The sequence below is a fragment of the Triticum aestivum genome, chromosome 2A (assembly GCF_018294505.1).
Source record: "Triticum aestivum cultivar Chinese Spring chromosome 2A, IWGSC CS RefSeq v2.1, whole genome shotgun sequence".
Lineage (NCBI taxonomy): Eukaryota > Viridiplantae > Streptophyta > Magnoliopsida > Poales > Poaceae > Triticum > Triticum aestivum.
In genome coordinates, this window is record NC_057797.1 from 526,111,782 (window position 1) to 526,183,870 (window position 72,089).

The window sequence follows — 72,089 nt, forward strand, 5'->3', positions numbered from 1 at the left end:
CGCTCGAAGCCAAACTCCGGCCGCCGCCCCGAGCTTCACTCCGGCGAGCTCCGGCATCCCCGCGGCTTCCCGTCTGTTCCCCTGGATGCGGACGAGCCCGGGCTACGCCCCGGTGCTCTCAGACGCCGTCCCCGTGGCCTGTGGCGCGGACTCCGCCGCGTCCAGAGGTCGCCGGCGGCGAGCCCCGTCGCCTGAGCCCTGCCATGTGGGCCCGACCTGTCAGGTGATTAGCTTAGTGCTAATCACCGCTTAATTAACCCCCCCTGACGCTGACAGTGGGCCCCAGCGCCACTAACTTCTAATTAGGATTAAATTAACCCCTGTTTAACCCCCTGTCACTGCCGTGTGGGCCCCACACGTCAGGTTTGACCCGGACCAGCCCAGTTGACTGCTGACGTCATGCTTACTCAATGCTGACGCAATATATATATTTCTGGGTTTAAATTAAATCAGGAAATTCCAGAATATAATTTAAACTTCAAAAATTCATAACTTTTATTCTGTAACTCCAAATCAAACAAATTATATATGAAAAATGATCAGAAAAATACAATCTATCCATCTGTACTATTTTCATGCATGACTAAACAAGTTAACTTGATGTTTAATGCAGAACAAGGAAAAGCACTTTAAAAGGCCATGTTTTGAGTTTGAAATTTGAATCTTTGATTCAAATTGGTTCAAACCCCTCTGGTCTTAGTTGCATTAGCCCAACACACTCATATTGCTATGTTTCATGCATGCATCATATTGTTGCACATTGTTTGGTGATGGTTGTGTATCGGTGTTCTTTGCGGCAGGTTCTGCCTCCGAGGAGTACCGTGATTACCCCAACGAAGAACCGTATCAGTGCATCGAACCATCAGGCAAGCAACCAACCATTTGATCATATCGATACAATCCCATGTTCTCGCTCCTGCTCTCTTTTACTGCATTAAGACAACGCGTTTCAAACTGCTGTGTGCTACGGTAGTTGAACCCATTTCCTCTGCATGACCTGTCATTGCCACAGTAACTAGCTGAAACCCACTAGCATGTGTAGGAGTTGATTGAGCCATCTGTATGTGTTGTTCCTACCTTGCTATGCCTGCTATGCTTAGAGTCGTGTCAGGTCTGGTTCATCTGGGTGATGGCTAGAGTGAAATGATTATGTCGGTAATGAGAGTGGTGTGGTGAACACGATTTGGTAAAGGTATCGATGAGAGGCCATGTAGGAGTACATGGTTAGTTGTTTCATTGAAGCCGACCTTAAGCACTGAGATCTGTATGTGTGATTTAAGATACAGCTACTACCATGCATTGGGCCCTGAAATATGACCCCGCTCGACTTCTTATTCACCCTAGCTCTCTGTCCAGGAGTTGCAAGTAGTTTCTGGTGTTTGTAGCCTACTGGAGGCCGTGGACAGCGCTGACCGTAGGGGTGGGCTGTGATGCGGTAGGTACGTGGCCGGGTGTACCGAATACCCGTTAGGTATCTCGGGAACCCTGTTCACATCGTTCGGGGCCGTATGGGAAACCTCGGCCGGACTCCCTGTGGATGGAACCTGAATAGGCGATAAACCTGGACTAGAGGCTTAAGTGTTTAGGTAGGTCGTGGTCTACACCCACGTCGGCTTTCGCTTGAAGTCTGCCGAGCACATGTCGTGTGCAGACGCTAAGTGGTGGAAACATGTATGAAGAAGTACACCCCTGCAGGGTTATCATGATCTATTCGAATAGCCGCGTCCGCGGTAAAGGACTACTTGGTTGCCTATACAGTTCATAGACAAGTAAATGGAAACTACTAAAAGCCTCAAGATAAGTGTGAGTGCCGAGGATGGCTCTTCCGTAGGAAGACGGAGGCGGATCCTCGGTAGTGTATTGAAGTGGTGAGTAGTGGACTCGTGTGCGCAAAACCATTTCAAGTTGAAGTATCATAGGATAGTCTAGCCAAGAGTCAAAGCTGGCTTGCTGCAATAACTCCACCAACCCTTCTTGATAATATGCATGTATGTAGGATCTGATGTAAGTCTTGCTGAGTACCTTTGTACTCATGTTGCTATAATTTACATTTTTTTTCAGAAGACGCTGCAACCCCTTCTGATGGGTTCGATGTAGACGTTGACATCAACGAGTAGGCTAAAGGCCCAGGTGGTGACCCTGAGCTTGTGAAGGACCATGTAGTATAGCTAGGCTTTCCAAGCCTCTCTTATTTTACTAGTTGTCTGTACTCAGACAAGTTACTTCCGCTGCTGGTTTGTATGACTGTATGACTTGAATGTTGGGTCGTGAGACCCGTACCTTTGTGTATGTTATGTATGGCTCCCTGAGCCTTGAATAAAGTACTTGTGTCGTAGAGTCATGTTGTGATGCTTCGTTGTATTTGCACATATCGAGCATATTGTGTGTATGATTGAAATGCTTGGTATGTGTGGGATCTGACTATCTAGTTGTTTATCTTTAGTAGCCTCTCTTACCGGGAAATGTCTCCTAGTGTTACCGCTGAGCCATGGTAGCTTGCTACTGCTCTGGAACACTTAGGCTGGCCGGCATGTGTCCTTCTTCGTTCCCGTGTCTGTCCCTTCGGGGAAATGTCACGCATTGAGTACCGGAGTCCTGTTAGCCCGCTACAGCCCGGTTTACCGGAGTCCTCCTAGCCCAGTGCTACAGCCCGGACCCACTTGCTGATGACCGACACGTTCGAAGCTGGGTCATGGATGCCTGTCCCTGTAAGTCTGTGCCACTTTGGGTTTACGACTAGTCATGTCAGCCCGGGCTCCTTATCATATGGATGCTAGCGACACTATCATATACGTGAGCCAAAAGGCGCAAACGGTCCTGGGCAAAGGTAAGGCGACACCCGTGGGGATACCGTGCGTGAGGCCGCAAAGTGATATGAGGTGTTACCGGCTAGATCAATGTGACATCGAGTCGGGGTCCTGACACTCACATCGCCATGGGACGCATCGGCGAAGTATACCACAAGGATCTTAAGGACACCATCTACCAGATATGTGGACGCCGAGATGAGAAATGGTAGATGATTTGCACTAGGAGGGACAAGTCCATTGCAGCCTACATCTAGGAGTTAAACCAACACATTCATCGTCAGGAGAACCAGATGTGCGCCAGCATGATAGACCTGAAGAAGGTGATGACCAGGAACATGGAGCTAGAAGAGGAACTCAAGTCTACATGCGATGGATATGAAGAGGAAATTGTAGTACTACTGGAGAAGAATGAAGACCTGAAGAAGAAGAAGAAGCTAGGAATATTAATGGGAGACCCCGTGCCAGGAGAGGACAACCACCCCGAGGACTACATCATCATCGACGACACCGACTCCGACCCCAACAGTGATGATGATTATGAAGACAAAGCTAGAGCAGATATCATGGAGTCTTCTTCCGATCAAAATTTTTAGTTGACCACAATATTATCAATAGTATTCCCCCATGTATATAGTAATAGTCCGAGTATTTTGTAATGGTAGCTAGATCGATTGTATGCCCATGTTTGAATTGAGTGGTGTGATATGAATGTGTTTGTCTCATGTGCATATGGGCAGTGATTTCTCTTTAGACCCCACTATTCTAATCTCTCCCCTCTAAACCTATCAGATGCCTCCGAGATGTGACCCCGGATTTGTCTTCCCACTGGAGCTCACCCAGTTGATCCAATGGAAGAATGACTTGATGCAGCTACTAGTCCAGAACCAAGGCAGCAGCAACAACAACAACAACAACAACAACAACAACAACAACAACAACAACAACAGATTGAATCCGCCAGTGTTTTCCAGTAGCACCGAGCCGATTGTTGCTGATGACTGGATCCGCATGATTGGAAGGGAGATGACCACCGCAGGTTGCACAGATGCTGAGAAGGTGTGTTTTACCGCACACCAATTGGATGGACCCGCAACCTCATGGTGGGAGAATTACACAGCCACTTTTCCCATAGCCAATGTCACATGGGATCAGTTTCGGCAAGCTTTTCACATAGCCCATATCTCAACTCGAGCAATGAGTATGAAGAAGCGTGAGTTTCGCAACTTACGCCAGGGAAATCATACTGTGGGGCAGTACATGGATGAGTTTATTAAGTTAGCTCGCTATGCCCCAGATGATGTGGCCACAGATGCCGTGAAGCAGGAGAAGTTTATGGAAGGGCTGAATGATGAGATGAGTATGCAGTTGATGGTGGCAACATTCACTAACTCCCAGGAGTTGGTAGATAGGGCCCTTATGATTTAAAGCAAGCAGCAGCAGATAGAGAGCCGCAAACGGAAGTATGGACAGCGGAAGTATAATTCTGGAGCTCAGCAGAAGCCTCACTTTACCCCGTACTCGGGAGGTTACACCCATAACCATGGAGGCCATACTCATAACGGAGGAAGCACACATAACCACAGTGGCCATAAGAATGGGAATGGGAATGGAGCAAGCAACAGCCAGAACCGTTCCAATCCAGCAACGCCCACTAAGAAGGACCTGAGCCATGTCACCTGTTAGAAATGCGGGAAGACTGGACACTACACCAATGATTGCTCAGAGTTGAAGAATGGTAATGGAAATGGAAACTCTGGGAAGAAGCCCAACCCTTTCACTAGAGGACAAGTGAACCACGTTAACATGGAGGAGGTTGAAGAACAGCCAGATGCAGTACTAGGTAAGTTTTTTGATTAGGTCATTTACTGCAGTTGTTCTTTTTTATACTGGTGCATCACATTCATACATATCAAGGGGATTTGTGGATAAGTATAAGTTGCCCACCAAAGTTCTTAAGACACCTATGTTAGTAAGCTCACCTGGAGCGGAGTATATGGCAAGCAATGGATGTTTTCAGATGCCATTGACCATAGGTAGGCATGTTTTCCCCTTAGACCTAATAGTTTTGGAGTCACAAGGATTGGATGTGATACTAGGCATGGATTGGCTATCAATATATGGAGGAAATATCGATTGTGCTAGTAAGTCAATTCTACTCACCACCCCGGAGGAAAAAAGGATCAAGTATGTGTCTAGGCATGCGCCAAGGAGGACCCAAGTGAATTCTCTCTCAAGAGTTGTTCAGGAAGAAGTGCATGTTGTGAAGGATTACCCGGATGTATTTCCAGAGGAATTACCAGGCATGCCGCCAGATTGAGACATAGAGTTTTTGATAGAGTTGTTGCCAGGCACCGGACTAATATCGAAGAGACCGTATCGGATGCCCACAAATGATCTGGGGGAAATTAAGAAGCAGATTAAGGAGTTATTGGAGAAAGTTTATATCCGACCAAGTTCATCAATGTGGGGAGCCCAGTGCTCTCAGTTTAGAAGAAGTATGGATCTTTGAGAAGGGTTGTTGACTATCGGGCTTTGAATGAAGTGACGATGAAGAACACGTACCCACTACCGATGATCAATGATCTGTTTGACCAGTTGCAAGGAGCTAAAGTATTCTCCAAGATCGATATTTGATCAGGATACCACCAATTGAAGATCCGAGAATAGGATATACCTAAGACAACTTTTACCAAAAGGTATGGGCTATATGAGTACATGGTCATGTCATTTGGATTGACTAATGCCCCTGCCTATTTTATGAGTACGATGAATAAGGTGTTCATGGAGTTTTTGGATAAGTTTGTTGTGGTATTAATTGATGATATTTTGGCGTACTCGAAGAATGAAGAACACAAGGAACACTTGCGCGTAGTTCTCGAGAAGCTCAGGGAACACCAGCTGTATGCCAAGTTTAGCAAGTGTGAGTTTTGGTTGAAGGAAGTTGGATTTCTTGGACATGTTATATCAGGAGAAGGTATAGCCGTAGACCCTACCAAGGTTCAGTCTGTCACTGAGTGGTTGGCACCCACCTCAGTTGGAGAGATCCGTAGTTTTCTGGGACTTGTAGGATATTATCAGAGATTCATTGAGAATTTTTCCAAAATTGCGAAACCCATGACAGAGTTGTTGAAGAAGGACGCCAAGTTCAAATGGACCGAGGATTGTGAGGACAGCTTTCAGGAGTTGAAGAAACGTTTGGTTACAGCCCTAGTGCTGATTCTTCCGGATATACGCAAGGATTTACAAGTGTATTGCGATGCTTCTCGCTTGGGACTTGGAGGTGTACTTATGCAAGACGGAAGAATTCTTTCATATGCCTCGCGGCAGCTTCGACCTCACGAGTTGAATTATGCCACACATGATTTGGAGTTAGCAGCCTTAGTGCATGCACTCAAGACCTGGAGACATTTTCTGATTGGAAACCGATGTGATGTGTACACGGATCACAAGAGTTTGAAGTACATTTTCACGCAGAAGGAGCTGAATCTCAGGTAGAGGATATGGTTGGAGCTCATAAAGGATTATGATATGAAGTTGCATTATCATCCAGGAAAGGCCAATGTCATAGCAGACGCTTTGAGCCGCAAGAGTTATGTCAATACCCTTGTAAGCGGAGGATTACCGCAGGAGTTAGTAGACGATCTCAAGGAACTTCGTTTGGAGATAGTTCCAAGAGGTTTTGTTGCAGCAATGGAGATTCAGTCTACCTCGAAGTTTTGGAATCAGCTGCACCAGACTTTGGGTACTAGGCTAAGGTTCAGTGCAGCCTTTCATCCGTAGACAGATGGATAGACCGAGAGAGTAAATTAGATTCTGGAGGACATGTTGAGAGCCTGTGCACTAGACTATGGATCTAGTTGGGACGATAATTTGCCTTACGCGGAGTTCTCATACAACAACAGTTATCAGGTTAGTTTGAAGATGGCCCCTTTCGAAGCTTGTATGGAAGGAGGTGCAGGATGCCGTTGATGTGGGCTGAAGTTGGAGACCATCAGTTGTTTGGACCAGATTTGATCAAAGAGTCTGAAGAGAAGGTTAAGTTGATTCGAGATAGACTGAAGGTAGCTCAGTCCAGGCAGAAGAGTTATGCCGATACTAAACACAAGGAGGTAGTCTATGAGATTGGAAACAAAGCATATCTTCGTGTGTCACTACTTCGAGGAATTAAACGATTTGGAGTTAAGGGAAAGTTAGCCCCGAGATCTGTAGGACCATATTGAGTTTTGGAATGTATGGGAGAAGTTGCCTACAAGTTGGAATTACCTGAAGGATTCTCAGGAGTTCATGATATGTTTCACATTTCCCAGATGAAGAAGTGTCGTGCTGAGATGGTCGATATTCCTCTAAGAGATATAGTGCCCCTAGTAGCAATTCAGTTGGAGAGTGATCTAACCTACGAAGAGAAACTCGTCAAGATTCTTGAGTTTGCCAGCCGAGTTACCCGTAGCAAGGTTATCAAGTTGTGCAAAGTTTAGTGGAGCCACCATACCGAGGATGAAGCCACCTAGGAGCGAGAAGAAGACCTATGGAAAGACCATCTGCACCTATTTTCAAGCCAACCTGAATCTCGAGGGTGAGATTCATCTTAAGGGGGTAGGTTTGTAACATCCCAATTTTCAATTTGGATGTTATACATAGGTCATCATATGCATATCATATTTTATTTGCATTTCGGTTGTGATCCTGGAAATCTTAAGCAACTCAAGGACCCTAGGAGAGAGTTGGAGGTTTCACAAATTTTTATATTTGAATTTTATCAAATTTGAAAAGAGGATCAATTTGATTTTAATATTTTCTCTCCAATTGTTTCTAATAAAAGAAAGAAGATAAAATAACTTCTTCAAATGAAAGGAATATTGGAGAATAAATTTTAAAATCAAATTAAAAATTTTATTTGGAATTTATTTGCTATTTTATTTGAATTAGAAAAATATGCATTTTTGAAAAATTGCATTTTTAGGCCAGAAAAATGTTCACTGTGTTCTAAATATTAGGTTTAGACGGTGAAAATTGTTTCTGGTATTTTTAGTATTTTTTATATTTTATTAGGATTTTTCTTTCGGGAAAAAAATTTCTTTAAAAAAAGTTTCGGACCGACCGGGCCGAAGGCCCAGCCGGCCCACAAGGCCGCCGCCTTCCTCCCGGGCAGGAGGAATCCCGCCGCCGGACGGACGCCGAGGGAGTCCGGCTCGGACTCCCGTCGGGCCGCCCCCTCACCCAAGGCAGCCGCCGCCCTGCTCCTTTTAAAGCCCGCCCCACCCCGCCGCCTCCTCCCCACCTGACCCCGCAGCCGCAGCCGCTGCCGCCCACTGTTGCGCGTTGCCGCCGCCGCCACCCATGCGCCGCCATTCGCCATCATCGTCCGCGCCGCCGCCGCTTTGCCTCGCCGGAGCCGCCGGATTTCGTCGCCGCCATTGACCCCGCCGCCGCTGTTAACCGGTATAAAACCGTCCCGGTTCGCCGGTTTTTTCTAGTTCTTTGGTTTTTAGATCGGTTTATTTTTAGGGTTAGGGTTTTTCTCGGTTTTTATGTTCAAATCTAATTTGCGGACGTTCGTCCGTTAATCCGCAGTAGCGAGCATCGTTCATTCATTTGGTTCTGTTAGCGAACGTTTGTTCGTTAGGTTTTTCTTTTTATTTTATTTTCGGCCAGGGACCTATCCGCAATTACTTTTATCACAGACTAGTCCCTGATCTTCAAACCCACGCAACTTTTTGCTCATTCGTCCAAATCCAGTGAAACCAACGCCAAAATCTTCGTCTTGTTCCCCTCTTTCTAGCTAATCAACTTGAACATGATTTTGATAATTTAAAATTTGGTTGCAAGCATATTCGAATTTGAACTTCTTTTGATCGTAGTTTGTGTTTCGTAGCTCCGATTCATTTGATTCTTTTTGCAAATCAAAGCTCTTCCATTGAACTTTCATTTTGAATCTTTTATTTTGAGTTTTACCCTTGCATCTTATGCTTGAGTGCTTATGTATGCTATTGTTTGTTTACGATAGAGTTTCCGGAGTGCGAAGCGTGCTACTACGAATCACTAGGGTTTTCATATCGTCGGCAAGGCAAGTAACACTTTGATCATATCCCTTATTACCTAGTTTTATGCATTAGTCTCAATCCTCAAACATTGCATGAGTAGGACTTGTTTAACATGTGGGTATTGGGAAGTAGTTGTTGAGGTAGTACCTATTGCCCTTTTTATACAAACCTTGGGAGTTACTATGTTACGCTTATTATACTTTGTTGTGCTATGCTTGTAGACGTGGTTGGGTTTGAGTGATTCATGACAGTTGTGAGTATTGTTACGAACTAAGGGATTACTTAAGGTGGCTACTTTAACACACATCTTGGTGGATTGGTTTGTGGGCACCTAGGGAAATCCAGTGTTTTCCAAAGGAGAATCCCACGGTATCCGTGTGATTTTTCCTATGGTTCGCCACCCAGGCTTAAAGGGGTCATTATGTTATTCATGCTGGAAACTTACGTGTGCAGCTACAAGACATTATGGGCTCTGGCATAGTTAAGTAAGTTGTGGGAAACCTTTCCATGATGGGCTAGCAGATGTAGGGGATTGTAGGTGTACCGGCCTATTTATCGGTTAAGGGGACCTCTTCAGAAAGACTGTGTCTCGGTCATCCGTTTCTCAAACACCATGTAGTGCGAGAAATACAACGGAGGAGATCGAGTCTTGTGGGGAAAAGTGCACAAACCTCTGCAGGGTGTATAAACTAATCATGGTTAGCCGTGTCCCCGGTTATGGACATCTTGAGTATCTGGTGCTTGAATTACTATGTTGATTTCATCACTTTACTTAATTAATCTGTGGGGTTAATGATTTATTAATTTGGGATTGAGATGGGGTTACCATTCTCAATGATTTTCAACAGACTTTCTAGTTAAATAAAATATATTCCTTTGTTGTAGGGAAAAACTGGCTTTTCGCAAAATGATAACCCTAGAGCCTCCACCAGCCATATATGCATATAGTTATAGCTGTTACTTGCTCATTGCTTTATAGTGGTATCTTGCCAGCATATTCTATGTGCTGACCTACACAGGCTGCAACATATTATGTTGCATAGTTTTCAAACGAAGAGTAAGGTGCTCTAGGTCATTGTCATGCACTCAGCTATGTCGTTGGAGTTGATGGACTCATTTACCCTCGAAGCTTCTGCAGTTATCTTATTTTAGATGGCCTTCAGCCATATTATTGTAATAAGTACTCTCTTTGAGACATTCAATGTAATAAGTGTGTGATTGCACTCTGCTATAAATCCTTGAGTACTATGGGTGTCAGCATTACCGATCCAGGGATGACACTTATACACAGAGATTTGACCATTTGAGGTCGGATCACTACAACTACTAGGGTTTTGCCTAGTAGTGAAAAGACTCGTTGCATTTTGGTATAGTTTCCCAATCCATTTGGAAAGGAGAGCTACATTCATGATTTTGGAGTTAATCACCCCTAGCCCTCCCTGGTTGTTGGGGCGACACACAACTGCCCACTTGACCATATGATACTTATGTTATTTCCAGCCCCTTCCCAAAAGAACCTGGAACACAAAGATTCTAACCTAGCATGAACCCCATCAGCTCAGAACAACATACCCATGGTAAACATGGGGAGAGGAGACAAGCTAGAGTTAGTTAAGATAACCCTAGCACCCGAAGACATAAATTTGCCACATTGGCAAACCATAAGCGGAAGTTTGTTGCATAAAGGTACCCACTCCACTATGGTTAAGTTTTTAGTGGAGACTGGGAAACCCATGTAAGTTATGGGGACATTGCCTAACTTGCAATTATGAAAGGTCTGATACCCTCTTCCCCTTAGCGATGTCCAAGCCCATGGACACCACCTCACACTTGTGGAAGTTATGTTTTAAACCAGACATCATCTTGAAACAAAGCAGCAACAACTTAACCATGGCAATGTTGTGCTAGTCCGGCTCAAAGAGCAACTTCTTGTCGTCTGCATACTACAGTTAAGACACCCCCTACCTGGGGATTAGGTGGGTCGCGGCCCCCTTGATGTGCCCTACAAACTTGACCCTGTCAAACATAGCTGATAGAGCATCTGCAACGAAATTAGAGAGGACTGGCAATAACTGCCCGCCTTGTCACAAGCCCCTCTTGTTCCTGAAGAAATGCCCAACTTCCTCATTGATGGCAATTGCAGTCTGTCCCCCCAAGATCCACTACAAGACATGGTGCACCCAGGCCGCTACCAAACCCTTTTAGAGCAGCACTTCCCGCAAGAAGGCCCGGTTCACTCAGTTGCACGCCTTATCAAAATCTACTTTAAGAAGAATTGCTCTTTCTTTCGTGCGCTTTAGATAATGAACAATCTCCTGGAGCACTATCAGTCACTCTAGAATGTATTGGCCGTTGATAAATGTAGATTGGCATTTATGAATAACACTGTGAGCAATCGGGGCCATACGCAAAACAAAAGCTTTGGCACACATTTTTAAATGAACGTTTATTAGAGCAATCGGCCGAAACTGTCGGATATTATATGTCCAACGCACTTTCGAGATAAGAGATATGATGCCAAAAATTGAGGCGCAAGATATCTACGTACCTAACACACATCCATGAAAAATATCAAACATAAGGCCTTTCAGCGCAGGCTAGAACCTATGGAATATAGCTACTGGCCATCTATCGGGGCCTGGAGCTAGATGTGTCCACTTTCATGGAGCTGAGTGCATCATTGATTTTTAAACCAAGAAGCAACCCACCAGAATGACCCATCACCGCAACACAACATCAATTGAAGCATTCTAGGGGATCAATAGAGGAAAAAACATGGTTTCCAAACTCAGTCTTAATGGTCTCCTGAAGAGCAACAATGTATGTCAGTTCATTACGCATATATTCTTTCAATTGCATCTCCTACCAATATGGCTAAACCCATGGATGTTCCAAAAAAGGAACCGCATTTATAGAATACAATTTCTAGTCTGAACTCCCCTAGAGCCCACGGCCTTGGCCACGCACCTCACGGTGCAAGAACGGCAAGGAGAGGAAAGGGTAGCATATGTGGGTTATGCATGTGTTTCCTCTATAACTGAATGTCAAAATCTGACTTGATGGTGTTCCAAAATGATGTTGCAAAAGGGCACAACAAAAACCAATGTCCCGATGTTTTTTCACGACCACAGAAACAAAACAAAGGACTAGCTAGGACGTGACGTCTCTGTAACTTATGTCTTGTATCTAAACAATCATGAGCAAAGCACCACAAAATAATTTGGGGCTCTAATAGTCCATACTCCATAGTATCAAAACCGTTTTTTCTCCGAAAAGGAGCAAAAGAGGAAGCACTAGCAAAATTATACGCTGACTTGACAAAGTAAACACCAAATTTATTGTGAGGCCAAGAAACAAAATCCTCCAACTCTCATGTAGGTAAAGGAACATCTAATATTTTCTCTGCCACCTCCAATGCAAAAAACCCATTGACTATGTCCTCATCCCAATGTTTTTTTGAGAGTATGCCAATGGCGTACCATATTTTTATAGAAGGCAGAAAGTTTTAATTACAAGATACCGAGCCAAGATGCGAACATCTGACTGGTAGGAACCCCACACCCACACCAAATATAAAACACTAGGTCACTCTCTCACAAAAGGGTCTAAACCTCCTCCACCAAAGCCAGCTATCCTCCAGCCCTTCACCTCAAGCAACACCTGGTCTGCCAACTGCGATGGAGACCTGTGGTCATCCAATCTATGGAACACCCTGGCATTCTGTTGCTTCCACAACGACCAAGTGGTTGTGATCATGAAAGAGTCAAAACCACGCTTAACTCTGCCTGCGAAGTTTCTTCTCTTGTCGGTCCACCAATCTGTGAATGAGTCCATATGAGTGGGCGGTTGAATGTTAATCTACAAGGCCTCGAAGCACCTGTGCCAAACTTCTCTAGCGTACGAGCGTTGGGTGAGGATGTGGTCCACGTTATCCTCATCCTGTAAGCATGTGTAGCAAGGCGAAGGATCGTCCTGCAGCCCATGCCTTGCCCTCCGATCCGAAGTCCACAAACGATATTGTACGGTAAGCTAAGCAACGATTTTGCAATGCAAAGGCGCCCAACTTCTCCATATGCATTCAGCCGTTGGGGATCTAGTTTCTCCCATGCATAGTCTTGAATAGGTTGATTTGGCAGTACAGATGCCTTTAGCGTCTGCAGGCCACTGAAACATGTCCATTTGCTCCTCATTTTTGTCCACTGTGGTCATTGCATGGAAAAGATTAGTGATACGTCTCCAACATATCTATAATTTTGATTGTTCCATACTGTTTTATTACCAATCTTGGATGTTTTATAATCATTTTATAGTCATTTTATATCATTTTTTGGTACTAACCAATTGACATAGTGCCAAGTGCTAGTTCCTGTTTTTCCATGTTTTTTACATCGCAGGAAATCAATATCAAACGGAGTCCAAATGGCACGAAACTTTACGATGATTTTTTATGGGCCAAAAGGAAGCAGATGGGCCCTGGTTGCACCTGGGGGAGTCCCGAGGAGGGGACAACCCACCAGGGCGCGCCAGGGGCGTGATCACGAAAAAAGCCAGGAAGAAGGATTCATCACGTTTTACGATACAGAGCCGCCGCCAAGCCCTAAACTCTCTCGGGAGGGCAGATCTGGAGTCCGTTCAGGGCTCCGGAGAGGGGAATCCATCGCCATCGTCATCATCAACCTTCCTCCATCACCAATTTCATGATGCTGACCGTCGTGCGTGAGTAATTCCATCGTAGGCTTGCAGGACGGCGATGGGTTGGATGAGATTTATCATCTAATCGAGTTAGTTTTGTTAGGGTTTGATCCCTAGTATCCACTATGTTCTGAGATTGATGTTGCTATGACTTTGCTATGCTTAATGCTTGTCACTAGGGCTCGAGTGCCATGATTTCAGATCTGAACCTATTATGTTTTCATGAATATATGTGAGTTCTTGATCCTATATTGCAAGTCTATAGTCACCTATTATGTGTTATGATCTGTTAACCCCGAAGTGACAATAATCAGGATACTTACTGGTGATGACCGTAGTTTGAGGAGTTCATGTATTCACTATGTGTTAATGCTTTGGTCCGGTACTCTATTAAAAGGAGGCCTTAATATCCCTTAGTTTCCAATAGGACCCCGCTGCCACGGGAGGGTAGGACAAAAGATGTCATGCAAGTTCTTTTCCATAAGCATGTATGACTATATTCGGAATACATGCCTACATTACATTGATGAACTGGAGCTAGTTCTATGTCACCCTATGTTATAACTATTGCATGAGGAATCGCATCCGACATAATTAACCATCACTGATCCATTGCCTATAAGCTTTTCATATACTGTTCTTTGCTTATTTACTTTTCTGTTGTTACTGTTACAATCACTATAAAAACCAAAATATTACTTTTTCTACCGTTACCACTACTATCATATTACTTTGCTACTAAATACTTTGCTGCAGATATTAAGTTTCCAGGTGTGGTTGAATTAACAACTCAGCTGCTAATACTTGAGAATATTCTTTGGCTCCCCTTGTGTCGAATTAATAAATTTGGGTTGAATACTCTAACCTCAAAAACGGTTGTGATCCCCTATACTTGTTGGTTATCAAGACTATTTTCTGGCACCGTTGCCGGGGAGCATAGGTCTATCCTTTGAGTCACTTGGGATTTATATCTGCTGGTCACTATGAAGAACTTGAAACATCAAAGAACCAAGATTTTTCCCTCAACTACGAGGGGAGGTAAGGAACTGCCATCTAGCTCTGCACTTGATTCACCTTCCGTTTTGAGTAAACTTGCAACACCTACTCCTGCTATTCAGTCGGATATGTCGCATGTTATTGATGATGCCACTTCTGCTTTGCATGATACTTATGATGAAACTACTTCTATGCTTGACAATACTATGCCACTAGGTGAATTTCTTAATGAACAACTTACTAGGGTTAGAGAGAATGACATTATTGAAACTAGTAATATTGATGAAAGTGATGATGAAGATTCTCCCCCTAGATATGAATTGCCCATTGTGCCTGAGGGTTATGTTATGGATGAAGAAACTGCTAGAGACTTTCTTTCTTGCAATGATAGATCTGATCTTAAGAAATTATTAGCTAAGCTTAAAGAAAAGTCTTTGAATGCTAGAATGAAATATGATCCTGTTTTTGCTACTTCACCTATCTTTATTACTGATAAGGATTATGATTTCTCTGTCAATCCTGAGTTAATTACTTTGGTTGAATCTGATCCTTTTTATGGCTATGAATCTGAAAATGTTGTGGCACATCTTACTAAATTAAATGATATAGCCACCCTGTTTACTCATGATGAGAAAACTCGCTATTACTTTATCCTTAAGTTGTTTTCATTCTCATTAAAGGGTGATGCTAAAACATGGTTTAATTCTCTTGATCCTGGTTGTGTGCGTAGTCCCCATGATATGATTTATTACTTCTCTGCTAAATATTTTCCCACTCATAAAAAACAAGCTGCTTTAAGGGAAATATATAATTTTCTGCAAATTGAAGAACAGAGTCTCCCACAAACTTGGGGGAGGCTTCTCCAATTACTTAATGCTTTGCCAGATCATCCTCTGAAGAAAAAAGAAATACTTGATATCTTTTATAATGGACTAACCGATGCTTCCAGAGACTACCTGGATAGTTGTGCTGTTCTGTTTTTAGGGAAAGAACTGTTGATCAAGCTGAGTTACTATTGAATAATATGTTGAGTAATGAAAATGATTGGACACTTCCTGAACCAACTCCTAACCAACTCCGAAGAAAAGGGATATTCTATTTCTCGGTCCTGAAGATATGCAAGAGGCAAAGAAATCTATGAAAGAAAAAGGGATTAAAGTTGAAGATATTAAGAATTTACCACCTATTGAAGAAATACATGGTCTTGATAACCCTACACATGTACTAAAGATAAATTCTCTCTATAGATTTGATAAATGTGAAATTCCATTTACTAAGTTTGCTAGCCAATGCTTGGATGAGTTTGATGACTTTATGGTTAAGCAAGAACACTTCAATGCTTATGTTGGTAGACAATTGAAATACGATGCTGATATGCTTGAACACTTGAGTGATTATATGGCCAGTGTTAAAGGTGAACTTAAACTTATTAGTAAACATGCTTCTATGGTTACCACTCAAGTAGAACAAGTACTTAAAGCTCAGAATGATTTGCTCAATGAATTAAATAATAAGAAAAATGATAATGATGTTAGAGTTATGACTAGAGGTGGTAAAATGACTCAGGAACCTTTGTATCCTGGGGGCCATCCTAAGAGAATTGAGCAACATTCTCAGAGAACTAATGTTGATGCACCCAGTTCTTCTAAGAAGAAGAAGAAGAAGAAGAAAAATGATAGGACTTTGCATGCTCCTAGTGAACCTGTTGTTGACACACCAGAGAATCCCAATGATATTTCTATTTCTGATGCTGAAACACAATATGGTAATGAACATGAACCTAGTGATAATGTTAATGATGATGTTCATGTTGATGCTCAACCTAGCAATGATAATGATGTAGAGATTGAACCTGTTGTTGATCTTGATAACCCACAATCAAAGAATCAACGTTATGATAAGAGAGACTTTGTTGCTAGGAAGCACAGTAAAGAAAGAGAACCATGGGTTCAGAAACCCATGCCTTTTCCTCCTAAACCATCCAAGAAAAAGGATGATGAGGATTTTGAGTGCTTTGCTGAAATGATTAGACCTATCTTTTTTAGTATGCGTTTGACTGATATGCTTAAAACGAATCCTTATGCTAAGTACATGAAGGATATTGTTACTAATAAAAGAAAGATACCAGAAGCTGAAATTTCCACCATGCTTGCTAATTACACTTTTAAGGGTGGAATACCAAAGAAACTTGGAGATCTAGGAGTACCAACTATACCATGCTCCATTAAAAGAAACTATGTTAAAACTGCTTTATGTGATCTTGGAGCTGGTGTTAGTGTTATGCCTCTCTCTTTATATCGTAGACTTGATTTGAATAAGTTGACACCTACTGAAATATCTTTGCAAATGGCTGATAAATCAACTGCTATACCTGTCGGTATTTGTGACGATGCGCCTGTTGTGGTCGCAAACGTTACTATTTTAACGTACTTTGTTATTCTTGATATTCCCGAGGATGATAGTATGTCGATTATCCTTGGAAGACCCTTTTTGAATGTTGCAGGGGCTGTTATTGATTGCAACAAAGGCAATGTCACTTTTCATGTTAATGGTAATGAGGATACGGTACACTTTTCGAGGAAACAACCTCAAGTCCATAGTATCAATTCTATTGGAAAATTTTCAACGGTCACTATTGGAGGTTTTGAATTTCCTCTTCCTATTGTCAAGAAGAAATATGATGTTCTTATTATTAGGGATGTGCATATCCCCGTTGAGGTAACCTAGTGTTATTCGAAATTTCTCTGGTTTCATGTTATTTGAAATGAGTTTGTTAACAAGACATGATCAACCTTGTTAGTGGATTCCTTTTGATGAGCATGAGATGGATGAAGCTAGAAAGCACAACCTTCTATACCCTCTTTTTACTTTCTGTTATTTATATTAAATAAAGCAAAATTAGTATTTTCTGTCTGTTTTCTGAATTATCCTTGCAATAAAAATACCCCGAAAATAAAAGTTCTCCAAAAATGAAATGTGATTTTTTTCTAGAATATTTGAGGATTATAGGCACTGAGAACACAGCAGGGGGAGCAGCCACGTGCCCTTGAGGGTGGAGGGCGCGCCCACCCCTCTGGGCACGCCCCCTGCCTCATGGACCCCACGTGGGTCCCCTCCACTTATCATTGCACCCACACACTCCTTTTTCACCCAGAAAAAATCACTAGCCAGCTCAAACCCGAGTTCTAGCTCATCTTGCTGCCATTTTCGATCGCCTTGCTCAAAGCTCCATTCACAAAACTGCTTTGGGGGATTGTTATTTGGTATGTGACTCCTCCAATGGTCCAATTAGTGTTTGTTCTAGTGCTTTATTCATTGCAATTTTTTGCTGCTTAGGTGACCCTGTTCTTGAGCTTGCATGTCAAATTTATGTTTTCAAAAGTAGTTTTAATGCATGATATAGCCTCTAGGCACTTGTAGGAGTAGTTGCTATCAATTTTGTTGAGTTTGGTTCACTTTCATTTTAAGTTACTAAAAATTTCAGAAAAGATGAAGAGATTTTTGAGGGGCTCATCGAGCCGAAGTTCTAAGGATAAGCAAAGTGAGGAATATAAGAATCCCAAGTATAATCTCCCTCGTATTGCGGAGGTTCGGCCGTGTGAATGGCCTTGTGATGAGTTCTTGAGAGAAGCCGGGATTTATGAAGATTTTTATTATTTGGCTAAGAATGCAGGCCTCACCGACTTCCTCCACGACCAGCACGAACAGTATCTCTTACTCACCAATATCTTTGTGCAAAATTTTCATTTCCATGCTAGGAGATCACCACCTTTAGTGGAATTTTATTTATATGATGAGCATAAGGAGATGTCACTTTATGATTTTTGCTGGGTCTGTTTGATACCCTTTGAGGGCAGCATAGAGGAACCACATCGTAAGGATGTGGAGGGATTTGTTGATATGATTGTTGTAGGGGAAACGAGGAAAGTTTCCGATGCGAGAATCACTAGCATACATTTTCCTGTTCTACGTTACTTCGCAATATTTGCTAGTGGATGTTTAATTGGTTGCGGGAACTATGGGAACCTTAGTGCTCCTGATATTGTTATTTTGTGCGATGCCATGTTTTGTGATACTACTTTCAGTTTAGGCGCTATCGTTGCTAAACGGTTAAATCTGAACCATACAAAGGGCCCCGTCCTCGGAGGTATCTTTGCCTCGCGCCTTGCTGCACACTTTAACATACCTATCAGGCATTTTGAGAAAGAGGAAAAGTTGCTGCCTCCTGTTGTTCTAGATTATAAGAGTATGGTAGCACATGAGTTTATTGTTAAGGATAAGAATAAGATACTTAAGTACCAATTAATATTTGGTAAAAATTATTGTGAGATTATTACCTTGCCTGTGCCCTCTTTGTTTAACTTATTTTCAGGCACGCACCTCATTATGCCTGAGGCCATTCATGCGTACTGGGGCCAGATGTCAGCTGCAAAGCCGGAGCCACCAACTGATCCTCACCGTCAGTCTGTTTATCAGTGGAATCCGGAGGAGATCGCCATCCAGTGGCAACCTGAGGACCCTTCTCAGTATGACCCCAGCTACAGTTTTGATCCATGGGCATAGACCAACTTAGGCCAAAAGCCTAAGCTTGGGGTAGTACGTATTTCTCACCGACATTATATTCATGTTCACACACTCATGCCAATTATCGGTGCTCATACTTTTTCATTGTATCATCCATGCTAGTTTAATTTCTTTTTAAGCTGTCTTCTTGTGTGTTCGAAAAACCATAAGAAAAACCAAAAAAATAGTTGTATCTTTTAGCTAGTTTACTTTCCATGCTTGTAGTAGTAGTAATTAAAAAATAAAACCCAAAAAGATTTCTCATTCTTCTTTTGCTTGTTGGGAGATTTCCCGTGTAAATAGTTGTGTTCCTTTCTTTTCTTTTCTTTTCTTTGGGGGTCGAGAGGAGAAGACCATGATGAAAATGTTAAGTGGCTCTTATATGCATTATTGTTGATTTGACAAAGAGCCCATATTACCTTGTCTTCTCCCTTGAATTGAATGCTTGCAGATTCTAGCTTAGTCCAATGCATGTGCACTATTATTATTATCCACACCATTCTATCATGCAAGTGAAAGGCAATAATGAAGATATATGATGAACTGATTGAGATGCGAAAAGCCGGTATGAACTCGACCTCTCTTGTTTTTGTAAATATGATTAGTCCATCGTTCCTGATTCAGCCTATTATGAATTAAACATGTTTGCAATGACAATTAGAGATTATAGTTGCTCATGCCATGCTTAATTTGCTAGGAGTTTATAATGGTTTACCTTGCGTTCTAACATGCTATTAAAATGGTTGTGATGTGGTATGATGTGGTGGTATCCTCCTTTGAACGATTCGAGTGGCTTGACTTGGCACATGTTCACGCATGTAGTTGAAACAAAATCAACATAGCCTCTACGATATTTATGTTCATGGTGAATTATATCCTACTCATGCTTGCATTCGGTGTTGATTAATTTTAATGCATGTTCATGACTATTCTCGCTCTCTAGCTAGTCGCTTCCCAGTCTCTTTCTAGCTTTCACTTGTACTAAGCGGGAATACTGCTTGTGCATCCAATTCCATAAACCCCAAAGTTATTACATATGAGTCCACCATACCTTCCTATATACAGTATCTACCTGCCGTTCCAAGTAAATTTGTATGTGCCAAACTCTAAACCTTCAAATAAACATTCTATTTTGTATGCTCGAATAGCTCATGTATCAACTAGGGTTGTTTGTATCCTCCATGTTAGGCGGGTTATTCTCAAGAGGAGTGGACTCCGCTCCTCACTCACGAGAAAATGGTTGGTCACCGGGATGCCCAGTCCCATGCTTAAATCAAATCAAAATAATTGCAAACAAAACTCCCCCGGGATTTTTGTTAGTTGGAGGCACCCGTTGTTTTGGGCAAGCCATGGATTGATGCTTGTTGGTGGTGGGGGGGTATAAAGTTTACCATTCTGCTTGGGAACCGCCTATAATGTGTGTAGCATGGAAGATATCGAGATCTCTCGGTTGTTATGTTGACAATGAAAGTATACCGCTCAAAATATTATTCATCTCTATTTCAAAACCGAGCTCTGGCACCTCTGCAAATCCCTGCTTCCCTCTACGAAGGGCCTATCTATTTACTTTTATGCTGAGTCGTCATCCTCTTATTAAAAAGCACCAGTTGGAAAGCACCGCTGTCATTTGCATGTATTATCGTTAATTTACATTGAGTATGACTTGACTGGATCTCTTTTACCATGAATTACAATGTCTAGTCAGTCCTTGATCTTTAAGGGTGCTCTGCATTTATGTTTTGCGGTCTCAGAAAGGGCTAGTGAGATACCATCTTGTTATATCATATTATGATTGTTTTGAGAAAGTGTTGTCATCTGAGATTTATTATTATTGCTCGCTAGCTGATTATGCCATTGATATGAGTAAACATGAGACCTAAATATTATTGTGAATATGGTTAGTTCATAATCTTTTCTGAAAACTTGAATGATGGCTTTACATATTTGCAACAACAAGAGCAAACAAAGTTTGTAAAAGTTTTTCTTTATCGCTTTCAGTTTATCAACTGAATTGATTGAGAACAACCAAAGGTTTAAGCTTGAGGGAGTTGATACGTCTCCATGATATCTACTTTTCCAAACACTTTTGCCCTTGTTTTGGACTCTAATTTGCATGATTTGAATGGAACTAACTCGGACTGATGTTGTTTTCAGCAGAATTGCCATGGTGTTAGTTTTGTGCAGAAATAAAAGTTCTCGCAATGACCTGAAAATCAACGGAGATTATTTTTGGAATATATAAAAAATACTGGTGAAAAGATCCATGTCAGGGGGGCCACACCCTGTCCATGAGGGTGGGGGCGCGCCTACCCCCTGGGAGCCCCCTGCCTCATGGCCCCCCTGGTGCTCCTACGACCTCAACTCCAACTCCATATATTCACTTTCGAGGAGAAAAAGGCAAGGAGGAGGATTCATCACATTTTACGATACGGAGCCGCCACCAAGCCCTAAACTCTCTCGGGAGGGTGATCTGGAGTCCGTTCGGGGCTCCAGAGAGGGGAATCCGTCGCCATTGTCATCATCAACCTTCCTCCATCACCAATTTCATGATGCTCACCACTGTGCGTGAGTAATTCCATCATAGGCTTGCTGGACGGTGATGGGTTGGATGAGATTTATCATGTAATCGAGTTATTTTTGTTAGGGTTTGATCCCTAGTATCGACTATGTTCTGAGATTGGTGTTGCTATAACTTTGCTATGCTTCATGCTTGTCACTAGGGCTCGAGTGCCATGATTTCAGATCTGAACCTATTATGTTTTCATGAATATATGTGAGTTCTTGATCCTATCTTGCAAGTCCATAGTCACCTATTATGTGTTATGATTCATTAACCCCGAAGTGACAATAATCGGGATACTTACCGGTGATGACCGTAGTTTGAGGAGTTCATGTATTCACTATGTGTTAATGGTTTGGTCCGGTACTCTATTAAAAGGAGGCCGTAATATCCCTTAGTTTACAATAGGACCCCGCTGCCATGGGAGGGTAGGACAAAAGATGCCATACAAGTTATTTTCGATAAGCACGTATGACTATATTCGGAATACATGCCTACATTACATTGAGGAACTGGAGCTAGTTCTGTGTCACCCTATGTTATAACTATTGCATGAGGAATCACATCCGACATAATTATCCATCACTGATCCATTGCCTACGAGCTTTTCATATACTGTTCTTCGCTTATTTACTTTTCCATTGTTACTATTACAATCACTATAAAAACCAAAAATATTACTTTTGCTACCGTTCCCACTACTATCATATTACTTTGCTACTAAATACTTTGCTGCAGATATTAAGTTTCTAGGTGTGGTTGAATTGACAACTCAGCTGCTAATACTTGAGAATATTCTTTGGCCCCCCTTGTGTCAAATCAATAAATTTGGGTTGAATACTCTACCCTCGAAAACTATGGTGATCCCCTATACTTGTGGGTTATCAGCTGCCAGTCCACTCGACGAAGTTTCTTGATGGCGAGTGGGATGCCAAGGTAACGGCAAGGGAACTCCTTCAGCTGGCGGTGTAATATGTCCATTATCCTCTACCTATATTCCTCTTCGCCCTTAATGAGTATGGCAGCCGATTTCCCATAGTTAATTCTGAGCCCCGACGCAACTCCAAAAAGGCAAAGCACCTCTCTAACGCAGCACAAATCTTGCTCCGAGGGGTGGATGAACATTGTGATGTCGTCTGCAAAGATGGATAAGTGCTGCATCGAAGAGATGCCACGGAAAGAACTTAGGACTCCCACCTCGATCGCTCTGGAGATAAGCTGAGTCAATGCATCCATGGCAATGACAAACAACAGGGGCAAAGCCGGGTCCCCTTGCCGTAGTCCTTTGGCATGGAAGATCGGTCGTCTGGGTACTCCATTAACAATAATTTTGGTGCTAGCAGTGCCCAGGATTGAGGAAATCCACTTTAACCATCTTGGCCCAAAACCCTATCCCTCAGAACTTCAAAAAGGAACTAGCATGAAAGCGAGTCGAATGCTCGGGAGATGTCTAACTCGAGGAAGAGGCCTGGCTATTTAGTGGCATGGATCTTGCGGGCTACTTGTCGAACAAGGAGGTAGTTATCATGTATGCATCTCTCTTTGATGAGCGCAGACTGATTGATGGAGACGATCTCCGGCATCCTCCTTCGTGTGTGGTTGGCCAAGAGCTTAGAGAACAGCTTGGAGAAGCTGTGGGGTAAGCTGATAGGCCGAAAATCTCCCACCTCCACCACGTCAGCCTTCTTGGGGATCAAGACAATTTGTGCTCTGTTTAGTTTGCTGAAACCTCGATCATCACCCACGTAAAGCTTGAGCAGTGCCGCCATGATGTCATGCTTGATAACGGGCCAGGCCTTGTGGTAGAAGATGCCAATGAATCCGTCGGGGCCCGGCGCACGATCAGGTGGGATTTCCTTAATAACCTCCCAGACCTCCTCCTCGGTAAATATGTTTTCCATCTCCAGCCGGTCGAACTACGTAATCCCGAGCTCTTGCAAATCCAGGGAGAAATCTCTGGCATGCGTCGTACCAGCAGTTCATTGTATGATTGGAAGAACACCTCTTCTTTTCTCTGTTGGTCCATGATAATCTCTGAGTTATGGTTTAGACATGGGATAAAGTTCTTGGATATCCTCCCATTAGCCACGGCTTGGAACAACTTAGTGTTGGCGTCTCCTTCTCTCAACCATCTGATGCGGGATCGTTGTCGATCAATCGTCCTTTCTAGAGAAGCCAATCCCAGGCCAAGAGGGCTAATTTCAGGGTTCTCCTGAGCCACAACTCAAGCTCCAAGAGCCTTCTCCTTTATTGCACATGGTCGAATATGAAAATGACCCAGTTCACCACTGCCATTAGCACCTTGATATTACCTGTTTTGCATTGTCCCCATGCTTGCAAGAAAGTTGATGTGTTCCTGAATAAAGCATCCAACCTCTTGAATGGATCCACAATGGAGTCATCGCACACCCATGCCTCTCCCAATGCTCGATCAAACCCGGCCAATTTCGTCTAGTAGATCTCAAAGCGAAAGCGCTTTTTCGGGTAGAAATGTGTGCTCGTCGATAGGTGCAAGGGCTTGTGATCCGAGATGCTAGTCGACAGGGCTTGGAGAAGATGGTCAGGATAAGACAACTCCCAGTCGATGGAAGCCAAGGCCCTGTCAATTTTGGTGAGGGTAGGGGCATCTCTCTCATTGGACCAGGTATACATGCGCCCATGCATGTACACTTCTTTTAGCTCATGCTCGTCCACAAAGCTCCTAAAATTGTTCATCATGCCTTGATTGATGTTATTGTTATTCTTCTCGCTCGCCCTAAGGATCATATTAAAGTCACCGAGAAGCATCCAAGGGCCGGGGTAGCTCTCTCTCCTTGCAGACAACTCCGACAAGAATTGAGTCTTGAGCTCATCCCCTTGGGCCGCATACACCATTGTCAGCCACCAGTTGCTCCCTTCCTTGGTGTGCACGTAGCCCATTAGCGAGTTATTATTGAGATTGATATGATCTACCATGAGGGTAGTCGAGTCCCAGGCAAGGAGGATTCCACCTCGCGTCTCCACAGCCAGCAAGTAAGAAAAGTCGTCGAAGGACGGGCCTAAGCATTACATTACCATAAACTGGTCAATTATATCTAGTTTTGTCTCTTGCAGACACACGAGGTTCACCTTAACCGTAGCTATGAAATCTTTAACAGCCTTCCATTTTGCGGGGCTATTAAGTCCATGCACATTCCGACAAAGAATCTCCGGGTTGTGATTCATATCGAAGCTAGTGATCACCAACACCTGCCAACGCGGGCTCACCGAACTGAGACTATCACATCCGTGTCGTGAGCCAAAGCATCGGCCGATGGCACTATCTTGCCAAACAGTGCTGCAATGATGCGCACGTGTTGCTCCCTTAGGGGAGAGTTGAACAGCTCTTGTAGCTCACTCACCGCTGCTTCATCTGGCACTAAGTCAAGAGTGTGTCAAAGCACATTCTCTGCCAGCTTCGGCTTCACCGCACTCGTACCTGCACTGCACTTGGATGCCCTTGTGGTTCACTTGCGTGAATGGTTCCGCATCCGATCGGAGTGATGAGGCTTGAACTTCACGCATAAGTGGTGGCGCTAGTTTCTTCATAATATTGGCGCAAAACGCCCGAAGCTTCTCATATGCCACCCCCTTCCTGCTGAGTCATACCCCCACGCGTGTTGTCTTGGTCTAACGGATCCACCGGGATTGAATTTGCAAGCACCATCTCAGTTCCTGTTGTAAGGTCTCCGCCTTCCGCTCACATGGAACGCACATTTGGGTTCTGCTGCATGCATGGAATAGCGTCTGCATGCTCCACTTGCTCCCGGCCAATTGCGGGCTATGTATGGGCATGATTCCCATCATCTTGTCCCGTCTACATGGATCCAAGCTCCCTAGGACCCGCCAGAGCCTCCTTACCCACCATCGACAGAAGCGCCTGGGGACCAGCGACAGGCAGGCTCACATCCTGCTCCCCGACCGCGGCCAACTCCCTGATTGGTGCAGCGATGGATGGCCCGCCACCAACCACAGGATGGCCTGCTGGCTCCAGTGGGGTCGATCCCAATGGGGCCTCAGTCTTGGACATCAGCATCAACGTCTCTGCCTCCCTCTCCAATCGCCTTTCAACCCGATAGTCGTTAGTCTCCATCGCCCCAGTCCTTTGCACCTCACATGGGTCCAAAACCTGAACCACTGCTTTCTCCATCATAACGGGGCCCGCCACCATCGGATCAGGTCATTGGCTAGCCAGCTGCCCAGCCATCTCCTTCAGAACCGCACCAACGTGCTCGCTCTCCGACCGAGTCGGTCCCACAGTGGGGGGTGCCTTAGGGTTCACTACCCTGTCTTGGCTCGTCAGCTGCCCAGCCTCCTTGTTTTGAATTGCACCATCGTGCTCAACCTCCAAGCGTGTCGGCCCCACTACGGGGGGCGCCTCGGGATTCTCCAGCCTGTCTTGACTCGCCATCTAGAAGGCCAGGCAGTCAAAAGTTGAGGGTCTTGTCATGATCCTATCCCAAACTGGTCCACGGCGTGAGCCTAGGGCCACCGTTGTTGCCATCTGCATGCAGGGAAGGCACCAATCCTGCTCGTCCGAAGCCATCTCACTGATACGTCCATTTTGCATCATGCTTTTATATCGATATTTATTGCATTATGGGTTGTTATTACACATTATGTTACAATACTTATGCCTATTCTCTCTTATTTTACAAGGTTTACATGAAGAGGGGGAATGTTGGCAGCTGGGATTCTGGGCTGGAAAAGGAGCAAATATTAGAGACATATTCTGCACAGCTCCAAAAGTCCTGAAACTTCACGGAAGTTATTTCCAGAATATATAATAAATATTGGGTAAAAGAAGTACCTAAGGGGGCCCAAACCCTGGCCATGAGGGTAGGGGCGCGCCCTACCCCCCTGGGTGCGCCCCCTGCCTCGTGGACTCCCTGGTGGCCCTCCTATGCCCATCTTCTGCTATATGAGGTCTTTTGTCCGAGAAAAAATAATGAGCAAGCTTTAGGGAAGAAACTCCCTCGCCATGAGGCGGAACCTTGGCGGAACCAATCTAGGGCTCCGGCAGAGCTGTTCTGCCGGGGAAACTTCCCTCCGAGAGGGGGAAATCATCACCATTGTCATCATCAGCGATCCTCTCGTAGGGAGGGGGTCAACCTCAATCAACATCTTCACCAACACCATCTCATCTCAAACCCTAGTTCATCTCTTGTATCCAATCTTTGTATCCAAACCTCAGATTGGTACCTGTGGATTGCTAGTAGTGTGGATTACTCCTTATAGTTGATGCTAGTTGGTTTACTTGGTGGAAGATCATATGTTCAGATCCATTGTGCATATTAATACCCCTCTGATTATGAACATGAATATGCTTTGTGAGTAGTTACGTTTGTTCCTGAGGACATGGGAGAAGTCTTGCTATTAGTAGTCATGTGAATTTAGTATTCGTTCGATATTTTGATGAGATGTATGTTGTCATCCCTCTAGTCACTACAAAAAAAAGACACATCTGTGACATTTTGGGCCAAACGAAAAAAAATTTGTCATACATATGACACTTCTATGACGATAATTGTGACAAAACCCGGTATCATCATAGATGTGGTGGGCTCCTACTTCTATGACAAAAAATCATGACAGAAAATGGGCTTTTCGTCCTGGGCGGGCTAGAGACGCAGCTGCATGACATTCTTTGGGCCATCCATGATGGAAAAAACCATGGTAGAAGCGAGGGGGAGGAAAATTTCGGGGAGTTCCCGGTTACGGTGGTAGGTCGAGGACCGAGCGATGCGCGTTTCTCTCGTACATGTACGCGCGTGTGTGCGAGGCGTTGGCTCTAACTGAACCTGAGCGAGGCGTTGGGATCTAACTGAACCCGAGCGATTGCACTGTAGGCTACGCATTATTGAACCCGAGCGATCGATCGATGGCTGTTAACTGAACCCGATCAAGCGATTCCTTCGCTACTACTGCTAATTGAAGTCGATCGATGGGATGAACAGTGAGAGTTACGGGGGGTTTGGATGAACAGTGAGTGGTGGCATTGCCTCTGGATGAACAGGACCCCGTGGTGTGGTGGAGGGTTGGATGAACAGTAGACGGTGGAGGGGTTCCACTTGAGGGGTGGATGAACAGGACCCCGTGGTGTGGAGGGCTGGATGAAAAGTGGAGGTGGAGGGGTGGTTGAACAGGACCCCGTGGTGTGGAGGGCTGGATGAACAGTAGACAGTGGAGGGGTGCCCGTGGAGGGGTGGTTGAACAGGACCCCGTGGTGTGGAGGGCTAGATGAATAGTAGACGGTGGAGGGGTGGTTGAACGGTAGCCGGTGGAGTAGCGCGCAGTGGAGGCTGGATGAACAGGAGCCCGTGGATGAACAGTCACATGTGGAGGCTGGAGGAGGTCGACGGTGGATGAACAGTAGCTCGTGGAGGCTGGAGGGGGTCGACGGTGGAGATGAACAGTATCCCGTGGAGTCCCGTTTTACGGTATGCCACACCCCTCCCGATGAACAGGACCCCCGTTTCGACCGTAGTGCTCCAACACAAGTCTGTTTCCTTCGTTTTGCGGTACGCCACACCCCTCCCGATCAACAGGACCCCCGTTTCGATCGTAGGAGGTCTGTTTCCTCCATTTTGCGGTATGCCAGACCCCTCCCGATCAACAGGATCCCGTTTCGAACGTGGCCGGTCGAACACAAGGCCGTTTCCTCCGTTTTGCGGTACGCCAGGCCTCGTTTCCATTGCCTGTTCCGTCCAAGACCTCCCGATGAACACGACACATTCCGTTGCCTCCCCATGAACACGACGCATTCCGTTGCCTCCCCATGAACACGATGACGACGCTATTTCTCCGTTCCGACCCAGACATGTACATGAGCCCTGGTTGTACGTATGCGCGACTAGGCGTTTGAGACCCCGCCCGTATGTACACATACGTGGCCGTATTTTCTTTCTTGCACCCCGGCCGTTGTACGTACGTGTAAATGCTACGTGCGCGCCTCTACTACGAGACGTGCGCGCCTCTACATCGACCAGTATGTACGTACACGTTCGCGACCAGAATGACAACGCTACCTACGCTTCGACCAGGTGGGTCCCGACTGTCAGGCACTTCCTTGCGTGCGAAGATGTAGCTGGTGGGTCCCAGCAGTCAGGGGGAAACGTTTTTTCGCGAAATACGGTGGCCCATTCGGTGGGTCCCACTGTCAGGTGGAGGAATAATTATTTTGCACATAATAAGGAGGCACTTCCTTGCTGCGGCCGTGGACCGAGCTGTCAGCCTCTCCACGTACAGTCCACGTCCGATGGAAGCCGTTCCTCGACCACGTTGACCACGCCATGCCGAGAGCACCAGGGTGGTGGATGACGGCAAGGCCTAGGAAGGGGACAACATGGAGCCGGGGAAGACGCGGCAGTGGATGCCCATGCATAGAGGAGTACGAGGGTTCACTGGTTCGCTGCGGTGTCAGGCTGCCGTCGCCGCAGAATAACAGGGGGTGTGGGTGAGTAGAGGGATGGCCTGGCCAGCGGTGGGAGTAGTAGGGGGCGGTGAGGCCTCCGCTGCATCGCAGCCGGCCACGGGAGGCAGGAGCACGAGGCACGACCGGCGCTGGTTTGGGCGGCTGGAGCAAGAAGACCAGAGGTTGAAGAAGCACTACAGTCGTTGGATGGACATCGTACGGTCACTAGAGCTAGAATCGTGCATATTGACTAAGTTGACAAAGCCCTCTGTCCCCGTCAACTTAGTAGGCCCACAAGTCAGCCTGCCACTATACTGGGTCCCAGCTAACAGGGGGTATTCATTTTTTGTGCGTAATAAGGAGGCACTTCCTTGCGTGCGAAGATATAGCTGGTGGGTCCGAGCTGTCAGCGGCGGTAACGTTTTTTCACGAAATACAGAGGCCCTTTCAGTGGGTCCCTGATGTCAGGTGGAGGAATCATTATTTTGTGCGTAATAAGGAGGCAGTTCCTTGTGTGCGGCCGTGGACCCAGCTGTCGGCCTCTCCACGTAAAGTCCACTTCAGATGCATGTCGGTCGTTGACCACGTTAACTAGGCCGCGTCGAGAGCACCAGGGCGGTGGACGATGGCGAGGCCTAGGAAGGGAACGGCACGGAGGCAGGGAAGACTCGGTAGTTGTTTCCCACGCAGAGGGGAGTACGACTGTACGAGGGTTTACTGGTTCGTCTGCCGTTGCCGGAGAATAACAGCAGGTGTGGGTGAGTAGAGGGATGGCTAGGCCAGCGATGGAAGTACAGTGGGGCGGTGAGGCCTGCGTGGCAGCAGAGCCGGCCACGGGGAGGAGGGAGCGGGCAGTCCCGCCGGCGCCTGTTTGAGCGGCTGGAGCAGGAAGAGCAGAGATTGAAGAAGCACGACGGCCATTGGATGGCCATCCGACAGTCACTGCTTGTGCGTCAACCTTTTTTTTAGGAAAGCCTCAAATCTGTGGAAAACAGCATACATCCCATTTGCTAATTCTTAAGGTTTTTTTGGAGCCCATATTCTTTTTGTTAGCATTACAGCCCATATTGTGGACACGGTTAAAAAATTATACGAAATTTTGCATATTTCGGTGCGGTCCGAACTGTTTTTAATCCCGAAATTTCGACTCACATTCAAACTGATTTTAAAAATAAATGTATATCAATATAAAATCCAACAAATTCTCCACGCATAAAAATTAATGTAATTTAAAATCTCGAAATGAAAAAAATATTTGAAACTAATTGCCGGTTTGATGTGTTTTAAAAATGTACAGCCCATTTCTCCTTACTGATGGGCCATTTTCTCGGCCAACCGAATGAAAGCTCTCCTCGTCTTGAAAGATTTGCAGCCCAATAGGCCTGAAAAAGCGACTTACTTGGCAAATCACAAAAAAACTGGGCTGTGGTCGTGGACCCTGCTGTCAGTCCATTTGTTTTTTTAGTCCATTTGGTGGGCTGGGTGAAACAATGATGTAGCATCTATGCAGCCCATTTAAATCCCATTTGCATTTTTCTCGAAAGCCGCAGACTTGCTGGGCTGGGTGAAAATACCATGTTGGGCTAGACGGAGAAATATTATAAAAACATAAACACATGATTGCACGTCAGTAAAATCTTTGCAAGCTTATGTACGCAATCACTAGGAGTTAACTTGCCAAGTTATATATAAACAATTATTATTATTATTTTGTAAGAACTTTCAACTTACGAAATAAAATATCATTTTAATTTGATGAGTTAATAGTACGTTGGGTATTATTATTTTTTAGGCTAGACGTGGGACAGTTGAGTTGGTTCTAGGGGAAAGTACTGGGAGAAAACTCAGTTTACATCGAAAAAGAAAGTGGGAGAAAATTCAGAGACCTGCTGGGTCCACCCGAGGAGGGGAATATGTTGGGAGGAAGGAGATTCAAAGCACGGCAGCCGAGTGAACTAGTTTTTTATGGACAAGTGAACTAGTTTACATACATAAGCAAATTGCCACTAAAAAAGCAATCAGGTTAATGGGTTCTTAAAAGAAATATTTCGGAAAAACAGATAATTAATTACGACACATAGGCTAATGCATGAAACACTCACATGCTAAAGGTGCTTATAAACAGATAAAGTACAACATCTAGACCTTCCTGGCACGCTTGATCATGACACTGCGGCTGTCCGTGTACTCGTCGGTTACGGGAAGCAGACACGCCCTCATGTCCAAGATCTTCATGTACATGTCATAGCATGCGTATGCGCCCTTGGCCGCGTAGGTTATGTAGGCTAGATTCAGAGGTACCTCCCACGTGTTCAGGTCGTCTTCTTTCATGTTGGCGTATCTGGGGTCGATGATGGTCTCAGCGAGGTCAACCACGGAGTCCTTCTCCTGCCCGTTGCTGATGATCTTGTATTGCTTCTGGATGTCGACAAACTTGTTGCACCAGATGGCCGAATTGTCGCGTTCTTCCTTCTCTCCACCGTAGCAAAGGCGCAGTCGGCGCTGCCGATGAAACGGGCGAATGCTCCAGAACCTGGTGCAGCCATAGGACTGAGGCGAGGCAGAGCTTCACCGAGTCCGTATCATTGGTGTACATCACATTCAACTTGGTGCAGCCATAGGACTGAACGGCGAACTCAAAGGGGAATTCCTTGCTGAAGTCCATATCCAGCAGGCTCACCCCTCGGATCGCCATTGGAGTCTCTTCGAGTGAACGAGTGTGTAGGCGGAGGCAGCAGTTTGTTTTTCAGCTCTTGGGGAACTGGATTCAACAGTAAGCTGAGTGTGTACAGGCGACAACAGTTACTACCCCTCCCTCGTCCGTTGCACGCCCGGTAGAAGATGCACCCTCGGCCACACGTTGGTTCACGAGCGGGTCTGTATTGGTACTGTAATAATAGGACTTAGTGGTCACTTTACTTAAATTTAATTAGCTTTAATAGAAATTTGTACTTAAAACAAGCAATGCATTCGCTCGTTCTATCAGTGCCACAGGATCAACATGCACAACAATTAGAATTATTATTCTCAGGACGCACACGATCATCACATTTGTCACACTTTCACAAAAGATAATACTACCGAGTTTGAACTGTTTGTTATGGTTGTTGTCCTCTGCATCATCATGCCGTGTTTCCCAGCTTGCAAGATTCAGAACCAACAAATAAGATCTAAATAATAAGTACAACAAAGATGCCTACACATCTCATTGATTCCCAGCTTGCAAGATTCAGAACCAACAAATAAGATCCAAATAATAAGTACAACAAAGATGCCTACACATCTCACTGATTCCCAGCTTGCAAGATTCAGAACCAACCCATTAGAGCCTTTTGATAAAGTGAATATCGGGATTAAATCCATCTTGGCTAGCCATGTCATACAATCGAAGAACTTGGTGAATGCTCTTGACCGTCACAACATCTGTAGTTGAGTATTCTTGTTTGCACAGCATGTTTGCACAGCACAAACAAGGAGACATGAGAGCATGATTTCGCTTTAATACCGGCCTCCTTGAACTCAACCTCCAGCTCTACTTGAATGAGGTCTGCCTGGAGTTCCATGATTCAATTCATGCGCCTTTTTTTGCAGTTCACCTGAAATGAAGCAAAGATTGCATCATTCAGCTAGCAAGAAGTACTTGCTCTTGTGAGCTGGCAGGTTCTTCTTTAGTAGTTGCGCTAAAATTGAGGAACATTAAGGTTGGTTGTCTGGCTCATGTAAGGTGCAACTATAATTTTCTCATCCTTTTGTGTGGTTCCACTAAAATAAAGTGCCAATGTGGTGACAGTGACGGCTCCATCTTGCAAGGGCTAATAAAATGTTGCACGAGATTACCAGCAGAACTTGACGGAGATTTTGGAAACTCCAATCACCATTTTGTGCAGTTCCACCAAAATTGAGAGATGTTGCCCACGTGACATTTTAGTTGAACTGCACAAGACACTCATTCCAAAAAAAAGTGTTTTGTGCAGTTCACCAAAAGGTCGCAATAGCAACAAGGTGAAATGGATATCCCTATCTGCACAAAAAGATAGAAAGTAAACAGTTGTTGGTCAATAAGAATATATGAAACATATACAAAATGAAAAGAAGCATCTTAATTATGTTCATGGCAATCACACAAGGACAGTAGAAATTTTAAAACATCAGCAATGCTTCATGTTACCAGAAGCATTACGATCAACAATGAGATTCCTCAAATATGGGATTACTTTAATGGTGGCATTGCTTGTTTACCAGACACAGTAAATCAACAGCAGCTAAAGAGTTGGTTTAAGGGCATGGGACCGTGGGGACACCAGGACACTCAGCAGCGTAAAGGAGCAACTTACTTATCATACTGGGGAAAACAGTAGGAGTGCCATTTGTAACACAGTTTAATTGCATCTTATCACTGGAGGCATTAGATTAACAATAACACTGGTTAGACATGTCCCTAAGGTAACAGTGTGATCGCTTCATTTTACATGCGCCCTTACATTAACAACAACAAAAGGTTGGTATAAGGACATGCGACAGTGGACGCATCAGCACAATGTACCTACAAGGAGGCATAAAGTGGTGATGCCGAGTTTGTTCATGCTATGTGAGGGCAGCAAACCTAATCCTGGAGAACTTGTACTATGTGAGGGCAGCAAATCTAATCCTGGAGACCTTTTACTATATGAGGGCGGAAAATCTAATCCTGGAGACCTTTTACTATGTGAGGGAAGCAACTCTAATCATGAGACCTTTTACTATGTGAGGGCAGCAAATCTAATCCTGAGACCTTTTACTATGTGAGGGCAGCAAATCTAATCTTGGAGACCTTTTACTATGTGATGGCAGCAAATCCAATCCTGGACATACTCTATTGACTTGTCCACCAGCCGCCACTTTCTATCCTTTTTTCAACCAATAATAGATCTGTTCCTTGTCCAGTTTGTACTGTGTTTTCCCATTATTTCCCTTTTCAACCAAGAGACCGGTTGGGTATCCGGTCTCTACTACTTTCACCATATTATTTCCTCTTTGAATCAAGTCCTAGATTCATGCTACAACTTCCCCCCCCCCTTTCTTTGTTGTTTGAACAAAGCCCTAGATTCGAATGCATGAAGTAGCTTTACCTCTAATAATACTAAAAATTTAGGTGGCTTTGGAAGAGCTGATGGGAGTAGAAAAAGATGCACATGCAGACGCGTGGGGAGCTGGGGCAGTAGAGCAAGGCCGCTTTCGAAGAACTTATACCTGAGGGTCGCTGGGATGTCGGCGGCGGCAGGTCGGATCTGCGAACAATACGACAGGGAGGAAGAAGGGTCGGGGGACCTCCCGAGCCGGCGTTGTGTCGGAGAGAACGGCACGGGCAGAGGATCGGGCCCCTCCAGCAACTGTGGGTTTCCTCCCTCGGCGGCGATGACCGTTTGAACGATGCCTACGGTCGCCAGCACCGTCTGGAAACACTGCGCGGTGCGGGGCCGCAGGCCGGCGCCTTGGATGATTTAGCACAGCCGACGGCCGCTCGTGTCCATCGCCTCCGTAGGTGCTTGTGGCTTCTGGTCACTTGGTCTTGGATTGGAGTGAGCAGTGTTGCGCAGAGACTTGGGAGTAGATGGATTGGAGTGGTCGGGCTATACTAGCAAGTAGTTGTACGTACTAGTACAATAGTGGGCTCACATAGAAATTTTGTCTCATGCAAGAGCCTGGCTATATGCGTGCTCCAATGTTCGCAACTGCAACGTTCGGTTTGCGCTTGGCTCTTCGCCTCTTTGAGAGGACGAAGAATGATGTTACTACTACTGCTTCTACAGTGTCGAATCCACTGCTGCATGTCCGTCCACCGCGAGCGGGACGGATAGCTTGTTGTAGAAGTACTACTAAGCAAAAGCCTGTCCTTGTTTGCGAGCAACCGCGCGCATGGGTGAGGGAGAAGGCGTGTAGTAAATCAAGCTTCTCCTCGTTGTACGAGTTGATGCGACACATCATAGCACTGGCCCCACATGCTTGCCTCTAAACTTGGCTGAAAGACCCGCAGTGTACAATATATTTGCTACAACCTCTAACATTTACCCACCACAAATTAAAATATATGTGGTCCTATGCATCATTCTGATGCAGAGGCCGGGGAGTCCCCCCTTATCGAAAAAAACAAATTAAAATATATATTCCTGTCTTGACCAGATGAGCGTGCAAACTACAATCACCAGGGTGTCAGGTAGGTCTAGAAGACTATTGTTTTTTAAACTTCGAGACGGCCACATAGCATGGAGCTGACCCCAACGATTTTAAGCTTACAGGCATGGTACACGCTATCCTAGACTACTCTACACATGAAACTGCCACACGAGCGTCCGGGCTGCGCTTGGCTCTTCGCCTCTTCGGGAAGTCAAACAATGATGGAGTACTACTGCACTGGTGGAGTACTACAATACGCTTCTGGCCATCTGACATTGATTGAACTGCTGCATGTCCACCGCATGCGGGAGGGAGAGCGTGTAGCGAAAGCTTCTCCTAGTCTTGCCAGCCACCACGCTCATGGGCGAGGGAGGGACGCTCCTGCCTTTGCGTGTATGACAGGTGGCCCGACAGGTGTGTGGCCAACCTATCATACAGCCAAAGGCAGGTGCAGTTAAGTCCGCGGGGGAGAGGATAATCAAACTTCTCGTTGATGTATGAGTTGACGCAACACATCAAAGCACTGCACTCGATATATTTCAATAATTTGCGTGTGTGACTCCCAGATGCAGAGGCCGGGGGTCATCATCCTCCTTTTCAAGAAAAATAGACGTGTGTGTGAGAGTACGAGTGCGTGCGTGCACCTCTTCTCTTCCTGTATAACGTACTACTAAACTCAGAGTACAAGTTTTTGTGGGTGGCACGATGGTGCGTGCGAGAAGTCCCGAGAGATAGGTTTAATGCATTAATTGCAATGCATGCATGCATAAAGTACATGCATTGGTCAATTTTCTCTTAATACTTGCATGCAATGATTTAATGCACCTTGGAATCTGAACATGTGTTGGGACAACCAAATTGAGCCTTATAAAATGGAAAAACTAAAATTTTGAGATAAGCCCTATAAAACCGGAAAGGAGGGAGTAGAAAAAGAAGTACTCCATCCAGGAATAGTGCCGCACTTCGAAACTAGAACCGTCAATTAATTCTGAGCTTGTGTCTCGTCACACTCCAAATAACTCCACGCTATATTGAATTGCAAACCTGTTCACACCGATCACAACCTAAACGGTTTCCCACTTAGGAGCGTATTAGTACTCGGTTATAAATACTAGTATGCCAAGATGACTGCACATTCCTCCTCAACTCCTCATCCACAAAAACAAGAAAGTCATTCAGCATCCTTCCCTTGCGTCTGCCATGGCCAGCGTGAGTTATGGGTCGAGAGATTGCCACCAGGGAGAGGCGAGCATGGAAGCGGAAGCACGAGAGATGTCCCGCCTCGCTGCGAGAGCAGCCGATATGTCCCGCCGCACGGAAGTAGCAGCACAGAGGTCCCGTCGTGCCGCTGAAGCAGCACGGAGGTCCCGCCGCGCCGTCGATGCAGCAGACTGGTCCGGCCGCGCCGCGGAAGTAGCAGAGATGTCCTGTCGTGGCACGAATGCAGTAGAGATGTCCCGCCGCGCCACGGCGGCCTGGGAAAAATTCTCGCGGGCACGCGATGACTGTTACAGGCGCATGCATGCGATCATCCATAGCCAGACGGATCAGATCTCCCGCTCGGCGAGGTTGCGGGACGACATGGTAGCCTCGTTTGAACAGGCTACCGGCGTCATCCGGTAACTAAGGGAGGGCAATGAGAGGCTCCGGGCCGAGCGCGACCTGCTGAGGGAGAAGATCGTCCGAAGTGCAGACCTGCAGGAGGAGACTAGTGCCTTGTTGAAGAAACTTGTGGACGAGAATGACATGCTCCGCAACGAGCGCCAAAGGCTGGTGGAGGAATCCGTGGATGTTCTCAAGCAGCGTCTTGAGGACATGAAAGAGCTCATTGCCGCTCGCCATGGAGACTAGTTTCCTGGTTTATTTTGATGTAATAATCGGTTTAGGATGTAGATTGTGCTGTCGGTTGTGAAATTTTGGGTTCTAGCGCGGATGTTTGGCCTTTGTTGGCCTCTTGGGATGTTGTGATTTCAATCTGGTAGCTTTTAGTCCTTCATGTTAGGCTGGAGTTGTGCTGAACTTCTTGTGAATTGTGGTGGTTTTCAGTAATGAAAATCGGAAGGGGCAAGCCCTTCTTTGATCAAAAAAATTTTAATCGTCCTTATATATTCATCAGTCTTGCTATAAGTCGCAGTAGATGCTATATAGGTCCGTCGGATCTTACATCAAGATCCGTGCTTTCAGATTTTCTTTTTTCTCTCTTAAATCTCAATCGAGTGAGACATAGCCACGCCATTAAACAGAGGCTCGGGTGCCATTAATGGAGACCTTGGGAGAGAGGTGGATGGCAGATGGAGGTCAAAGGGCTCTCCTCCCGATAAGCACGCGCAGGGGTCTGATCGCACGCCTCTCATACTCAAATAGCTACCCTGCACGTCGCCTCCTAGCTAATAAAAAGGGGACGCGTGGTGGCACGTAAATGGTACTAGTAAGTAGAACGCCCACGGTTTCAATAATACTTGTGTTTCCAATTGTAACGTGGCAGCACTTCTTCCAAAATGACTTTATTGATTGTTAATGTGTGCGCCTTCGCAAATCGGACTGCAAATTTACCACAGCATGTTGGTGCCATGTCATGGCACCAATCCAAGTTTCATTATTTTCATGCGTGTTTTGGATTTACAAGAATTAAAAAACTAAGTTTCTCAATGTTTCCAACCTAGCCACGATGCCCAGAATTTTGAATTTCATTCTCATTTCTTGCACGGAACCTAGAAATTTACCCAAGGACACACATGTGATTTTTCAACCAACGTTGGTGCACTGGAACATGTGCTTGTATTTCAAATTTGAATTATGCACACAAAGGTGACACGTTCCCTCCCAGAACCACGAGCCTTCTTGAAAGAAGCTCCGATTTGCAAGAAGCTTATACCAAAAATTGTTCCTATTCGGCCAATTTTTTTTACCACGGCATGGTACTACCATGACATGACACCATGCCAAGTTTCATGATTTTAAAACCAAGTTTCTCAATGTTATCGACCGAGCCACGATGCCCAGATGTTTGAATTTTATTCTCATTTTTTGCATGGGACCTACTCCCTCCTTCCATCTATATAGGGCCTAATGTGTTTTTCAAGACATCCTTTGACTATTGACAAGATTAATAGCACATGAGATGTATACTATGCAAATTATATTATTGGAAGCTCCTTTGACATACAAAATTGAAGGTATGCTTTGTGTAAGTTGCATGTCATATATTATTGCTCTAACTTTTGGTCAAAGTTAGCCTCGAAAAACACATTAGGACCTATATGCATGAGAGGACTCGACTTCAAGAGAATGTGTTTGTTCGAGAGACACCGAGGAAGACTACTGTATATCGATGGTGCATGTAGGCGGGAATTAAACTAAGGGATGGTCTTATTGGTTTCGGGGATATAGGGGAAGAGTGAGAGGCGGGGGGGGTAGCTAGCTATAAGGAGATTGTTAAGTGTGAGTGTGTGTTTTACCCACCTAGGCGGAAGTTATGTGCACAAAAGAGGAGAACAATTCGATGTGGCGTTAGGATTGAGGGTAATTAACTACGTATGGAGACATAGAGACCTTGAACGTGCATGTGTGAGAGGTATACATGTATACGTGGGGTGTGTGTGTGCGCGCGCGCATGATCGAGATAAAAGAAAGAAGACATAAGTCATAAGATCAACGACATGGGAGAGACGGATCGGTATGACAATATGCATGCATGTGAGAATGCATGGAAGAAGTGCCGACAATTGAGCATGTGTTTTTGTCTTTAAGAGATAGTGGTGTGGGCTGGAGCATGCATCTATGGCGAGCATAGGGAGTGAGGTGCAACGATTGTGCAAAAGAGACCAACCTATAAATGCATATGTATGGAGAGACATATATAGTGTGGGCGATAGGAAGCAAGACTCCGTGTGAGAAAGAAATGTTGACGGAGAAACTACAGATAGATACAGAGATGGAGATGCTAGCTAGAGGGACATCCACTAGTTTGGGTGTTGCAGATGACCGTCGGGTGGTTCAAAGGGTGAAGTTATATATATGTGTGTGAGAGGGCACTTGACTGCATGTAGAGAGAAACATATGTAGTGTGCATGATAGGAATCAAGAGTGAGGGCGAGAAAGAAGGTTGATGGAGAAATAGATAAATAGAAAGATAAAGATGCTAGCTAGTGTGCGTTAGAGATAGGAGTCGAGTGAATCAGAAGGCTGAGTTATGTGTGTGGGTGTGAGAGAGATAGAGAGAGGGTGCGTGTGAGTCACATACAAACAGATATCAGAGAGAAATGAGATCCAGAGAGACGGAGTTTTGTGTCTGCGAGAGAGAAAGATATTTCACAATGAGAGTGATAGCTAGAGAGACATACGAGGGAACGCAAGATATCTCTAGGGAGAGAGGGTGTGTGTGAGCGACATACAAGAGAACAATGGAGAAATATGAGACCCTGGGAGACAGAGTTTGTGTTTGTGTGTGAGAAAGAGATATTGATGAGGAAGAGTCGTAGGTTCTCATATCTAAGGAGCGAAAGACATCTCTGTATGGGGGTGTGCGAGTGGCACACATGGGAAAAGTAGAGAGAAATGAGACCCCGGGAGACAAAGTTTTGTGTTTGTGTGAGAGAAAGAGATTCCACATGGAGAATCATAGTTAGAGACACATAGCAGGGAGCGAGATATACTTAGAGAGAGATAGAGTGATGAAGGTCGAGGGAGAGAGTACCGTCAGTGTGTTACGAAGATAAAAGATCATTGTCGACATACAGGTAGCACGAGAGATACCTGAGAGACGATGAACGCGTATAGGTCCAGAGAGATAGTCATATATAAGCATGAGTGATAGCTATATGAGACGAATATCTGGATTAAAGGGGATTCAAATATTTAAACTGGAGTCACGACATCGATAATATCATAACGCAAATTGGTGTATCAAACATGCATATTCATTTGAATTTGGGCACATGTGTAATGTTATATAGTTTATCAATATTGGTGATCCATAGATTCTTCAATTACAAACAATGCATGGTTTATATGCGATTAATGTCTAAACGGGATTACACTATATGTTGCGTGTGTGAAACACATTATACATGTTTGAGAAGTAAAAAACCCACATGAAACACACATTAATTGGAGACAGTTAGCGAGGAATGCATACATTGGATTTCAACATAAAGTGGTTTCAAATATTTGAAAATCCAAATTGATGGATACAACCTTATGAATCTGAGATCATGCCATTTGTAAACCATATTTATGTATAAATGGTGTTGTGCTTTTGAAAGTATATATAAAAAATGATGTATATAGAATGTAATTCCAATTGAAAATGGATCCCGCATGAAAAAAATAGAATACAAACGGTATTCGAATTGAGTTGGCACGGTAAACGTGCACTCTGCAAAATTTGAACGAAGCGGGGAAAGTCGCAGTAACCGCGCGGAACCAAAATCTGCGAGATGGAAATCACTCCTGCCTATCCCTGCCACGCAAAGCCTATATGCTAGATTTCTATAGGTTTCGATAGGGGTAGGTTTGTAATTTCACCTAAACGTGACGTAACCGCCTCTCACCCGGATTCATACACGGTGGGCGCCAAAACACAGTGTGTCCTCGGCCGAAATCGACTCCCTCCCCGATTCATATTCATACACGGTGGGCGCCAAAAACAAACTCTCGTCAGCGAATATTCGGTGTATGCGAGATTACCGTCCTATCCCCGACCGACTAGTGTTGTTGTGATGTAGTAGAAATTTGAAATGGGGGCTAAGTTTGTAAATTTCCTCGCATTTGAGACAAGCGCGCCCTGAATACATGGTTCCCCCCTTCCTCTCTACCTCCCTTTTCCCCATTCGTACTCCGTGGGCGCCAAAACACCCTCTCCACCCCACCCTCCTCCGTCCGCCGCCGTCCGCCACCCGATCCACCGCCGTCCTCCTCCACCATGCCGGAGCTGATACCCCAACACCACCGTCCATTACAAGAGATCGACCTCTCTCATCCACGACTTCGGACCGGGATCCTTGCATCCCGTCCTCTCGCTTCATCCTCGCCGTCGTCCACCTTGTCGGCGCCGCTCCTACGACCGTCTCGTCCACCGCGCCCCGCCGCCACCGTCTACCCTCCTAGATCTGCTTCCATGCCGCCGACAGCCATCGCTACTGCAGCACCGTCAAATTCTCAGCAGATGCCTACACGGCGCCGCACTAGAGGCGGTACTCTTTCGTATCTGCTCAACTTATTTATCGCAGCAAGAAAATAGATCGCCACTGCTTTACTCTAATTTATTGTCTTGGTTGTGAAGTTGCCTTTATCCGGTTTGCACCTTCAGATCCGCCATGGCACGCTCAACACCATACTCTCAATGCTTATGGTTCTCCCCTTTTATATTCCACACTAGTTAAATCATAGTAGACTAAATTTCAAAATTGGGTCAGTCAATTTTTCAGAGCTCGCCGGAGATCGCCGATGCGATCGAAGGGGCTCGAGTGGTTGTGGGGCCTCGCCGAACGAAGAAAACTCGACGCGGGTGGAGGTTGGGTTGGGGGTGGCGGAGGAACACAGGTGGTGGGGGCCAGCGGCCCGTGCGGTGTTCTGTATGGGAAGAATCAGAGACGAGGAAGAAGAAGGGTTAGGAGACATAGGATCTTCATCCAACCGCCTGAAATGGTCGAGAGACAGCTAGAGTTGCATTCTTAATGCGCTCTGGTTCATCATGTGTGGGCACTGCGCAACCAACATTTTATTATCCAAAATCTGCTTGCTCTTCTTTACCATGTTCCTCTTTCGTTCTTCTTTAATATGTACTCTCTCCGTTCCTAAATACAAGTCTTTCTATAGATTCCACAATGGACTACATATGGAGCAAAATGAGTGAATCTACATTCTAAAATGTACATGGATACATCTGTATGTGATCCATAGTGGAAATCTCTACCAAGACTTATATTCTGGAACGGAGGGAGTATGATAGTAGTACAGTATGTTCCTTGTACTGAAGATGAGCAGGTACATTTGCAGTGTAGAGGTCTATATGGTCGGTTGTGATGGACACTTTGAGCCTCCTTGATTCGTAGGATCTTGTAAACATAGGAATAGGATTTATAGTGGCATGCCCACTTGAATCCTATAAGAATAGCAAGGAAATGCGGGGAGTTGTGTCGCCTTTGAGAGTTACATTGATATTAACAGTACCGCACCTTCACTTGAAGAGAGCTGGTATCCGAAGCCTTTCTAGCCGTACCGGCAATACTAGCACATATATTCCAGCAAGTTCCACTTTGCTGATTTTACTCTGATGCTTAAGGTTTTCCCGTTATATCTACACTATGATCTGTGTAGCTGCTTTGTGTCGCACTAGCAGTAGTCCACTCTTGAAGCTAAACACTGCAATGACTTACAAAATTGGCACCAATGCATTTAGTGCCATTCTAGATGCAATGAAACTCATACGCTCCCCACCTGTTGATTCTTGTTCAGAATATCATCCTAATGACTATTCTAACCTCGAGGAGTCAAAGGCAGATGGTCTGTCCTGTTCACCCATCAAGGTGCCTGTTCTAATTTGGCAATGTTCTATTGATTGTGGGTATCTTGCATATGTTATCTTGCATTTCTTCTACTTTGTTGCACCGCCATCTGCTTAGTTTACTCATCATATATGTCGAGATGCCATGCCCATCCATTATCAATACATATTCCATCTGTCATCATACCATGTTTTTCCACTCAAATGTTGTTCTTGTGCATCAGACATAAAAAAGGAAGAGGGTGATTGCCGAACCTGAAGGAGCACCAGCAAAGTCCTTGAAAAACGTGCTGGTGCTGGACAAATCAGACAGCACCCCACTTATATTGGTTGTACAACCAGTGACACAAAATGTAGGAACGACTCCAACAGACTGTACCCATACTTCACTGGCCACACTGTTGGGGAACGTAGTAATTTCAAAAAAAAATCCTACGCACACGCAAGATCATGGTGATGCATAACAATGAGAGGGGAGAGTGTTGTCCACGTACCCTTGTAGACCGAAAGCGGAAGCGTTAGCACAACGCGGTTGATGTAGTCGTACGTCTTCACGATTCGACCGATCCAAGTACAGAACGCATGGCACCTCCGAGTTCAGCACACGTTCAGCTCGATGACGTCCCGTGAACTCCGATCCAGCAGAGCTTCACGGGAGAGTTCCGTCAGCACGACGGCGTGGTGACGGTGATGATGTGGCTATCGACATAGGGCTTCGCCTAAGCACTGCTACGATATGACTGAGGTGGAATATGGTGGAGGGGGGCACCGCACACGGCTGGGAAAGATCAACTGATCAACTTGTGTGTCTAGAGGTGCCCCCCTGCCCCTCTATATAAAGGAGCAAGGGGGGAGGCCGGCCGGCCCTCTATGGGCGCGCCAGGAGAAGGAGTCCTCCTTCTAGTAGGAGTAGGACTCCCCTTTCCTACCCCTACTAGGAGGAGGAAAGGAAGGAGGAGAAGGAGAAGGAAGGAGAAGGAGGAAAAGGGGGCCGGCCCCCTAGTCCAATTCGGTTTGGGCTAGGGGGGCGCGCCCCCTGCCTCCTCTCTTCCACCACTTGGCCCATGAGGCCCATTACTTCTTCCTCGTATTCCCGTAACTCCCCGGTACCCCCGAAAATACCCGAATCACTCGGAACCTTTCCGATGTCCGAATATAGTCGTCCAATATATCGATCTTTAAGTCTCGACCATTTTGAGATTCCTCGTCATGACCCCGATCTCATCCGGGACTCTGAACTACCTTCGGTACATCAAATCACATAAACTCATAATACAATCGTCACCGAAAATTTAAGCGTGCGGACCCTACGGGTTCGAGAACTATGTAGACATGACCGAGACATGTCTCCGGCCAATAACCAATAGCGGAACCTGGATGCTCATATTGGCTCCCACATATTCTACGAAGATCTTTATCGGTCAGACCGCATAACAACATACGTTGTTCCCTTTGTCATCGGTATGTTACTTGCCCGTGATTCGATCGTCGGTATCTCAATACCTAGTTCAATCTCGTTACCGACAAGTCTCTTTACTCGTTCCGTAATACATCATCCCGCAACTAACTTAGTTGCAAGGCTTAAGTGATGTGCATTGCCGAGAGGGCCCAGAGATACCTCTCTGACAATCGGAGTGACAAATCCTAATCTTGAAATACGCCAACACAACAAGTACCTCCGGAGACACCTGTAGAGCACCTTTATAATCACCCAGTTACGTTGTGACGTTTGGTAGCACACAAAGTGTTCCTTCGGTAAACGGGAGTTGCATAATCTCATAGTCATAGGAACATGTAAAAGTCATGAAGAAAGCAATAGCAATAAACTAAACAATCAAGTGCTATGCTAACGGAATGGGTCAAAGTCAATCACACCATTCTCCTAATGATGTGATCCCGTTAATCAAATGACAACTCATGTCTATGGTTAGGAAACATAACCATCTTTGATCAACGGGCTAGTCAAGTAGAGGCATACTAGTGACACTCTGTTTGTCTATGTATTCACACATGTATTATGTTTCCGGTTAATACAATTCTAGCATGAATAATAAACATTTATCATGATATAAGGAAATAAATAATAACTTTATTATTGCCTCTAGGACAAATTTCCTTCAGTCTCCCACTTGCACTAGAGTCAATAATCTAGTTCACATCGCCATGTGATTTAATACCAATAGTTCACATCACCATGTGATTAACACCCATAGTTCACATCGACATGTGACCAACACCCAAAGGGTTTACTAGAGTCAATAATCTAGTTCACATCGCCATGTGATTAACACCCAAAGAGTACTAAGGTGTGATCATGTTTTGCTTGTGAGAGAAGTTTAGTCGGTCTGCCACATTCAGATCCGTAAGTATTTTGCAAATTTCTATGTCAACAATGCTCTTCATAGAGCTACTCTAGCTGATTGCTCCCACTTTCAATATGTATCCAGATTGAGATTTAGAGTCATCTGGATCAGTGTCAAAATTTGCATCGACGTAACCCTTTACGACGAACCTTTTTGTCACCTCTATAATCGAGAAACATATCCTTATTCCACTAAGGATAATTTTGACCAATGTCCAGTGATCTACTCCTAGATCACTAATGTACTCCCTTGCTAAAAACAGTGTAGGGTATACAATAGATCTGGTACACAGCATGGCATATTTTATAGAACCTATGGCCAAGGCATAGGGAATGACTTTCATTCTTTTTCTATCTCCTGCCGTTGCCGGGCTTTGAGTCTTACTCAACTTCACACCTTGTAACACAGGCAAGAACTCCTTCTTTGACTGTTCCATTTTGAACTACGTCAAAATCTTGTCAAGGTACATACTCATTGAAAAAACATATCATGTGTCTTGATCTATCCCTATAGATCTTGATGCTCAATATGTAAGCAGCTTCACCGAGGTCTTTCTTTGAAAAACTCCTTTCAAACATTCCTTTATGCTTTGTAGAATAATTCTACATTATCTCCGATCAACAATATGTCATTCACATATACTTATCATAGATGTTGTAGTGCTCCCACTCACTTTCTTGTAAATACAGGCTTCTCCAAAAGTCTGTACAAAACCAAATGCTTTGATCACACTATCAAAGCGTTTATTCCAACTCCGAGAGGCTTGCACCAGTCCATAAATGGATCGCTGGAGCTTGCACACTTTGTTAGCTCCCTTTGGATCGACAAAACCTTTTGGTTGCATCATATACAATTCTTCTTTAAGAAATCCATTAAGGAATGTAGTTTCGACATCCATTTGCCAGATTTCATAAAATGTGGCAATTTGCTAACATGATTCGGACAGACTTAAGCATCGCTACGAGTGAGAAAATCTCATCGTAGTCAACACCTTGAACTTTGTCAAAAAAAAATTTCCCACAAGTCTAGCTTTGTAGATAGTAACACTACTATCAGTGTCCGTCTTCCTCTTGAAGATCCATTTATTTTCTATGGCTTGCCGATCAACGGGCAAGTCAACCAAAGTCCACACTTTGTTCTCATACATGGATCCCATCTCAGATTTCATGGCCTCAAGCCATTTCGCGGAATCTGGGCTCATCATCGCTTCCTCATAGTTCGTAGGCTCGTCATGGTCAAGTAACATGACCTCCAGAACAGGATTACCGTACTACTCTGGTGCGGATCTCACTCTGGTTTACCTACGAGGTTCGGTAGTAACTTGATCTGAAGTTACATGATCATCATCATTAGCTTCCTCACTAATTGGTGTAGTAGTCACAGGAACAGATTTCTGTGATGAACTATTTTCCAATAAGGGAGCAGGTACAGTTACCTCATCAAGTTCTACTTTCCTCCCACTCACTTCTTTCGAGAGAAACTCCTTCTCTAGAAAGGATCCATTCTTAGCAACGAAAGTCTTGCCTTCGGATCTGTGATAGAGGGTGTACCCAACAGTTACCTTTGGGTATCCTATGAAAACACATTTCTCCGATTTGGGTTCGAGCTTATCAGGTTGAAGCTTTTTCACATAAGCATCGCAGCCCCAAACTTTCAGAAACGACAACTTTGGTTTCTTGCCAAACCACAGTTCATAAGGCGTCATCTCAACGGATTTCGATGGTGCCCTATTAAACGTGAATGCAGCCGTCTCTAAAGCATAACCCCGAAACGATAGTGGTAAATCGGTAAGAGACATCATAGATCGCACCATATCTAATAAAGTACGATTACGATGTTCAGACACACCATTACACTGTGGTGTTCCAGGTGGCGTGAGTAGTGAAACTATTTTACATTGTTTTAACTAAAGGCCAAACTTGTAACTCAAATATTTTACTTCTGCGATCATATCGTAGAAACTTTTATTTTTGTTACGATGATTCTCCACTTCACTCTGAAATTCTTTGAACTTTTCAAATGTTTCAGACTTGTGTTTCATCAAGTAGATATACTCATATCTGCTCAAATCATGTGTGAAGGTCAGAAAATAATGATACCCGCCGCGAGCCTCAACACTCATTGGACTGCATACATCAGTATGTATTATTTCCAACAAGTTTGTTGCTTGCTCCATTGTTCCGGAGAACGGAGTCTTAGTCATCTTGCCCATGAGGCATGGTTCGCAAGCATCAACTGATTCATAATCAAGTGATTCCAAAAGCCCATTAGCATGGATTTTCTTCATGCGCTTTACACCAATATGACCTAAACGGCAGTGCCACAAATAAGTTGCACTATCATTATTAACTTTGCATCTTTTTGGCTTCAATATTATAAAAATGTGTATCACCACGATCGAGATCCAACAAACCATTTTCATTGGGTGTATGACCATAGAAGGTTTTATTCATGTAAACAGAACAACAATTATTCTCTAACTTACATGAATAACCATATTGCAATAAACATGATCCAATCATATTCATGCTCAACGTAATCACTAAATAACATTTATTTAGGTTTAACACTAATCCCGAAAGTATAGGGAGTGTGCGATGATGATCATATAAATCTTGGAACCATTTCCAATACACATCGTCACTTCACCCTTAACTAGTCTCTGTTCATTCTGCAACTTACGTTTCGAGTTACTATTCTTAGCAACTGAACTAGTATCAAATACTGAGGGGTTGCTATAAACACTAGTAAAGTACACATTAATAACATGTATATCAAATATACTTATGTTCACTTTGCCATCCTTCTTATCCGCCAATCACTTGGGGTAGTTCCGCTTCCAATGACCAGTCCCTTTGCAGTAGAAGCACTCGGTTTCAGGCTCAGGTCCAGACTTGGGTTTTTTCACTTGAGCAGCAACTTGTTTGCCGTTCTTCTTGAAGTTCCCCTTTCTTCCCTTTTTCCATTTACTTGAAACTAGTGGTTTTGTTTACCATCAACACTTGATGCTTTTCTTGATTTCTACCTTCGTCAATTTCAGCATCACGAAGAGCTTGGGAATCGTTTTCGTTATCCCTTGCATATTATAGTTCATCATGAAGTTCTACTAACTTGGTGATGGTGACTAGAGAATTCTGTCAATCACTATTTTATCTGGAAGATTAACTCCCACTTGATTCAAGCGATTGTAGTACCCAGACAATCTGAGCACATGCTCACTGCTTGAGCTATTCTCCTCCATCTTTTAGCTATAGAACTTGTTGGAGACTTCATATCTCTCAACTCGGGTATTTACTTGAAATATTAACTTCAACTCCGGGAACATCTCATATGGTCCATGACGTTCAAAATGTCTTTGAAGTCCCGATTCTAAGCCATTTAAGTATGGTGCACTAAACTATCAAGTAGTCATCATATTAAGCTAGCCAAACGTTCATAACATCTGCATCTGCTCTTGCAATAGGTTTGTCACCTAGCGGTGCATCAAGGACATAATTCTTCTGTGCAGCAATGAGGATAAACCTCAGATCACGGATCCAATCCGCATCATTGCTACTAACATCTTTCAACTTAGTTTTCTCTAGGAACATATCAAAAATAAAATAGGGGAGCTAAATGCGAGCTATTGATCTACAACATAGATATGCTAATACTGCCAGGACTAAGTTCATGATAAATTTAAGTTCAATTAATCATATTACTTAAGAACTCCCACTTAGAAAGACATCCCTCTAATCTTCTGAGTGATCACGTGATCCAAATCAACTAAACCATAACCGATCATCATGTGAAATGGAGTAACTTTCAATGGTGAACATCAATATGTTGATCATATCTACTATATGATTCACGCTCGACCTTTCGGTCTCAGTGTTCCGAGGCCATATCTGCATATGCTAGGCTCGTCAAGTTTAACCTGAGTATTCTGCGTGTGCAAAACTGGCTTGCACCCGTTGTAGATGGACATAGAGCTTAGCACACCCGATCATCACGTGGTGTCTGGGCACGACGAACTTTGGCAACGGTGCATACTCAGGGAGAACACTTTTATCTTCAAATTTAGTGAGAGATCATCTTATAATGCTACCGTCAATAAAGCAAGATAATATGCATAAAAGATAAACATCACATGCAATCAATATAAGTGATATGATATGGCCATCATCATCTTGTGCTTGTGATCTCCATCTCCGAAGCACCGTCATGATCACCATCGTCACCGGCGCGACACCTTGGTCACCATCGTAGCATCATTGTCGTCTCACCAATCTTATGCTTCCACGACTATCGCTACTGCTTAGTGATAAAGTAAAGCATTACAGTGCAATTGCATTGCATACAATAAAGCGACAACCATATGGCTCCTGCCAGTTGCCGATAACTCGGTTACAAAACATGATCATCTCATACAATAAAATTTAGCATCATGTCTTGACCATATCACATCACAACATGCCCTGCAAAAACAAGTTAGACGACCTCTACTTTGTTGTTGCAAGTTTTACGTGGCTGCTACAGGCTTAGCAAGAACCGTTCTTACCTACGCATCAAAACCACAACGATAGTTTGTCAAGTTGGTGCTGTTTTAACCTTCGCAAGGACCAGGCGTAGCCACACTTGGTTCAACTAAAGTTGGAGAAACTGACACCCGCCAGCCACCTGTGTGCAAAGCACGTCGGTAGAACCAGTCTCGCGTAAGCGTACGCGTAATGTCGGTCCGGGCCGCTTCATCCAACAATACCGCCGAACCAAAGTATGACATGCTGGTAAGCAGTATGACTTATATCGCCCACAACTCACTTGTGTTCTACTCGTGCACAACATCAATGCATAAAACCTAGGCTCGGATGCCACTGTTGGGGAACATAGTAATTTAAAAAAAATTCCTACGCACACGCAAGATCATGGTGATGCATAGCAACTAGAGGGGAGAGTGTTGTCCATGTACCCTTGTAGACCAAAAGCAGAAGTGTTAGCACAACGCAGTTGATGTAGTCATATGTCTTCACGATCCGACTGATCCAAGTACCGAACGCACGGCACCTCCGAGTTCAGCACACGTTCAGCTTGATGACGTCCCGCGAACTCCGATCCAGCAGAGCTTCACGGGAGAGTTCCGTCAGCACGACGGCGTGGTGACGGTGATGATGTTGCTATCGATGCAGGGCTTCGCCTAAGCACTGCTACGATATGACCGAGGTGGAATATGGTGGAGGGGGCACCGCACACGGCTGGGAAAGATCAACTGATCAACTTGTGTGTCTAGAGGTGCCCCCTGCCCCTCTATATAAAGGAGCAAGGGGGAGGCCGGCCGACCCTCTATGGGCGCGCCAGGAGGAGGAGTCCTCCTCCTAGTAGGAGTAGGACTCCCCTTTCCTACTCTTACTAGGAGGAGGAAAGGAAGGAGGAGAAGGAGAAGGAGGAAAAGGAGGAAACGGGGTCGGCCCCCTAGTCCAATTCGGTTTGGGCTAGGGGGCGCGCGCCCTGCCTCCTCTCTTCCAGCACTTGGCCCATGAGGCCCATTACTTCTTCCTCGTATTCCCGTAACTCCCCGGTACCCCCGAAAATATCCGGATCACTCGGAACCTTTCCGATGTCCGAATATAGTCGTCCAATATATCGATCTTTACGTCTCAACCATTTCGAGACTCCTCGTCATGTCTCCGATCTCATCCGGTACACCGAACTACCTTCAGTACATCAAATCACATAAACTCATAATACAATCGTCACCGAAACTTTAAGCGTGCGGACCCTACGGGTTCGAGAACTATGTAGACATGACCGAGACATGTCTCCGGTCAATAACCAATAGCGGAACCTGGATGCTCATATTGGCTCCCACATATTCTACGAAGATCTTTATCGGTCAGACCGCATAACAACATATGTTGTTTCCTTTGTCATCGGTATGTTACTTGCCCGTGATTCGATCGTCGGTATCTCAATACCTAGTTCAATCTCGTTACCGACAAGTCTCTTTACTCGTTCCATAATATATCATCCCGCAACTAACTTAGTTGCAAGGCTTAAGTGATGTGCATTGTCGAGAGGGCCCAGAGATACCTCTCTGACAATCGGAGTGACAAATCCTAATCTTGAAATACGCCAACACAACAAGTACCTTCGGAGACACCTGTAGAGCACTTTATAATCACCCAGTTACGTTGTGATGTTTGGTAGCACACAAAGTGTTCCTCCGGTAAACAGGAGTTGCATAATCTCATAGTCATAGGAACATGTATAAGTCATGAAGAAAGCAATAGCAATAAACTAAACGATCAAGTGATATGCTAACGGAATGGGTCGAGTCAATCACATCATTCTCCTAATGATGTGATCCCGTTAATCAAATGACAACTCATGTCTATGGTTAGGAAACATAACCATCTTTGATCAACGGGCTAGTCAAGTAGAGGCATACTAGTGACACTCTATTTTTCTATGTATTCACACATGTATTATGTTTCCGCTTAATACAATTCTAGCATGAATAATAAACATTTATCATGATATAAGGAAATAAATAATAACTTTATTATTGCCTCTAGGGCATATTTCCTTCACACACCACTAGCCCCACCACACGGGACCTGCACTCCAGCAAAAGGTATACCAATTTCATTTGCCATAGCACTAGCTGTACCCTAGAAAAATCCCACTCCTGCAAAAAGTACAGCAAGTCCACTGGCCAAAGACCTATCCCAACTGCAGAGACGGCCAATTCCTGCAGATTGGAACCCCATTCCATTTATTCCTAGTTTAAAAGACAATGCTTTGAATGTTGTTAGGGACTACGTGCATATATTCCCATCATGGGAAGATTATTGTGAAGACAAACACCATTTTCACATCTTCCTGTCCAACTTACGTGTAAGTGCTATTATTCATGGTTATTATTTTCCTGTTTTCTGCTGATAGAACACATGAATGATTTACATTACATTGTTGTAACTAGGCGAGGGTCAATCTGGATAGTCATGACGAGCAAAGCTTGCTTGTGCTTTCCAAGGAAGCATTGCAGCAGTGTCGGTGTTACCTGAGGAAATCACACTTTGATGGCAAGTCTATAAACGAATTCCTGGTGAAGTATCATGTGCTAAATTTAGAAGACGTTGAATGGAAAAACCTTATTATGCACTGGTCTCGTTCCCAGGATGAGGTAGTATCTATGAAATCACATGACAATTTGAACTTCTACTTTTCCGCATGTGCCTTACGGATATTTTTTGCAGGAAATCTGCTCGAAGAAGAATTCCGGTTTGACAAGAACGACAGGATATCTCAAATATGTTGCCCGCTGCTTTGCTCTTGTTAGTACATGTTGTCCTGTATCACTGTACTTGCATACATACCTGGTTCATTATGTGACAGCAGTATGCATGATAGCTTGCTTATCAATTGTTCGCTCCAAATTATCTGATCTGTATGAATGGTTACATTAGTGTAGAATATATCCAATGCCAATGTTTTTTTAGCTCTGCATTGTTCTTGTAAGTACATGCTGTCCTTTATCAGTGTACTTATAATGACAGGTAGTTGTTCATGTACCATCACTCTGTAGCTTATTTTCCTTTGCCCTCCATTTTCTACACATCATATCTATATTTACTCTTACGATAAGGTTGGTACTGAAGAAGTTTAGCTATGCATTGCTCTTGGTTGTACCTTTTGCATGTATCGCTGCACTTACATTTATAGCTACTTGGTTATGTAGCATCACTCTTCATCTTATCTTAAATATTCTCCATTTTTCGTATATTATCACATCTATATTTACTCTTAACAAAATGTAGAATAAAGGTAATGCTTTTAAAGAAGATTCTGTGGTAAAATTCTTCAATTGCCCCCCCCCCCATCAGCATGGACAAGGCCTTTATAGAGCCTGTCTTCACCAATAATGTAAGTTTGTCCATCTCAAGCCTTCAAACTTTGTTGTATATATTTGGTTAGGCATGACTGCAACAGCTATTTATTTTTGGTGTTTGCATCAAATTGCTTGTTTAAAGTTTATTATATGTAGTTCATAAACAAAAGTTCGTCCTTTCTCAGTTTAAGTTTTCAGTTGTACAACCAAGTTCCTTCTTCATACCATGTAAATTAAACTATACAGAGCAAGTGATCTTCTTTTGCACTGCATGTATCCTTCTGTTCTTCATCTGTAATCCAGTGGTGTGGTGAACCTACCCACTACAGCACAATTTCATATTCTGCAATGTCTTAACTATGAAAAATGTCATATCATTCTACTATTATTTAAACCATCTCTTTATTTGCCAATCTGAAATGGTATAAATTGACAGCACACTAACCATTGATACTTATGAGTTCTTGATCTGTAATCCAGTGGTGTCATGAAGCTGCCAACTCCTTCACAATGTCATTTCCTGCCATGTCTTGACCTGAACAATACCATATTGTGTTAATGCAAATTTAAACTGTGTCACTTTATTCGTCAGTAAGAAATGTGATGAATTGTCAGCACTGATACTTTTATGTGCAAAATCTGTCATTTGTCTGCTTGTTTATCTTTCAGAGTGAGCAAGATATAAGTGTTGAACAAGCACAGTCTCATCATCTTGCTCAGTTGCTTGCGCCACAGCTCCCCAGCAGGGCTAACCTTTCTTGAACTCTATTGAAGTGCTGTCGGTTTTGTATATTATTTTTTTGGCGTGTTTATTTGCACTGGTGGCGATCTTTGATGCCCAGTGTATGTAATTTGTTGTCTGCTTGTGCTTTATTATCATAGTGGCTAACTTTGATGCCCAGTGGATGTAATATGCCGTAATTTCTTTATTGTATAGTATAGATTTTTTTTTCTTATTCATGATGCTGCAGTTATTTTACTGTATATATATCCTATCTTCGCAGTAAACCGGCCAAACCGTAAAATTACGGAACATAATCGGGCCGTCATGCAATCACGATGTAGGTTGGGCCTGAAACGTGCCGATCAGCTCACGGGACGGTAGCAGCCCGAAATGAACCCCGCCCATGATTGTGCGGATCAAATCACGGGCTTTTAACAGGCCGAAAAATTGTCTCGGTCCTTGTTTGGCCCAATCACATATCGGCTGCGAGCAGGCCGGATGCAAACCGGGCCGTAGTTAGGCCCAACTATATGACGGGCTCTTAACAGGCTGAAATTAATATAGGGCCAAAATGTTAAACGGGCCCTTAACAGGCCAAAACTAATATCAGGCCGAATTACTAAGTGGGCCTTTAGCAAGTGGGCCCAAAAGCATAGTGTCCAGATGACGGGCCGAATCTGATATGGGCCATAATTAGGCCCAAAACCTCTTAAAGGGCCGGACCTGATCTGGGCCGTAATTTGGCCTAGAACGTGGTAGGCTTTTAACGGGTCGGATCTCATATGGGCCACTATTAGGCCCGGAGCATAGCAGGCCATTAATAGACCATATCAAATATGGGTCGGCATTTGGCCCAAAACATGGCAGCCAGTTAACGGGCCGGCCTACTAGGGTCCTCAAAATCTTGTGGGCCTACAGCTGGGCCGGCCCATTAATGTCAGCGAAATCTCATGGGCCTTTAGATGGGCCGGCCCATTATGATCTGCAAGAATTTTGTGGGCCTTTACCTGGGCCGGTCTATTATGGCACACAAAAATCTTGTGGGCCTGTACCTGGGCCGGTCCATTATGTCCCGCGAAATCTTGTGGGCCTTTAGCTGGGCCAGCCCATTATGGTCCGCAAAATCTCATGGGCCTTTAGCTGGGCCGGCCCATTATGGTCCGCAAAATCTTGTGGGCCTTTAGTTGGGCCGGCCCATTTAAACTTGTTGGGTCAAGCCACGTGTCGACGTATCATCGGCGCCTTCTGTCCAGTGAGTGGATGACATCTGTCCCGACGATGAGCCGACACGTGTTTCCTCTAGCCAATGATGATTTTACACATGGAAAATCCCCATTGGTCGGGGCTGTTGACGGGTTATCGGATCCAAAACCCGACCCGATAACTTTTCGGCGTTCCGTTACGGTGGATGCCACGTGTCGGTCACCCTTGACGAAAGCACTTCTGTGACGCGCGATTTATCGTCATGGAAGTGGACACTTCTGTGATGATAATTTTGGTAATGTCATGGAACACTTATACGACAGCATAGGTATGACTATCTTGATTCTGTCATAAATTTGTCATGGATGTACATGCATGACAAAAAAAGCGACCTACTGTGACAAACACGTATCATCATAGAAGTGTATTTTTTTGTAGTGAGTGGTGTCATGTGAATGTCGACTGCATGACACTTCACCATTGTTTGGGCCTAGAGGGAGGCATTGGGAAGTAATAAGTAGATGATGGGTTGCTAGAGTAACAGAAGCTTAAACCCTAGTTTATGCGTTGCTTCGTAAGGGGCTGATTTGGATCCATATGTTTCATGCTATGGTTAGGTTTACCTTAATACTTCTGTTGTAGTTGCGGATGCTTGCAATAGGGGTTAATCATAAGTGGGATGCTTGTCCAAGTAAGGACAGTACCCAAGCACCGGTCCACCCACATATCAGATTATCAAAGTACCAAACGTGAATCATAAGAATGTGATGAAAACTAGCTTGACGATAATTCCCATGTGTCCTCGGGAGCGCTTTCCTTCATATAAGAGTTTGTCCAGGCTTGTCCTTTGCTACAAAAAGGATTGGGCCATCTTGCTGCACCTTATTTACTTTTATTACTTGTTGCTCGTTACAATTCATCTTATCACAAAACTATCTGTTACCGATAATTTCAGTGCTTGCAGAGAATACCTTGCTGAAAATCGCTTATCATTTCCTTCTGCTCCTCGTTGGGTTCGACACTCTTACTTATCGAAAGGACTATGATAGATCCCCTATACTTGTGGGTCATCAAGACTCTTTTCTGGCGCCGCTGCCGAGTAGTGAAGCACCTTTGGTGGGTGGAATTTGGTAAGGAAAAATTTATATAGTGTGCTGAAATTTACTGTCACTTGTTACTATGGAACACAATCCTTTGAGGGGCTTGTTCGGGGTATTTTCACCCTGACCAGTAGAGCAAAGAGTTGCTCCTCAATCTACTGAACCTACTGAAATTTTTTACTTTGAAATTCCTTCAGGTATGATAGAGAAACTGCTAGCTAATCCTTTTGCAGGAGATGGAACATTGCATCCCGATTTACACTTAGTCTATGTGGATGAAGTTTGTGGATTATTTAAGCTTGCAGGTATGCCTGAGGATGTTATCAAGAAGAAGGTCTTCCCTTTATCTTTGAAGGGAGATGCATTGACATGGTATAGGCTATGTGATGATATGGGATCATGGGACTATAAGCGATTGAAATTGGAATTTCACCAGAAGTTTTATCCTATGCATCTTGTTCATCGTGATCGTAATTATATATATAATTTTGTCCTCGTGAAGGAGAAAGCATCGCTCAAGCTTGGGGGAGGCTTAAGTCAATGTTATATTCATGCCCCAATCATGAGCTCTCAAGAGAAATGATTATTCAAAAAAATTATGCTCGGCTTTCTCTCAGTAATCGCTCCATGCTCAATACTTCTTGTACTAGATCTTTTATGATGAAGACTATTGAATTCAAATGGGATTTATTGGAAAGAATTAAATGCAACTCTGAAGATTGGGACCTCGACGAAGGTAAGGAGTCAAGTATAACACCTAAGTTTGATTGTGTTAAATCTTTTATGGATACCGATGTTTTCCGCGAATTTAGCACTAAATATGGACTTGACTCTGAGATAGTAGCTTCTTTCTGTGAATCTTTTGCTTTTTATGTTGATCTCCCCAAGGAGAAGTGGTTTAAATATCATCCTCCCATAGAAGTAAAAGTAGTTGCACCTATTAAAGTTGAAGAAAAGATTGGCACTTATAATGATCCAATTGTTCCTACTTCTTATGTTGAGAAACCACCTTTCCCTGTCAGGATAAAGGATCATGCTAAAGCTTCAACTGTTGTTCGTAAAAGCAATATTAAAACTTATACACCTCATGAGAAAATTAAAGTTGAACCTGATATTGCTATTGTTAAAGATCTCTTGTCCGATAATATTGATGGGCATGTTATTCATTTCCTTGATGAGACTGCTAGAATTGCTAAACCTTGTGCTAAATATAAAAACAGACCTGTGGTAGGCATGCCTGTTATTTCTGTTAAAATAGGAGATCATTGCTATCATGGCTTATGTGATATGGGTGATAGTGCAAGTGCAATACCTCATTCCTTATACAAAGAAATTATGCATGATATTGCACCTGCTGAGATAGAAGATACCGATGTTACCATTAAGCTTGCCAACAGAGATACTATTTCACCAATTGGGATTGTTAGAGATGTTGAAGTCTTGTGTGGGAAGGTTAAATACCCTGCTGATTTTCTTGTTCTTGGTTCCCCACAAGATAGCTTTTGTCCCATTATATTTGGTAGACCCTTCTTGAATACTGTTAATGCTAAGATAGACTGCAATAAGGATATTGTTTCTGTTGGTTTAGGGGATATGTCTCATGAGTTTAATTTTGCTAAGTTTCATAGACAACCCTGTGATGAGGAATTGCCTAGTAAAGATGAAATTATTAGTCTTGCTTCTATTGTCGTGCCTCCTACTGATCCTTTAGAACAATATTTACTAGACCATGAAAATGATATGTTTATGAATGAAAGAAGGGAAATAGATGAAGTATTCTTTAAACAGGGACCTATTATGAAACACAACTTGCCTGTTCAAATCCTAGGGGATCCTCCTCCACCCAAGGGTGATCCCGTGTTTGAGCTTAAACCATTACCTGGTACTCTTAAATATGCTTATCTTGATGAAAAGAAGATATATCCTGTTATTATTAGTGCTAACCTTTCGGAGAAGGAGCAAGAGAAATTGTTGAGAACTCTGAAGAAGCACCGTGCTGCTATTGGATATACTCTTAATGATCTTAAGGGCATTAGTCCCACTCTATGTCAACGCAAAATAAATTTGGAGAAAGATGCCAAACCAGTTATTGATCACCAACGACGGCTGAATCCTAAGATGAAAAAAGAGGTAAGAAAGGAAATATTAAAGCTCCTTGAGGCAGGTATAATTTATCACGTTGCTGATAGTCAGTGAGTAAGTCCTGTCCATTGTGTCCCTAAGAAGGGAGGTATTACTGTTGTTCCTAATGATAAAGATGAATTGATTCCGCAAAGAATTATTACAGGCTATAGGATGGTAATTGATTTCCGCAAATTAAATAAAGCTACTAAAAAATATCAATTCCCTTTGCCTTTTATTGATCAAATGCTAGAAAGATTATCCAAACATACACATTTTTGCTTTCTAGATGGTTACTCCGGCTTCTCTCAAATACCTGTGTCAGCTGATGATCAAGCAAAGACCACTTTTACTTGCCCTTTCGATACTTTTGCTTATAGACTTATGCCTTTTGGTTTATGTAATGCACCTGCTACCTTTCAAAGATGCATGATGGCTATATTCTCTGATTTTTGTGAAAAGATTTGTGAGGTTTTCATGGACGATTTCTCCGTTTATGGATCCTCTTTTAATGATTGCTTGAGCAACCTTGATCGAGTTTTGCAGAGATGTGAAGAAACTAATCTTGTCTTGAACTGGGAGAAGTGCCACTTTATGGTTAATGAAGGTATTGTCGTGGGGCATAAAATTTCTAAAAGAGGTATTGAAGTTGATAAAGCTAAAGTTGATGCTATTAAAAAGATGTCGTGTCCCAAGGACATCAAAGGTATAAGAAGTTTCCTTGGTCATGCCGGTTTTTATAGGAGGTTCATTAAGGACTTCTCAAAATTTTCTCTGCCTCTGACTAACCTATTGCAAAAAGATATTCCTTTTGTCTTTAATGATGATTGTGTAGAAGCATTTGAAATACTTAAGAAAGCCTTGATTTCTGCACCTATTGTTCAGCCACCTGATTGGAATTTACCCTTTGAAATTATGTGTGATGCTAGTGATTATGCTGTAGGGGCTGTTCTAGGACAAACAGTTGATAAAAAATTAAATGTTATTCAATATGCTAGTAAAACTCTAGACAATGCCCAGAGAAATTATGCTACTACTAAAAAAGAATTCTTAGCAGTTGTATTTGCATGTGATAAGTTCAGACCTTATATTGTTGATTCTAAAGTAACTATTCACACTGATCATGTTGCTATTAAATATCTTATGGAAAAGAAAGATGTTAAACCTAGACTTATTAGATGGGTTCTCCTATTACAATAATTTTATTTGCATATTATTGATAGAAAGGGAGCTGAGAACCCCGTTGCAGACAACTTGTCTAGGTTAGAGAATGTTCTTGACGACCCACTACCTATTGATGATAGCTTTCCTGGTGAACAATTAAATGTCATAAATGCTTCTCGTACTACTCCATGGTATGCTGATTATGCTAATTGCATTGTTGCTAAATTTATACCACCTAGTTTCACATACCAGCAAAAGAAAAAGTTCTTCTATGATTTGAGACATTACTTCTGGGATGACCCACATCTTTATAAAGGAGTAGATGGTATTATTAGACGTTGTGTGCCTGAGCATGAACAGGAATAGATCCTACGCAAGTGTCACTCCGAGTCTTATGGAGGACACCACGCTGGAGACAGAACTGCACATAAGGTATTGCAATCCGGTTTTTATTGGCCTACTCTCTTCAAGGATGCCCGTAAGTTTGTCTTATCTTGTGATGAATGTTAAAGAATTGGTAATATTAGTAGACGTCAAGAAATGCCTATGAATTATTCACTTGTTATTGAACCATTTGATGTTTGGGGCTTTGATTATATGGGGCCTTTTCCTTCCTCTAATGGGTATACACATATTTTAGTTGTTGTTGATTATGTTACTAAGTGGGTAGAAGCTATTCCAACTAGTAGTGCCGATCATAACACCTCTATTAAGATGCTTAAAGAAGTTATTTTTCCGAGGTTTGGAGTCCGTAGATATTTAATGACTGATGGTGGTTCACATTTTATTCATGGTGCCTTTCGTAAAATGCTTGCTAAGTAAGATGTTAATCATAGAATTGCATCTCCTTATCACCCGCAATCTAGTGGTCAAGTAGAATTGAGTAACAGAGAGCTCAAATTAATTTTGCAAAAGACTTTTAATAGATCTAGAAAGAATTGGTCCAAGAAACTTGATGATGCATTATGGGCCTATAGAACTGCATATAAAAATCCTATGGGTATGTCTCCGTATAAAATGGTTTATGGAAAAGCATGTCACTTACCTCTTGAACTAGAGCATAAGGCATATTGGGCTATTAAAGAGCTCAACTATGACATCAAACTTGCCGGTGAGAAGAGGCTTTTTGACATTAGCTCACTTGATGAATGGATAACCCAGGCCTACGAGAATGCCAAATTGTTTAAAGAAAAAGTTAAAAGATTGCATGATAAAAGGATACAAAAATGTGAGTTTAATATAGGTGATTATGTGTTGCTATACAACTCTCGTTTAAGATTTTTTGCAGGTAAACTCCTCTCTAAATGGGAAGGTCCTTACGTTATCGAGGAGGTTTATCATTCCGGTGCCATAAAAATCAACAACTTCGAAGGCACAAATCCGAAGGTGGTGAACGGTAAAAGAATCAAACATTATATCTCAGGTAATCCCATAAATGTTGAAACCAATATTATTGAAACCGTAACCCCAGAGGAATACATAAGGGACACTTTCCAGAATGTTTCATATTCTGAAAAGGAATAGGTATGTGGTACGGTAAGTAAACCGACTCCAAAATAGTTCTAATGGCAATATTTCTCCGTTTTGGAATATTTAAGAAAATAGGAAAATAAGAAGCAGACCGGAAAGGACACAAGGCTTCCAGGAGGGTGGAGGGCGCGCCCTACCCCCCTGGGTGCGCCCCCTGCCTCGTGGGCACCTTGTGTGCCCTCTGGACTCTGTTTTCTTGCACGATACTTCTTTTGGTCGGTAAAAATTCATTATATAATCTCCCGAAGGTTTTGACCACTGTATCACGCAAAAATCTCTTGTTCTTGTTTCGAGCTGTTTTCTGCCAGGGTTGTCAAGGCCAAGCATCATGTCGTCTCCCCCCTCCAACAATGAGGGCAACGATGCTTGGCTAATGAAGATAGAGCTGAAGAGAGAAGAACCTGGAGAGATCAACAAGGATGATAGGATCAAGAAGGCCATGGGGGATCAAGCTTCGGCAGTAGCAGAAGAAGACATCCTTCCACCTCACCACAATCTCTTTACCCCAACGGAGATTGAGGCTTTCAAGATGATTGAGTTAGCTCGTATTCAAAACAAGTATCTCACAAGTGAAAATATTTTGTTGAAGGAGCATATCATCGCACTCAAGGGCATTATCTGCAAATTGGAGGATCTCTTACGCTCGATGTGCGACTACCCATCATCACCAACACCTTCTTCACCAACAAAGAAGAACTGAGCATCGGATATGGGCACTCCCCTTGGCAACTGCCAAGCTTGGGGGAGTGCCCTAGTATCGTATCACCATCACTTTAACCTTTACCGTTTCTCTTAGTTTGATCCTTTTGATAATATCTTGATCTAGTAGAATAAAGTTTTAGTATGATCTAGTTGTGAATCTTGCTTTATGATCCTTCTATGTAATCAAGTCCGTGAGCTATATATAATAAAGATTAGTGTTGAATCAAGGGCTTGATTACCTTGCTATGATCTTGAGGGAATAAAATAAAAGAGAAGAAATAAAAAGAAATAAAGAGATCATATGGATCTTATGGAGAGTAATGAGCTCACATATAAAGAGTATGATGAATAAAAGTTGTTGAGAGTTGACAAGCATAGTTTTGGTCGTTGTTGCAATTAATAGGAAGTAATAAAGAAAGAGAGGTCTTCACATATAAATACACTATCTTGGACATCTTTTATGATTGTGAGCACTCATTAAAATATGACATGCTAAAGAGTTGACGTTGGACAAGGAAGACAACGTAATGGGTTATGTTTTCTTTCATCTGAGATAAATTATAATGTCATGGATCATCCAACATGTTGATCTTGCCTTTCCCTCTCATGCTAGCCAAGTTCTTTGCACCAAGTAGAAATACTACTTGTGCTTCCAAATATCCTTAAACCCAGTTTTGCCATGAGAGTCCACCATACAAACCTATGGATTGAGTAAGATCCTTCAAGTAAGTTGTCATTAGTACATGCAATAAAAAATTGCTATCTAAATATGTATGACTTATTAATGTGGAGAAAATAAGCTTTATACGATCTTGTGATATGGAAGAAATAAAAGCGACAGACTGCATAATAAAGGTCCATATCACAAGTGGCAATATAAAGTGACGTTCTTTTGCATTAAGATTTTGTGCATCCAACCATAAAAGCGCATGAAAACCTCTGCTTGCCTCTGCGAATGGCCTATCTTTTACTTTTATCTTGTACCTTATATAAGAGTCATGGTGATATTCACCTTTCCTTTTTACATTTTATCCTTTGGCAAGCACAATGTGTTGGAAAGATCCAGATACATATAGCTAGTTGGATGTGAGTCTGCATGAGCTATTATTGTTGACATTACCCTTGAGGTAAAACGTTGGGAGGCAGAACTATAAGCATCTATCTTTCTCTGTGTCCAATTAAAACTCCATACCCATAAATATTGCGTGAGTGTTAGCAATTATGAAAGACTAAATGATAGTTGAGTATGTGGACTTGCTGAAAAGCTCTTATATTGACTCTTTCCTATTTTATGATAAATTGCAATTTCCTCAATGACTGAGATTAGAGTTTGTTAGTTTTCAATGAAGTTTATGATTCATACTTGAAATTGCGATTGAATCGTTACTTTAGCATAAGAGATCATATGACAATATATATATATATATATATATATATATATATATGTTGTTGTTCTAAGAATGATCATGATGCCCTCATGTACGTATTTTATTTTTATCGACACCTCTATCTCTAAACATGTGGACATATTTTTTGATTTTGGCTTTCGCTTGAGGACAAGCGAGGTCTAAGCTTGGGGGAGTTGATACGTCCATTTTGCATCATGCTTTTATATCGATATTTATTGCATTATGGGCTTTTATTACACATTATGTTATAATACTTATGCCTATTCTCTCTTATTTTACAAGGTTTACATGAAGAGGGGGAATGCCGGCAGGTGAGATTCTGGGCTGGAAAAGGAGAAAATATTAGAGACCTATTATGCACAGCTCCAAAAGTCCTGAAACTTCACGGAAGTTATTTCCAGAATATATAAAAAGTATTGGGCGAAAGAAGTACCTGAGGGGCCCACACCCTGGCCACGAGGGTGGGGGCGCGCCCTACCCCCTGGGCGCGCCCCCCTGCCTCGTGGGCTCCCTGGTGGCCCTTCGATGCCCATCTTCTGCTATATGAGGTCTTTCATCCGAAAAAAAATAATAAGCAAGCTTTTAGGAAGAAACTCCGCCGCCACGAGGCGGAACCTTGGCGGAACCAATCTAGGGCTCCGGCAGAGCTGTTCTGCCGGGGAAACTTCCCTCCGGGAGGGGGAAATCATCACCATCGTCAACACCAACGATCCTCTCGTCGGGAGGGGGTCAATCTCCATCAACATCTTCACCAGAACCATCTCATCACAAACCCTAGTTCATCTCTTGTATCCAATCTTTGTATCCAAACCTCATATTGGTACATGTGGGTTGCTAGTAGTGTTGATTACTCCTTGTAGTTGATGCTAGTTGGTTTACTTGGTGGAAGATCATATGTTCAGATCCATTATGCATATTAATACCCCTCTGATTATGAACATGAATATGCTTTGTGAGTAGTTACGTTTTTTTCCTGAGGACATGGGAGAAGTCTTGCTATTAGTAGTCACGTGAATTTGGTATTCGTTTGATATTTTGATGAGATGTATGTTGTCATCCCTCTAGTGGTGTCATGTGAATGTTGACTACATGACACTTCACCATTGTTTGGGCCTAGAGGGAGGCATTGAGAAGTAATAAGTAGATGATGGGTTGCTAGAGTGACAGAAGCTTAAACCCTAGTTTATGTGTTGCTTCGTAAGGGGCTGATTTGGATCCATATGTTTCATGCTATGGTTAGGTTTACCTTAATACTTCGGTTGTAGTTGCGGATGCTTGCAATAGGGGTTAATCATAAGTGGGATGCTTGTCCAAGTAAGGACAGTACCCAAGCATCGGTCCACCCACATATCAGATTATCAAAGTACCGAACGCGAATCATATGAACATGATGAAAACTAGCTTGACAATAATTTCCATGTGTCCTCGGGAGCGCTTTCCTTCATATAAGAGTTTGTCCAGGCTTGTCCTTTGCTACAAAAAGGATTGGGCCATCTTGCTGCACCTTATTTACTTTTATTACTTGTTGCTCGTTATAATTAATCTTATCACAAAACTATCTGTTACCGATAATTTCAGTGCTTGCAGAGAATACCTTGCTGAAAACCGCTTAGCATTTCCTTCTGCTCCTCATTGGGTTCGACACTCTTACTTATCGAAAGGACTACGATAGATCCCCTACACTTGTGGTTCATCACTCACCAGCGTTCCTGGACTCCGCACTGGCGCGAGGGTGCCCCGGCGATGCCCAGCCGACGCACCGCGCGCATCACAAACACCAAATTGCCAACCCGGTCTGGAGAAAGCGATGCTGCCACCACCTCTGTCCATGTCATCGTCGCGCTCAGGCAAGCCACTCTGCCCGATGTCTGAGGACACCCTCAAGAATAATGCTCGTCCACACCTCTGTAATCCCAGACCTCATCAATGTGTATGATCACCTTATATTGCAAGAGCGATGGCTCCATCAATGGCAACTGCGAACCCGGCTCCGAAATCGCCAACCAACGAAGAGACGGGATGTCCGCTGGCTGCACAGTCCAAGCCGAGAGCTTGAATGCCGAAATGTCTACCCTTGAACTGGTCTTCGGCTCCAACGCGTCCACCAAACATGATGAACCCAGCAGACTCTCCATGATGTTCCGCTCCCATGCATGGGGGGATTCCCTCGAGCACCAGCTTGACCTTGAACTGAAACGCAGCATGCACAGCTTGGGATTGGCGGTTCCAGGGCCTGAAGAAGAGCCGAACTCCACGGTGCTCGAACGCTGACATCTTGCTCACTCTGTTCCTGTGATCTCGGCACGCGAAGATGATGAGGTAGTCCTCCGGCCTGTAATGGTGGATGGAGACGGACTCCCATGCAATCCCCGCCTTAACAGAGAGCGCCTCAAGGATGAACTCCGGCGGAAGGTCCCGGCGAGCGCCAGACGTGTACACCACCATAGCCTATTGAAGGCGTCTCTCCAGATCCTCCATGGCCAGACTCCACCGCACCACGCACAAGTCCGCCGGATCCATAGCCCTGTCATGTGACGGTGCCAGCCTCGGAGCCTGTGGCAAAGGGGCGGCAAGGCGAGGCCACGGGTTATCAGGCGCGGCGGACGCCGCAGGAGGGGCGGCGGCAGGGCGGTGGCGGCGGCGGCAGGGCGTTGCCCTCGCGACGCTGGCCACCCGCCAGCCCGCGGGCCACCATGGCGATGGCAAGCCGCCGGAGCTCCACCTCCGAGGAAGGGCTGCGCGACCTCTTGCAACCCCTGGATCCATGGCCTTACAAGCCACATCTGATGCAGACGATGTCATTGGTGCAGTCGCGCTGGAAGTGACCCTCCCTGAGGCACCTGAAGCAGAGTCCGTCCATGTCCGGCGAGACCTCACGCTGCAGGGGGGGGGGAGAGTCGGGGGGAGGACGCGCTCTCGGATCCCGCGGCTCAAGATCCAGGCGCCGCCTCTAGAGCGTCTTCTTGGAGGGGGGAGCCGGAGCCCAAGCCTGGCCAAGGCGGTGACAGCCCTCGACCTGCACCTCGCCCGCGGGGGGCACCGCAGCAACGAGGTCGCCCTCCGGTCGGCGCGCACCCGACGAGACCTCCAGGCCACCCGCCGCGTCGGACGACTCCGAGCAGGAAGAGATCCCTAGCCCAAACACCACAAGCCGGTCACCAGCATGGCGGGTGGGGCCAGCCATCGAGTTCGAACTCGAGGCCATGGGACCAGCGGGGGGGAGAGCGGGAGGGGAGGGAAGGGAGGGGGAAGGGGTGGACGACATCACCGGAGCGGCCGACGACGGGAGAGGATGGACGCCGGCGCCGGAGTGACGCACGGCGGGCAGGGCGCTTGGGTCACAGGCGCTCCTCTCTCTCTCTCTCTCTCTCTCTCCTCGAGGAACCTTTTTTTTTCTTCCTCCTCACACACTTTGACCCTCATCCCAATGTTTAGAATATGAAAATCGATGAGCGCATCAACAGTTTGTAGTCCGGGCATAGGCAACACCGGGCAAACATGTCCCAAAAATACACCAGGAACCTATTTGGACCCGCCCATTTTAGTTGTACCTTACCAGTTTTCTTGTTTTTTCTTTGTTCCGGTTTTTTCTTCTTTTTCATTCACTTCTCTTTTTCATTTTTCATTTATCGGTTTCTTTTCTGTTATTTTTTATTTTTTATTTATGTTTGTTTTTTATCCTTTTCTTTTTCGCGAACATCTATGAAATTTGTCAAGATTTTTTTTGAAATCATGAACACTTCTTCAAATTGATAAACCTTATTTTCCAGATCATGAATATTTTGTCAATTTCATGTACATTTTTTCAATATTCACGAATGTTTTTTTAATCTTGGAATTATTTTGGAATTCATAAAAAATTACAAATTTACGGTCATTTTTGAAATTCTGAACATTCTTTTAAACTCATGAATAATTTTTGAACCTGTGAACATTTTCTGAAATTTGGGAACTTTTTTCGAGCATTTTTAAAATGCATTAACATTTTTTGAATCCGCAAACTTGCGAAGGATGTTTGAAATTCGTAAACATTTTTTCATTTTTTCGCATTTCTTAGAACTTTCATGATAAATGTTTGAATTCCCCATTTTTTTCAAATTGATGAATAATTTTTAAATACGTGAACCTTCTTTGAATATGCGAACATTTTTTTAAAAGCACAAACATTTTTAAAATCCCCACTTCAGGGGGAGTGGTTCGCGTTGCGTCTCCTCATAGCGAGGGAATTACCTATTCGCCGCGCGCCACGGCAAGATGTCATTGTTTCGCCGAATCAGTAATTAAGCAGTATTTCTTTCAAAGATCACTCGCATCTTCTCATGTTGCGATAAGTGGCGCATTGCATGCGCGCCATTTGTCGCAACCTGGGAATTTTTTTCTTTATTCGTACATACGTTTATTAAAAATGTTTTACCTTTTAAATCGTGTGTCGAAATTTTGAACCGTTTATACCATTGGACTCCTCGTGTCGAGATCTTCAAAACTTGATCCCATGTTAATAGATTTTGATGAATTTTTTCACGGAAAAAACCAGACGAAAAAATGAACTGGGGAGCATGTTTTTTTCCTTTCCGAAAGAGGCACGACAGTGCCTTTCGTAAAAGCACAAGCATGTCTCTCGCGAAAGCAAGACAGTGCCTCTCACAGAAAAAGAAAAAACCAAAAACATTTTTTTCTCCGTTTTCCGAGAGACACGACCGCGAAATCAGAATTGCGTCTCTCGCGAAAGCAAAAAACGTGCCTCTTGCGGAAGAAAAGACAATTCATTTTCGAGAGGCATGGCTGTGCCTCTCGCGAAAGTACAATCGTACCTCTCACAAAAGGAAAAAAAATAGAAAACTTGTTTTTTTTTTGTTTCCGAGACACACGGCCGTGCCTCTCGCCAAATCAGAACCATGCCTCTCGCGAAAGCTGAACCGTACCTCTCGCTGAAGAAAAAGGACAGAAAACATGTTTATTTTTGTTTCCGAGCGGCATAGCCGTGCCTCTCACGGAAAAAAAATTGCGTAAATTTTTTGTTATTTTTGTCCCAAAAGCTAAGAAAGACTGGTGGAAAACCAAAAGGTCGGAGAAAAACTATTTAAAAATCTGAAAATGTGTGCGGAAAAATAAAAATAAAATTCGAAGGGAGCGCCCAAGTGACGCGCTCTCAATCCACCCCCAAATGATTGTTGGGGGGCTCCCGAAGGAGCGCTCGCCAACCAGTTGCTCCCCTATTTCCTATAGGCGATTGACCAATCAGTCGGATTGGGCTGGCCAATTTAGGTTCCCAGACATTTTATTTACGGTTTTGGGAAACTTCTAGCAGGTTCCTGACCTGAATTTTTCTGTTCTGCTTATCTTATTATTATTTTTTCCTGATTCTTTTTTCCTTTTTATCATATTTTCCTTTGTCTGCTTATTTTCTTTACTTTTTACTTTTTTGTTTAATTTTTTCTTTCCTTTTTTCTTTTCATTTGAATTGTTTCAGAAATTGTTCGGTAACTCAAACAAGTTCACCTTTTAAAATTTTGTTCACAATCCAAAAAATGTTTGTTTTCAGAAATGTTCCCATTTTTATAAATTTGTTCATCACTTCAAAAAAATGTTCATATGCTTAAATTTTTCTGATAATTTAAAAAATGTTTGGGAATTCCAAAAAATGTTCCTATTTCCAAATTTAGTTCAAAAATTTAAAAGTGTCTAGAAATTCAAAATTCTTCCTACTTTTACAGATTTGTTCATAAATTAAAAAATATTTTCATTTTCAATTTTTTTCACATATTTCAAGATTGTTCATGTTTCAAAATGTGTTCACAAAATTTAAAAACTCATCACGTGTTCAATTTTTTCACAAATTCTAAAATATTTTGGAATTTCAAAATATGCTCTTGTTTTCCAAATTTGTTCCCATATTCGAAATTTGCTACAGTTTTCAAAATTTCAACAAATTTAAAAAATCTTCATGTTTTTTAAAGTAGTTCTTAAATTAAGATCACCTTTCCAATTTTTTATTGTTTTTCAAAAAATGTTTTGTGTTTACGAAATGTAGTTCATAATTTAAAAAATATTCTCATATTCAATTTTTTGTTCTTATTTGTTTTTAGCTCTTTTTAGTTCTCAAATGTTTCAAAAAGTTTTTCCTTTTAAAAAATACCCTTGAAATTTTAAAACAGGGCTTAATCTGCTGCCGATTATAGTTCATATATGTTGGGCTACCATTGTAAACAATAAACCTGTGTTCCTATAGTGGCTATGGACTAAGTTCCCTAGCGCGAGGACATGAGTTTGATCCCTTGCCCACAAGTTTCATTTTATGGAATTTGGTGAACATGTTTTATTTTTTTTGCGGCTGCCGATAGTTTATTGAATACTCGCGCTGCAAATCTTCTAGAGTAGCTCGCCTGTCGCAGTGGCTGGCTAGCGCATCATGGGCATCTATACCAGACCGCGGGTTCGATATGTAGTGCTCCCTTATTTTTGCCATTTTCCATTCTCCCAAGGGCAGCGAATGGGCCGGCCTAGGTGAGTCGTCGCCTATGCGAAACCGCGGCTCCTTGTCGCAGTAAGCGGCACATAGGAGGTCCCCCCAGCGAGGAGGTCCTTGGATAGCTTCCCGAAAACGGGATGAGCTTCAGCTAAAACGTTCCTTAGATGGATCGGCCCATTTCGAACAAAGGTTATACGCTACATACGAATTGCATACCTTTTGGGCGCTTGGAAATGCATTACATAACATGTCGTTGAATAAATTGCGGTTTTTTCTGCTGTAAAAAAGAAAACTGTAGTTTCTTTTATTCCTCACCAGATTTTTCAAACCATTTTCTGAAGTTTCTGATCACCTTTTTTCTTTTCTTTGTGTTTTTGGTTCTCTTTTTTATTTTCTGTTTTTATGCTCTCCTTTTTATTTTTCCCTTTTAAATTGCATGAACTTTGTTTGGAAAATTCGTGATTTTTTTTAAATCACGAACAATTTTCATGTTCACAAACTTTTTTCAATTTCATGAAATTTTCTAGATTTGCAGTTTATAAATTCGATTTCTTTTAAAATTAGTGATTTTCTATAATTCATGAACATTTTTTTGGATTTGTGAAGTTTTTCGGAATTTACTTTTTCTGAATTCATGAACTTATTTCCACTTTGCGAAGATTTTTCAGTTCAAGAACATTTGAAAAATACATGATCAAACTTATTTTGAATCAGGAAGTATTTTTCAATTCATTAACTATTTTTGAATTCATAAAAAATGAATTAGCGAACATTTTGGAATTTGGTCATTGTTCTTAAGTTAAAATAAAACAGACCGAAATAAAAGCTCCTTTTGTTTTGTTATTTAGAAGAATGGAACTGATGGACTAGACGTGGTGTTTCTTAGCTCGAGCTCAAATGAGCTCCGATGAACAATAAAATCCCCCAATATTAAAAAAAATCTGATTTTTTGTGGCGAACTTTGACAAATGCTTTGAGTACTCACCAAATTTCATCATGTAATGACATTCGGAACTCGTGGCAAAAGAACAAAATTGATGCTCCAAATGTGTTGTGTTTGAAAGCATTTTCAAGTGTTAATATTTGTGCCACAAATGTCATAGCATCAGGAATTTTGGTGCGCACTAAAAAATCAAATTTAAAGAAAACATAATTTTATGGATTTCTTTTCATTTCTTCATTTTATTGTTCATCATGAGCTCATTTGAGCTCGCGAGCAGAAGATGACTTACGCCATGGAGCTGTTTTCAAGAACTAGCCAGACCAGTGGGGCGAAGCTCATGTGTCGTCCCAACAGTAGCTAGACCTAAGTGGCGTGTGAGTAGGTGTCACTATAGGCGATTCTAAATAAAAGGTGTCACTACAGGCGGTAACGCAAATCCTATATGACGCGGCGTACGTCATATAGGCGAGGCTTCGCTGAAGCGACCTCTAGACGGTTTGGCCCATGTAACAGTTGTTCTGTTTCGGGTTTTCTCCTATTTTTTGTTCTCTTTTAGATTTTGCTTTTTTGGTTTCTCTATACTTTTTAAATATATGGTGAATTGTTTCTCCAATATATGGTGATTTTTTAAATACACACTATTTTGTTTTGTATATGATGGACATTTTCTAAATACATATTGAATATTATATTTATTACATGATGTACATTTTTATATACATTGAACACTTTCTGATATACGGTACTTTTTTAATTATACGATGAATATATTTTAAATGCACACTTACGTTTTTTATATATGGTAAAACTTTTTAAATATATAATACATTTATTATAAAATAGCTAGAAAAAGTTCTAAAAATTATTTTTATATTTTATTTTTAAAAATATCTAGCTGCTAAAAAATAATATCCGATGTTTTGATGGAAATCCTAAAAGACCAAAGAGAAAAATAAAAACTCTCGTGGGCCAAAGTTGGTCAGCCCATTTGCCCTTGCTTCAGCAAAGCCACCCGTTGACGCACGTGGGCTCCAACTAGGAGGACTGAAAGCGATATGAAGCCCTCCAACACCCCCCCCCCCCCCCCCCCCCCCCCCCCCCTCTCACACCACAGACCTCCTAACCAGTGTTGATAGCGCCCGAACTAGAAGTTGGCACCTTAAGGCGTCCGTCTGAGCGGACCCATATAAATCTCAGTCGCTCCCGCAGTTTCCTCGGCTTTTTTTCATCGGCTCGTACGCTTGTTTTGATCGTCGTATTTTTCTATGGCCATCCCGGTATGGCCATCCACATGCATGCATGGCAGCAGACGCCTCTGGGAGTCCCCATATCTTTCCCACATATGGACCGCGTGCGTGAGCCGTTTGGGCTGGATTTGAAGGGTCCGGTTGGTTGGCATTTTTTATGGAGCCATGTCGGGGGTCCGGTTGTAGATGCTATAATATCATCAAATGCCGTTGTCTCAAAAAAAAAAATCAAATGCCGGCGTTTAGGATATCTTCCAAGCTTTAACCAGCAAACTACAAAAGCTAGGCTTTCAAGGGAATCATTACCGGGAAAACGACACAACCTAATTGATCCCACAGACAAAACACACAGTTGCACACTTGGAGACGAACAGAGCCCGTCCAGAAGCAGCGTGCATTTCTGCCCGAATATCCAGAGCACGCACGCAGCCGCACCCTTTCCTTTCCCCCGTCGCCGTCGCGGTCGCGGAGACACCGCACTGGGATATTCCGC